The following is a 72,089-nucleotide window of genomic DNA, read 5'->3' as shown; positions in this document are numbered from 1 at the left end:
AATAGTAAAGTTTTCAAAAATATTTTTCAAAAAGTGAATAGTGATCACTAAAAGTGAATAGTAAAGTTTTCAAAATCACTAAAAGTGAATAGTAAAAAATATATATACATAATCACTAAAAGTGAATAGTAAAAAATATATACATAATCACTAAAAGTGAATAGTGATCAGCCTAAATTTTCAAAAAGTGAATAGTAAAGTTTTCAAAAATATTTTTATTTAAATAATATTTAACAAATATATATATTTTAAAAAGATAATATTTTGTGTCAAATAAATATGTATATTACAAAAATCCAAATTGTTACAAATAATATTTTAGACATCATCAAAATTAAATAATATGATTAACACTATCAGATAGCCATGTATCCCCCAGATGAGGAAAAGACTGCATTTATCACCCCAAAAGGGCTGTATTGCTACAAAGTGATGCCTTTTGGATTGGAAAATGCAGGAGCAACTTACTGGAGATTGGTGACTAAGATGTTCAGACATCTAATTGGCAAAACCGTGGAGGTATACATAGATGACATGGTCGTGAAGACCAAGGAAACTGAGGGTCATCTAGAAGACTTAAAGGCAGTTTTTGACTTCCTTAGAACATATCAGCTCCAACTCAATGCATCAAAGTGTGCATTTGGATTTGGGTCTGGTAAGTTCTCAGGATATTTGGTTACCAAAAGGGGCATAGAGGCTAGCCCGGATCAGATTAAGGCCATCCTAGAATTGAAGAGCCTAACATTGGCAAAGCAAGTGCAGATGTTGATTGGAAGGGCTGCAGCCCTGAATAGATTCATAAGCAGAAGCTCTGACAAGTGTAAACATTTCTTAAGCTTAGTGAAAAAAACTGTAGACTTCTTATGGATAGAAGAGTGCGAAGTCGCCTTGGCCGACTTGAAAAAGTACCTAATCCAGTACTTGGAGAGGATCTGTTCTTATACTTGGCAGTTTCAGAGCATGCAGTAAGTGCAGTAATAGTTAGAGAAGAAAAGGAAGAGCAAAAAGGCAGTTTACTACGTGAGTAAAACCCTGGTAGATGCAGAGACCAGATACCTTCCCTTGGAGAAGTTAACACTGGCTTTAGTAATGGCTTCCAAGAAACTGAATCATTACTTTTAAGCCCCCAAAATTGTGGTATTAACTGAACATCCTTTGAGGTTCCTGTTGCAACAGGGACATTTAACAGGCAGAATAGCCAGATGGCAGTAATGTTGGCCCAATATGACTTGAAATTCAGACCCAGAATAGCAATCAAATGCCAAGTCTTAGTCGACTTCGTGACCGAGTTCACACTAGACGCCGTTATACATCGGGCACCGTTGAGACGAGGTATACAACGTCCAACTGAGCAAGGAAAAACCCAGCAGGGGACAGCAGAACAAAGGAAGGAAGAGAAACTTAGGCCTTGCAGTATTTACATCGGCGACTTCTTCCGGCTGTTTGTTAATGGAAGTTCAAATCGACAAGGAGCGGGGACAGGAATAGTGCTAGTACCTCCAGATAGGCAGATATTGGAACAATCCATTCGTTTGGGGTTTAAGGCCTCAAACAATGAAGCAGAGTATGAAGCACTAATAGCAGGATTAAAGCTGACAACAACCATGGAAGCTGAAGAGACAATAGCCTTCTGTGGCTCCCAGCTTATAGTCAACCAGGCAACAGGCGAAGATGCAGCCCGAGATGAAAGGATGTCGGCCTATGTAAAGGAAGTGGGCAAACTGTTGGCATTGTTCCAAAATTACCGGCTACAGCAAGTCGGCCAAGATGACAACAGCCATGCCGATGCCCTGGCCAACCTGGCTAGTGCAATGAAACCAGGAGAGGCAAAAACAATAATGGTTGACTACTTGCCAAGACCAAGTAGAACCATTGAACATAGAGCATGAAACAATGTGTGTGGAGATGAGACCAAGCTGGATGGATACAATAATAGTATTCCTTAAAGAAGGAAAACTACGAGATGATCATAAAGAGGCGCACAAAATTAGACTGAAGTCGGCAAGGTTCTGTTTGACAACAGAAGGACATCTCTAAAGAAGGTCTTTTACTGGACCCCTTCTGAGGTGTGTGCATCCTGCACAAGTTAAAGACTTTCTGTATGAGATACATGAAGGAGTATGTGGAAGCCACGCTGGGGGCAGGTCACTTGCTCATAGGGCCATTACTCAAAGGTACTGGCGGCCCTACATGCAGAAAGATGCTGAAGCTTACGTCAAGAAGTGTGAGAAGTGCCAGAGGTTTGTACCTTTGATACACCAACCAGCAGCAGACTTGAACCCGGTGTCCAACCATTGGTCATTTGCCCAATGGGGCAAAGATCTTGTTGAGCAATTGCCTCAAGCAACTGGACAAAAGAAGTAGCTGCTGGTGGCAACAGATTACTTCACCAAGTGGGTAGAAGCTGAACCCCTTGCAAAAATTTGGGATGTCGATGTGAAGAACTTCATATGGAAGAACATTATCACCAGGTTTGGGATCCCAAGGGCAATAATAGCAGACAATGGTACACAGTTCGATAGTAAGCTAATCAAGAACTTCTGTGCAAATTACAAAATCAAGAATCACTATTCCACCTCAAGTTTTCCTCAAAGCAATGGACAAGCAGAAGCATCGAACAAAGTCATCTTGGATGGGATTAAGAAGAGACTACAAGCAGCAAAAGGAAAATGGGTGAATGAGTTGCCCAGTGTACTCTGGACATATCGGAGTACGTCAAGAAGATCAACTGGGGAATCCCCATTTGCCATGGCTAATGGCACAAAGGAAGTAATTCCACTGGAGGTCAGCATCTCAGGGATCAGAACACAGGGAGTAGAAAATGGGACCAATGAGGCATTCCTGGCTCAAGATCTGGATCTGTTAGAAAAAAGAAGGGAAAAAATAACAATTTAGCTGGGGGCATACTAACAGCAGCTTGCCAGGGCTTATAATAAGATGGTCAACCCACGAGAGTTCCAAGTTGGTGACCTCGTCCTGAGAAAGGTCGTCGACAATAAGAAGGATCCTAGAGAGGGCAAGCTTAGCCCGAATTGGGAGGGACCCTATAGAATCATCTTGGTCTTAGGCGATGGGGCATATCGGCTTGAAGACAGTGAAGGCAAGGAGTTGCCAAGACCCTGGAATACTTGCAATCTGAAGTTTTTCTATCACTAGATTTTCTTGTTTTTTAAAGTTTTCTTTTGCTTTGTTATTAGCCGAAGTATTAATAAAGTTTTAGCTTGATTTTTAAACTTGTGTATTGTGACTAACCAGATACTTGACGATGTTTCTAAGTGAAACATGACGAATAACTTAGACTTATTATATGATAGAGTTCCTACTTGCATATAATATAGTTGAACTAAGTTGGCGATATTTCTGATTGAAACATGGTGAATAACTTAGACTTATTATATGACAGAGTTCCTACTTGCAAATAATAGAGTTGAACTAAGTTGGTGATGTTTCTGATTGAAACATGACGAATAACTTAGACTTATTATATGGCAGAGTTCCTACTTGCATATAATAGAGTTGAACTAAGTTGGCGATGTTTCTGATTGAAACATGACGAATAACTTAGACTTATTATATGGCAGAGTTCCTACTTGCATATAATAGAGTTAAACTAAGTTGGCGATGTTTCTAATTGAAACATGACGAATAACTTAGACTTATTATATGGCAGAGTTCCTACTTGCATATAATAGAGTTAAACTAAGTTGAATCAACTTGAACTTGCCATATCGGCAGAGTTAGACACAGATTGGAACTAGGTGCATATCAGTCAGATTAACAAAGAAACCAAGGTTGGTAACCTTGGCCAGCCTTTGTTGGAATTTGACCTCGGCGAAAAGATCCAAGCCACATGCTTACTGAGAACCCAAGTGGAACTTAGGTTCATATTTGGGGGCAGAGGGCTGGAATGATTTCTTGGAAGTTGGAATTTACAAGCTGAAGTTGGCTTAACACTTGTTAAAATTTTAAGAAAAATTTAAAAATTGAAGTTAAGCTGAAGTTATGTTAAAAGAAGTTGGTTTAACACTTGTTGAGATTTTAGGAAAAGTTTACAAGTTGAAGTTAACCCAAGGTTATGATAAATATTTTCAAGTGTTAGGTCAAAGTCGAGGTAAACTGTTAGTGGGTATAGCCGAATTATTCCACAACGAGGAGATTACACAGTTAAGATACATTGAAGATATGTAAATCATTCTAAGTATAGAACCATACAAGATAGTAAAAGGAAGACAAACATATAATCACATTGAAAGAAGAAAGTTATACTTGCATTCAAATAAGGAAGTTCAAATACAAGAAGGCACTTTGGCTTGATATTGGAGATTACTTGTTCAGAATAGACAAAGGCACATCGGCCAAATAAAAGCTTACATAAACAAAGTACAAAGAAAAAAGATCATAAACGAAGCTACTCAACGTTGGCAGCGGCCTGTGTCTTGCCCCCAGAAGACAGTTGTGAAGTCTTCTTAGCAACCTTCTCAGCCTCGAGCTCGACGTCGATCTCCCGTAGAGTTTGATCGATACTCCTCTCGGCGATTGGCACCTCAGAAGTTGTCTTCTGGGAGGAGGCACCTTTGGCGACTTCATCTTCATCCTGAGTCAAGTCCAAGACTTGCTCATTCAGAGTTGGGGACTTAGCCCCAGCAGCTTCTACCGTTTTCTCGACCTCAGCCTTTTCCTCAGACTCAGCCTCTGATTGGCTTGGAGTTGGGGGGAATGGCAAGATGAGGCTGCTGGCATCTTTAAGCAGAGAGTCCTCAGGGACAGCCAACGACTTCAGAGCAGCCATCCAACTAAGGGTGTAGCCCTTGTTGCATGCATGTCTGACTTGTTTCTTGTAGTCTTTTTTGACGTTGGCTGCTTCCTCAGCGTACGCTTTCTCATCAGCCGCTTTGATCTTGGCCTCTTTTGTGACCAAGGCATCTTGAAGCTCTTTTTGGGCCTCGACCATATTTGCCTTGGCCTCTTTCTTTTCGGCCGCAAGGACTTTGGCAATGGCCTCTGCAGCGTCAGCCTTTTCCTCGGCCTCGTCCTGAGCCTTCTTGGCTGCGTCGGCCTGATCAGTCAAGGTCTTCATCTTTGCCTCGGCCTTGCTGATGGTCTTCTGCAAGCCAACAGCCTCCTTGGTTTTATTCGCCAACTCCTTCTTAATGTTGAAGGCTTGCATTGCGAAGGAGTGGCCATGCTGGATCGCCTAGCAGAAATGGACAAGACAAAAAGTTAGAAAATTTTTCTAAGTACAGAAAAATAGAGAATGTAAAGCACCAAGTTTTAGAGGCTTAATTGCACGGAGTGCTGCAACATTAGAGCGAAGTTCTCATACTCGCTCATCTCGACATTTCGATTGAGATCTTAGGAGAGGAGCAGCGCGGTAGAGAGGGCAACGCCAACTTCAATATCATCAGCGTTGTCGCTAGCTTTAACCGGCTTGTCCTCGATTGTAATGGGGGAGCCCAGGGGGCATTAGATTTCATAGAACCCGAGGTTGTTGCCAATTCAGACCTCGGTCTCTTTGACTTGGATGATTCGGAGGGTACGGCCTCGGCGGGCCTCTTTTCGGCGGCGAAAGCACTTTTTTCTGCCTCAGCTATTTTGGAGATCGGCATGGTGTCCTCAGTGTCGATCTGAGTCACCATTGCCTTGGGTTGGGCTTTCTTCAGCCTTTTTGGTTTCGGCTTTGGTTGAGGCTGGGATAGTGCTGCTTGTGCGTTGACAGTATCAGGGATATCAGCTAGAAGATCGTCTGCAACCGCTTTCTTGAGACCCATCTCGACAGCGATTGTAGTTCGGCGTCGGCATTTGCGTTGAGATAGAGGGATCAGATGTGGAGCCAAAGTTGATGGTTGCTCAGCTAGATCGGAAGTTGATCCCTGATTTGGCTGAGGTGATGAAGTTACTGGTGGAGTTGTGGCTGAGGAAGGAGACTTGTTCTTCTTCTTTAGGACGTCGGGAAGAACCGACTTGTAAGTCGGGATGTAGTTGAGCAACAAAGGAGCTCTCCGCCTCTGAAGTGGCAGAACCAACAACTTCTTCAAGTCCTTGCTAGGGAAGAAGGACTTACGGAAGTCTTTTAGTGGTTGTGGAAGAGCTGCAAGAAAAATAGACGTTAGACCATATAGAAAGAACAAAGTATTAAAGACTTGAAAAAAATAAGTGTAACACTTGGCTCTTACCATTATCTTCTATGAAAACTGTTCGGCTAAGAGGGTAGAGGTGAAGGTCTTCATCTGGAGCGAACTTTCAGTTGCTCGAGACAATGGAAGTAATCATCCCCGGCTCCCTTGTTGGAGTCTAGGAGGTCGGCAACAAGTTTGTATTCTGTGGACCTCGGTTTGAGGTAGAAGATGTAGCCTTTTTCTAACTTGAAGCCACACATGGTGTAGCAGTATTGGATGTTGGCTAAAGTTACCCTAGCTTTTTCTCGGCTAGCTAAGGCTATTATACCATTGATGACTCTATAAGAGTTAATGGCTAATTGCATTGGGTTGAGTTTATAATAGTGAAGGACTTTTCAGAAAAGGATGTCTAATGGAAGCCTGAGTCCACACTCTATGAAAGCTACAACTGGGAAGAGCATGGAGTCGACTGTGGGCATGATGGAGTCATCATCCCCCTCCAACCTCATATGGACGTCGGCCGGGATGGAAAACTCCTGCCTGAAATACTCTAACTTAGTCGGGGTGTCTACCCTATACCTCCACATACCCATGACGTCGGCTTGGGGGGAAGGTATTGGATTTCAGAAGGAAATGTTTTGTGAAGGTTTGAGGGACCTCGGCAAAACCTAGACGAGTGCTGGGTTGAGAATTTTTGAGGATCTAGGTAAAGTTTGTTTTAGTTTTTTCCTAAAGAATCGTGAGTTCTACAAACAAATCCCAAACCTAAGTCTAGGCAAATAAAGATTGAAGGCAAGAATCTGGAAAAGACACAGAAAACAGAAACAAAGAACAATGATTCAGAATCAAGAATAGTGATAAAATTTGTGCAGGTGTGCAAGACCAAGAACAGTGGAAAAAATCAACAAATATGTAAGCAGAGTGTAAATATTCAAGAATGGACTGGACAGAAACAGAATCACGAAGCAGACATGCTCAATATATGGTGGAAATCGAGATACAAATTAAACGATCAAAGACATGAGCAAGTTCGCAAAAGCAGCAGAGTTCTTTGAAGTACAATAAGAAATTGAAACGAATGGGACGAAAATAACTCACCGAAGAGAATGAAGCCGATGTGAGGTACGCCGGGGTCAGATGATGGAAGTAATCGGAGAAGGGCAGCAAAAGTTTCGTCGGAGGAGCAGAACACAGTGATTGTAGAGCTTGAAAGCTTGAAACAATGGCGGATTTGGGAGAGTAGAGAGAGAGAGTTAGTATGAAGATGAGGATGCAAAAGTGAAAAGACAGAAAGAGAGAAATAGTTTTGATCAAAATCGCGAAATGGCGGCAAAATTGTAATCAATGTACCTAGGGCAATGTGCTTGTCAGATGGCGCACACAGACGCGAGGCGACCTAAAGGCGCGTGTCAGGTACGGTCTAGTGAGGAAAAGACGCATGGTAGAAACGGTTGAAATATTGTGCGTGATAGCTCATACGCGTAACGAAACTCTTGGAATTCTTGATTTAATGAAGCAAATACCTTGACTAAATGGGCGATCTCGGCTCAATGAACTTAAACAGACTTGGTTATTGGTTCTAAAGCGTTGATGCGAACACACTGAAGTGTTTATCATATGGAAGCCGATGTGTGGCAACCTCGGTAATGAAGGATAAAACAAGCTTAGCCGGCGTGCTAAGTGGAACAAATGATATAGGTTCCATCACCTCAGGATGCCGAGGTAATAGAACCTAGGGGCAGTTATGGAGATATAATTTTTGAATGACAACTTGTGGCCGAGGTGGCACTGAAGTGTCAGCCGAGGTGCCATGTGTCCTGGCCATGATGCCGAGGTAATCTCACCTAGGCCGAGGTTATCTACGAGAATACCGGAATCCGGGATAAGCGGATAAGGGACAAGAGTCCTAGATTGGGGAAGACTTCAGTCTGGATAAAGATAAGACTCTTAGAGAGTTTTTCCCAATCTAACTAGGAGTCCAAGACTGACATTGAGACAGAATCCATTGGAGCTAGGCTTCTAATAGGATTAGGTTTGTGTTGGTTATAAAAGAGAGGCACCCCCATGAGTCTAAGGTACGCTTTTTATATTCGGAATAGTGAGCTAAGCACTTTTGCTATCTTTGAGAGATAACTGACTTAATCGTCGGAGTGCCCCCGGGTGGACGAACCACCGCCATAATCTCTTCTTTTTGTAACAGGTCGTTCGGGCTTAATCTATTCTGCCAGTGTTCTCCAGCTGAATATTAGTTTGACAGTGTGGTCAGAAATCGACTCACACAGTAACTATATTTTATTCATATTTCACAAATCTTTTCACTTTCATTTTTCAAATCTGTATCCAAATATAATTTTAATGTTGAAAAAGTATGTAAAAAATATATAAAAGTGTATCGAAATATGTAAAAGTGTTTTGAAATATATAAATAATATATTAAAATTAGAGGTGCAACTTGTGTGGACTCAACCCGAGCAACCTGTGTCCATCCCCAATTTTTTTAGGACTTGGATAAGATATTTTTAAATTTAGTACATGCTTGTGTAAAAATTTAGAAGTCCGAATTAAATTTAGACGGGCTTAGGCAAAGATATCAAATAATCCGAACAACCTAAAACCTGAATTATACATGTATAGATATATAAAAATATTAAATATATATATAAATTATTAACTATTACATGATATTAATGTAATTTAGATTTAAATCATACTGAATATATATTATATACACAAGTAACACAAAGGTTTACCTTTTTATTCTTACTCATCAATTGCAAAGATTACTATAGTGGCATCTCTCTTACATTATATAAATTATTTATTTTGATATTATTAATAATTTTCTGAAGAAAAAAATGTAAATAAAGTCTAATTTTAATGATTTCGCCGCCAAAAAAAAATGAAATTTATTTACAATTTGTGCAATTTAGATTTAACTCGGGTTGGACTTAGGCAGACAATCTCGGCTTACAATTCGGGTTTGGGCGGCCCTAGGCAGGTCTCAACACAACTTGGGTTGAGTTTGGACAACATTTGACTTTGAATTTTTAATCTCGTTCCAAATAAGGACAATTGAACACACCGTTACTCCATTTTAAGGGCAAAGTCATCAATTTGATAAAATATAAACTAATTTGACAAAATTAAATATCAAAAAATTATTTTTGAATTTTTAAAAATTATTTCTACTCACCAAAGATAAAATCATGAGTAAATTACATTGACACTTCCTGAGGTTTATGTTTATTACAGTTCTCCCCTCTCACCTTTTGGAAATTACATCCCCCTCCCTGAGGTTTAAAGTTTTATTACAGATTGCTCCCTCCAGCAATTTAATTTTTTGAAATACGAATTTTGCCCTCACTAGCTAAATTACATTGACACCCTTCACATTTTAGAAACTACAATCCTCTCCCCAAGGTTTAAAGTTGCATTACCAATTGCCCCATCGGTTAGTATTAGTTGAAAAAAAATTCATTAAAGAAAAAATTAATTGGAAAAAAAATTATTTGAAATTATTTTTAGGAATTATTTTTTATATTTTATTTCTTAACCAAATTAATTTTTAGTTTTTTAAAAAAAAAATCTAAAAATTAAACCATACATAACCTAAGAATTTTTTTGATAAGTCATTTCTTACGTTGATAACTTATTTAATTATTTGTTAATTTTACGACATTTTTACAATCTGAGGCCTGTTTAGTAACCATTTCATTTTCAATTTTTAATTTATATATACAAAAATTAAAAAACCTGTCATAAAAACTTGTTTGATAATTTTTTTAGTTTATAAATGGTTGTCTCAGTTTGTAAATTTGAGAAAAAAACATAAATTCAAAAAATGAGTTTACGTTGGTTTTTAAATAGAAATTTAAAAATTTGACTAACAATTTTTTTTTTCAAATAATTTTTTTTTTCCAATTAATTTTTTTTTTCAATGAAATTTTTTTCCAACTAATATACTAACCGAGGGGGAAATTGGTAATATTACTTCAAACCTTGGGGAGGGAATTGTAATTTCTAAAATGTGAGGGGTGACAATGTAATTTACCCAGTGAGGGCAAAATTGGTATTAAAAAAATTAAATTGCTGGAGGTAACAATCTGCAATGAAACTTTAAATCTCAGGGAGGGGAATGTAATTTCCAAAAAGTGAGGGGAGAACTATAATAAACATAAACTTTAGGGGGTGTCAACGTAATTTACCCTAAAATTATATAAAAATGATTCATCTTTTGCATTTTTTTATTATTTTATTACCAAATTAATTTTTAGTATATGTTTGATGATGATCATGTAGAGCATCTCTAACGATTTGCCATTAGAGCTACTATTGCCATAATTGGTAGCTATAGACAAAAAATGAACTCCAACGGTTGATTGTGCTAGGTGCCATAATTGTCAACTCATCAAGCAAAACCTTCTGCCCTTCATTCCAGTAAAACATCCCTTCCTTCCTCTCACCCTCCATTTTGCAGAACCAAACACAACAAACGACCTGCTGGTAATTCGAACACATCAGTTTCAATGCCAAAATGGAGAAAATGGTAGCTGACCATTGGAGTACCATTGCTATAATTCTATGATTTTCTATTAGTCATTGCCATAATTTGGCAATGAGAATGCTATTGTGGGTGTTTGGGAAATGAGGTTTTTTTGTAGGTTTTTTTAGTTGTAGGATATTATTAGTGATTTTTTTTTTTTTTTTTGTGTTTGGGAATTTAGTTGGGTTTTTTTATGGTTGGATGTGATATTTTTTAGAGAAAAGTAAAATGATTATAGAGTTTGATGTGATATTTTGTTTGGATTTATTTTTTTGGGTTTTGTAAAACATCCTGTAATGAAAAAAAACAAAAAAAAAACCCAAAAACCAAGTTCCCAAACAACCCAATTATAGCATTTGCCATTGGAGATACTCTAATGGGTTGTTGTCTTTGTTAATATTTTTTGAATAGTTATATGTAATAAATGATTGTATTTGTTGGTAACAAATATTTTTTGGTAGTTATCATATAATGAATAGTTATTTGACTTTTAATGTGTAATTGATATGTTTAATATATAAAACATTTTAAATTTTAAATTTTTTTAATTTAATGGATTAGTTTAAGGGCTCTTTTTTCATAAATTCTATTTCTAACTATTTTATTCCATAAAACCCAAACCATTTTTTATTATTCCATTAGGTCCATTAATTGTAAAAGGACGAAATAACTCTCCCTCCACTTCTCCCACGTCTAATCGATTCTGAAAACAAACCCATTCCAATTCCATTTATTCAATCCATAAAACACTGATTTCCCAAACAAAATCTCATCGTCGACCCCAAACTCACATCGCCTCACCGTAATCCTAGATTCACATCCCCTCACCACTGTCATTGTGCACCATCCACTGTCATTGGCCACTGTTATTCCACTTCATCTCACCGCTGCGACTGTTTACATCGGAAAGAGGGTGGTTCGTCATTCCAAAATTCCTGTTGGTCGACTGAGTGTAGTCCATCGACTGAGTGTGATCCATAGATTTCCGTACCCACCCACCATGAGGAACAAAAGTAAGCAATATCATTCCATATTTTATTTTTTAGTCATAATGTGATCACCAATGTATATATTTACATTGTCGTATTACTGTTGTTGTTTTTGGATTTAATTTTGTAAACATCAGTGATGTGAACATTCACATTAATGTTCATTAATTGATGAACTCACAGTAGTAGACACTGGTGTAAACATTGACATTAGTCTATAATAATGTGAATGTTCACATTACTGTCATTGTTGATATTGTTGATTGTTGATGTCCATAGAACCCCCAATCTTCACCCAAAAATGTGATGGAATATGATGTAAATATTCACATTGTGACATCAATGTCAGACTTGTTGGTGTTGTTGGTTCCACCCTCTGTTTTTCAGCCAATTATAACATAATGTGATCACCAATGTATATATTTACATTGCCGTATTACTGTTGTTGTTTTTGGATTTGATTTTGTAAACATCAATGATGTGAACATTTACAATACTATTCATTAATGGATAAACTCACGTTAGTAGACACTGGTGTGAACATTCACATCAGTGTATCATAATGTGAATGTTCACATTATTGTCATTTTTAACATTGTTGATTGTTGATATCCATAGAACCCCCAATCTTCACCCAAAAATGTGATGGAATATAACGTAAATATTCACATTGTGACATCAATGTCAGACTTGTTAGTGTTGTAGGGTGTTGTTGGTTCCACCCTCTGTTTTTTCAGCCAATTATAACATAATGTGATCACCAATGTATATATTTACATTGCCGTATTACTGTTGTTGTTTTTGGATTTGATTTTGTAAACATTGATGATGTGAACATTCACAATATTGTTCATTGATAGATAAACTCACATTCGTAGACACTGGTGTGAACATTCACATCAGTGTATAATAATGTGAATGTTCACATTACTGTTAATTTCTCAATTAGTCATACTATGTTGTTGTTCACATTACATTTTGAACATAATGTTAATATTCACATTGTAACATTCTAAACATAATTTTAACATTTACATTGTGAGTATAATGTTAATATTCACATTGTCACATTCACATTCAATATTCACACCATATATTTGGCTGTGAATATTCACATTCAAACATATAAGTGTAATGATGTGAAGATTAACATCGTATATACATCGTGTTAGTTTAATAGTTGTAATGTGTGACTGTTGTCACCTCTTCATGTGAATTTTGGTTTGTCATGTGCTATCACCTCTTCATGTGAACATTTGCACCAGCTATTCACATACTATTTCACCATCACAATCCCATTATTCACATGGCATACTATTTACACTTATTATCACTATTCATTTGTGAACAGTAATATTAAATTTCTTTATATTTGAACAAACAGGTCTTCCCCGTAAATTTGATGGCAAAAGAAAGAGAGAGGAATCTCGTGCCAAAGGCAAACCCGATCAAACAGCTAGTCCCGAACAAATGAACATGAAAAAAGTCAACTACCGGTCAAATATCACTAGATTGGTGAAACTATTGAAGGCTACAAAATTTACAAATGATCAATTGAAATGCTTGAGAAAAACACCATTTTTGCCCTTATTTGATTGTTTGATCAGTAATGAAGTTGACCTCAACCATTGCATGAAATACGATGATGTCATTGTACGTAGAGTGCAGACATTCAAGCCATCCAGTGGGAGGTTTTACATCGGGGACAAGAGCATTCAGATTTTTAAAAGTGATGTTTCACTTATTTTTGGGGTGGACTGCAGCACCAAGCCAATGAACCTCTCTTATGGTGTAAAACCAACGGCCGACATCATACACCAAATGTGCAAGGATGTCAGTCGGTTAAGTGCTGTAAAAATACGTGAAATTTTGAACGAAGCATTAAAGGGCACAAAGAAAAAAGACAATTAAGAGGTTGAAAGATTAGTTTGCATGTATGCATGCGTCAAATTGTTCTTTTCCACGTCCGGAGAAACAATTGGATGGGCATTTTATTTATACATGGACCCATTAGAATACATGATCGAGTATGACTGGGCTGAGAGCACCTGGGCAACCCTGATGGGGTCAGTGGGCCAAAAATGGGGAAAATCAGGACGAGTCACTGGATGTGTTATGTTGTTAATGGTAAATCTCATAAATCCTATTCTATATTTAATATGAACATTTACGAGGTCTGTCCACTCATGTTGTCAACAAAACAAATGTGACATACACATTGATACGCACTGGTGGCAAGGTTGGCATAAGTACACACTGATGTGAATGTTCATGACAGTGTGGAATGTTAGGAACATTCGCATCAATGTGTATTGATATAAACATTGACACCAGTGTTTTGCTCATGTTAGTACTAAAACAAATGTGGAATACACATTACTAGGCAATGGTGTGAAAGTTGACATCAATGGCGTGGAAATTGACATCAATGATGTGAACATTCACATTACTGTTCAGTAATGGATAAACACACATTAGTAGAGACTGGTGTGAACATTCACATCAGTGTTTATTGATGTGAATGTTCACATTACTGTCAATTTCTCAGTCAGTCATATTATGTTGTTGTTCACATCAATGTGTATTGATGTAAACATTGACACCAGTGTTTTGCTCATGTCAACACTAAAACAAATGTGGAACACACATTACTAGACAATGATGTGGAAGTTGACATCAGTGATGTGAACATTCACATTACCATTCAGTAATGGATAAACATTCACATTACCATTCAATAATGGATAAACACACATTAGTTGACACTGGTGTAAACATTTACATCAGTGTTTATTGATGTGAATATTCACATTACTGTTAATTTCTTAATCAGTCATATTATGTTGTTGTTCACATCAATATGTATTGATGTATACATTGACACTAGTGTTTTCCTCATGTTAGCACCAAAACAAATGTGGAACACACATTACTAGGCAATGGTGTGGAAGTTGACATCAATGATGTGAACATTCACATTATTGTTCAGTAATAGATAAACACACATTAGTAGACACTGGTGTAAACATTCACATCAGTGTTAATTGATGCGAGCATTCACATTACTGATGTTTGTTATTTGTTCCAGTACTGGTTGTGTGAGCATACAACAATCTTACAACCCCGCAAACCTAATGCCATTCCGCGGTGTGTGAAATGGGACCTCACAGCCTTACATACCAACATGAAGTCCATATCTTTGGCAAAGCTTGGTTTAAATGAGTTAGAAGTACAACAAAAAATGTTGTGCCTATTCACATAGTGAGACAATGAACAATGTAACTAATATAATGTTTCCAACTCCAGGTATATGGTGGCGAGCTGATGGCATCCCCAACTGAAGCAAAGATGTACCATCATACCAAATTGAATGTGGAGCCCAAACATGAGGTTTTGTCGAGTGCACCAGCAAAGCAAGATGAAAGCAATGACGATGAAAGCAAAGACAATCAAGGCAGCGACGACAGCGATGGAATTTCTGGCTATGCAATAGACCTAAATGATGTTGAAGATGACATCAACACTAGCTTTAACAACCCCAATGCTGAGAGAGGTATCATCATAACACAACCAAGTGAACTGGACATTGTGGATGTACTTATAAAAGAAAACCAAAAAGCTTGGGGTCTTGTACGACAATGGGAAGTAAAATACAAACAGTTGGAAGAATCGTGGGAGTTGATGGCAAGGGTGATTGCTGCCCTTGAAGCCAAATTATTCTACCAATCGGGTCCATCCAATATGGACATGGACATCAAGAATGGCATAGAGTGGAAAGATACAGAAATTCAGCGGTTGACAAAATTGGTTATCAACCGGGAATGTGAAAAAATAATTCTTGAAGACCTTTACAATGATCAGTCCGTCTACATTATCACGCAAGTCAAAGCACAAAATGCTCATGACAGCCTTAAGAAGCATCCCATTGCAGCATTGCAACACATTCTCAGTCCATCATCTAGAGTAAAGCGCATCAAGCAAAAGGTAAGGAAAAAGCATTGCTTGGATGAGTTTCAATATCCTAACTTGCCTGGTCAAAAGAAAGGGAAAGAGGGAGCTGAAGAGCAATCCCATGCAGTCCAAATTGTACAAGATTTAGACAAACATTCACAAAAAAAGCACCTAACAAAGTACAAGAAGTTAACCTTGAACAACAAACTGAAAGTTTGGGCCAACATGAGTAAACTCAACAAGCAGAAAGTCTACAATTTGCACAAAAACGGCGGTGATGAGTAAGTGATCATACATATTCAGATTGAATTTATTTTTATGATGATGTTAAGCTTCATATATATACTTAATTAGATTAGATTATTTTATAAATGTGCAATGTTGACATTCACGTTTTCTGTAATCACAATGCACAGGTTGCTTTTGTGGTGAGGGGACTCAAAGACTAGAGACGTGTATTTTGATGGCATCATACACATTATCAAGGAAGAATCAATACACAACAATGTATGGGAATCGTAAATGTGTACAAAACACACACACTGTAAAGACACTATAAATAATATACTGCCACCCCTCTGTTTGTGCAGGTGATAGATGCATATGGTGAAATTTTACTCAAACTACAAGGGCTAGTCAACCAAAGTTTGGAGGATTCGGCATTCATCTTTACAAGCACATGTTTGATAACCATTACGCTTTTGGTTTGTTTATGTTTGATGTTGATGAGAATGTTCACATGAACAGTATTTGATTTGCATGTTCAATAGATGTGAATGTTCATCTCAATATTATATACTTATATTGTTAACTTAAATGATAGACAGATTTGTATGTTAACAACAACATAATATGACAGGTCTGAATATTTACATTGACAGATATGAACATTAACATCATTTACAGTGAACATTACATGCTTATATTGTTAACTTAAATGATAGACAGATGTGAATGTTAACAACAACATAATATGACTGGTGTGAACATTCACATTGACAGATGTGAACATTCACATCATTCACAGTGAACATTATATGCTTATATTGTTAACTTAAATGATAGACAGATGTGAATGTTAACAACATAATATGACAGGTCTGAACATTCACATTGACAGATGTGAACATTAACATCATTCACATTGAACATTATATGCTTATATTGTTAACTTAAATAATAGACAGATGTGAACGTTAACAACAACATAATATGATAGGTTTGAACATTCACATTGACAGATGTGAACATTCACATCATTTACAGTAAACATTATATGCTTATATTGTTAACTTAAATAATAGACAGATGTGAATGTTAACAACAACATAATATGACAGGTGTGAACATTCCTATCTATAATACATTACAGGACTGTTTGACAAATTAACAAATATGAACATTTACATCATTCACGGTGAACATTGATATAAATACTTGGTACATCATTGTATGCCTTTTGTGTGCAGAAAGTCATGCAAGAGTACCCCTCCACAAGAGAAATAAACTGATTGATGTACATATCAATGACTATCAAGGCCAGAGATACTTCATCTTCCCAATACACCACAATTTCCACTAGACGATTGTTGTATACGACGTCAAAAACAGTCTATGAAGACATTATAACTCGCTACGACCAAGACCCAGCATGCATGACCCATATATTGACAAAGCACAAATAGTGGTAAGTGGCTGACACATATAATACTTGTCATGATGTGTAATATTTGAACTTGGACGTATGCACTATGTCGCTTTGTGCCTAATATGAAATTTCATTGCTGGCAGAGGGACTACATCGAGGCTGTGGTGCGCAACATCGGACCATCATCACCATTATGGACCAAATTATCAGGCCAAAATCCATCGCAACCAATCATATCAGTAGACATCTGTCCTCAGCAAGCATCAGATTCGTAAGCCTAAAATCAATTTGTACACATCTTCCACAACCATTACACACCTAAATTTCAAAATCTAACAATAAGTTTGCATTTTCAAGGTGGATTGTGGGCCTGCAATTTGTTACATCATGAGGGCGTATGTATACCGTGAGGAAATGTTGACAGCCTAAATCGCTTTGAATGGTGTCAAATAAGAGACTCATTAATACACATTTTTCTGAATCACAGAAAGACAGTGCAATGTGAAAACCTATAAGTGGGGGGTGCCCACCTATCATTGTTACCCAAAACTGTTATCTACTTTTAAGACAATTTAGTGTCAATAGATTTGACATATTGGAGCAGACTAGCTTAATTGTAAATCAATTCTATATCACTACTTGTATTGCTATTTTTCAATCAATATATGTATATGCATTTTGAGGCCTATTTTGTGTTGATCATGCACATTGAGATTGTATTTTTTTTTTTTTGACACACGACATGATGTGAATTACCACATCACAAAATGATCATACACATTCCTATGTTTTAAAGCCCTATTACATAGATGTGAATATTGATTAAAGTGTTATTGTAACACAATATGACAGGTGTGAATATGATATTTCTTAACACATAAGTCAATATTCACAGCTAATAGTTTGATGATGTGAATATTCACATCGTAACTTTTGATGATGTGAATGGCAGTAACGATGTCAATATTCACACTACGTCCATGCATGCATCATAATATACACAAAAACATCTAATTTTTGTTAGCAACAAACACTAACAATTACATTTCGTAATACATATATAAATATTCACATCTTCTGAGTTGATGATGTGAATGGTTACATTGATGTAAATGTTCATGTCATCTACTTTGATGCTGTCAACGGTAACAAGAATGTAAATATTCACACCGTAGTAATGTTTAAAAATTCAACCTATGTGCAATTATTCACATAATGTGATTATCTTACACAAGTGTGAATGTTCACATCATGTATTCATCCTTCACACAACAACAAAAATGTCAAATTGCTATCTAAAAAAATTAAAAATAAAACACAAATCAAATACTAATGCAACGTAATCTTATTGCAACACAATGTATGCCAACAAATCTTATTTCAAAAATCAATAGAAGAATCCCATGTAAAACACAATATTGAAATAAAAAAATGTATACCCTACATTGGCTCCTTGCATGATTTTCGATTGTGACTTCCCAACTTATCACATCTCCCACACCTTATTTGTTTCAGTTTCTCACCCCTTGATGAGATTCTATTCTTTTTCGGCCTTCCGGGTGGTCTTTTCACGGTTTGTGGGTATATAGTGAAGCCCGTGGGATTGAAAGGTCGTTTTTTCACCGATGGTATAGGGAATATGGCACCCGAATAGGTTGCACGATATGTCTGTACATGAAAGTAATATTCCATACAATCATTGATATTGTAGCGGCTCTTCTGAATAGCAATAACAGCATGGTCATATGGGAATCCGTTGATTTTCCATTTGAAGCAAGAACACGTACACCTTGCAATATCAACTGTAACAAATGGTATTGAATAAATTTCAAACACATCCTCATTGGCTTTGCTAACTTGCCAAGACCTGCTGTTGTTGAACGAATCAAAAAGTATTGTTTCGAATGTAAGACAAATAAGCTCATTCCACTTGTTTGCTTGGTCACGCCGTGCAGACATTTGCCGCATCAACTAAGTACGAATTGTGTCTACTATTTGAGTGATAGGAAGATTGCGTGCTTCTTTAATCCAATTATTAAATGACTCTGCCGCATTGGATGTCATCTCCCCATAACGTATGTCCCTGCACAACATCACAAACATTGTACAATACTGAATTTAATTTCTTCAAAATTGAATATAAAATTTCACATCACCACAAAACATAACTAAAAATTCACATCACTGCCATTCTAAACTTGACAAATGGAATACATTAGGAAACTACTATTACCTGAAGTATGAATTCGCCCAGTGCTCAGGTGCCAAGTCCTTGAAAAAATTCTGTGTTCGTTGCTTACCCTCCGCTTTTAATTTCTCAAGTTTTTCATGGAACCCTACCACAGTTGGCTTGTAAGCACAATCACCCAAACTACTAACAAGGTGGTCCCTAAATCCATTATCAATTCCCTTCATCATGTCTCTTAAGTTGTTCTTCAAGTGTTGTAAGCAATAACCGTGGTGAGTAGATGGGAACACCTTCGGCATCGCTTCTAACAACAAAGATTATGATCCGAACTAAAATTAATTTGACGGTTACCATTAAACACAACACCATTAAACAACTGTTCACAATATTCCAATATGAATAGAGAACACTATAAATTAAACAGGTCATGTGAATGTTTATATTTACATTGCCTTATTACTATTGTTGTTTTTGGATTTGATTTTATAAACATCAATGGTGTGAACATTTACATTACTGTCCATTAATGAAGAAACTCACATTAGTAGACAATAGTGTAAACATTCACATCAGTGTATAATAATGTGAATGTTAGCAGTACTGTTAATTTCTCAATTAGTCATATTATGTTGTTGTTCACATCAATGTGTATTGATGTAAATATTGACACTAGTGAAAATGTGGAACACACTGTGTAATCGTCTGTCATATGTCCACACTATGCCGCTCAATGTGAATATTTACATGAATAGACAGTTAAAAAAAATACTAACCATTGTTTCCATCTTTCGGAGTTGCCGCAAGTAGCTGGCCTTTGTACTTTCCTTTGAGGAATGTTCCATCCAGGATAATAAAGGCCGACAACAATTGAACCCAGAAATACACGCAACGAATGATACAAAGAAAAGACAAAACTGTTAACTACTCGAATCATAATCAATATTGACATAACTCCCTGGATTGTAACGCATCACAGTATTCGAATACCACTACAGCTGGTCAAACGATAATGAGTGATCTCCATGAATAACAGTCTTCGTTTTCTCCACGCCCAACCATACCACGTGGTAACTCACATCTAGCCCATAATCCCTTTTCAAAATAGTGACAACCTCACACGGCCGAGTCAATGGTTTGTCCCTCACAATTTCAGATATGGTACTCGACACCAAATTAGAACAAACTCTCGGATTCTTCGATGTTCGAACATTCGTACCACAACTATGCACATCCCTGAACCTCTTGATGTAGAAAAAATCATTTGCTCGTTGTGTTTTACAATGTATAGCCCACAAGCAGCCTCTCTCCTCGCGCATCGCACATACTGCAATAACCCTTGTTATCTCATTCTTGACATACGTAAACTGAAACCCACATTGGATGGTATACTTACATAAAACATCACGAAATTTTTGTGCACCTCCAATAAACCGTTGTCCTGCATGCGTAATACTATTTGCCCAAGGGACTGACAATAACACATTCTCCTTATAGTAGCAAAATCTCCGTAATGCATCAATTTCTTCCTCATCCCCCACACGCAGCGACCCAGAGTTACTCGATTGACTAATATCACTTTTCAACTCAACAACAACTTGTACATGTTGCACCCCCATTGATTTAGCAAGCAATAACATGTTCAGAAATTCTTCCTCATTGCCAAATCACACCTATTAATCCCAGGTAGCTGACAAAACAATAAAATAGAACAAGCAAACAACTTATCCCATTTTTCACACAAACACTCCACCAAACGTAAATAACACAATGCGCAGGCAACATCTATTACAATTGTACTGCAACCATATGTGCACACCAACATCATAAAGGTATTCATCTTCTATAAAAACACAACAATACAACAGTGAACAACCACATTATAACCATACAAACAACAACACATACAGTAATCCAAACGATATGAAAATTCACATTATGCAAACTTAAATACCTATGTGTACAGTTCAACTTGTGCAAAATAAAAATTCACATTGTGCAAAATGAAAGTCCCTAAACTCACATTAGTAAACACTGGTGTGAACATTCACATCAGTGTATAATAATGTAAATGTTCAAATTACTGTTAATTTCTCAATCAGTCATGTTATGTTGTTGTTTACATCAATGTGTATTGATGTAAACATTGACACCAGTGTTTTGCTCATGTTAGAACCAAAACAAATGTGGAACACACATTACTAGGCAATGGTGTAAAAGTTGACATCAATGATGTGAACATTCACATTACTGTTTAGTAATGGATAAACACACATTAGATCAGTTAATTTCATTACTGTTTAGTAATGAAATAATTACATTCCAAAACTATGGATGGTTGCAAATAATAACGTCATATTGAAAAACTTGTTATTGATTAACATCAATGTCAATATGCGCATTCTAAACATAATGTCAATAGTTACATTTTGAACATAATGTTAATATTCACGTTGTAACATTCTGAACATCATATTAATATTCACATTGTCACATTCACATTGAATTCCATTAAACATAATGTCAATATTTACATCAGATTATTACATATACTCTGAATTATCTCGCCCACACAGAGTCTCATTAAGCAAACATCAAAGTAAAATGAGAACATACACATTCTTCACCTAATCTGAATAACCTCCCCTCCACAGAACCACGTAAAATGCATATAATTAAACAAATAGAGAATCCGATCCATATCAATAAAAAAACAGAGCATCTTATCCATCATACAAAGCAAAACATAAACTGAACGTGTATTCATAACCAAAATGATACTAACCTTAATCATACAATCCTACACTCGTCCTATAACTCGAAAACAATTGATTTCAACTAGTTATACTCCAAAAAATGTCACAATCGAACACCGTCCAATCCGTCGTCTTCACTCCAAAATCACTGAACCATACTACAACAGCAACAATGAAACCCTAGCACATCAAGGCCTTGAAACGAGCATGCAAAATAGAAACGTATCTATCTGAATTAGAATGATGATGAAAACCGTGAAGATAGAAACTACGAAAACAGAACAAACGAAAAAATAGGTAACGTGATGACTGCATCAACCCAATATATATATATATATATATATATGTAAGGGCATAATAGTCCAGTTAAAAATATTAAATTAGTAAAATGGACCTCGTGGAATAAAAGAAAACTATATGGAACTAATCAGGTTATAATAATACTTTGTAGACTTAATGGGTTACAACAACTCTAAAATTGATTTATCAATAAAAATTTCTTAGTTTAATGAGGACATGAAAATTGTTATTATGTTTGACTTTTGAAAAAATAGAAACTAATTTAATGAAAATAAATATAAAAAAAAAATTGTTTGAAAAAATTATTTCTACCCTCCTAAAAGATAAAATTATATAAAAATGATGTGCTTTTAATTTTCTCACCAATTTAATTTTTAATTTCTTAGAAAAAATTTCTAAAACCAAAGCAAACATTACTTTATAATCAAGAAAGTTGCACCATTATTTATTAAAAATAAAAAAGAAGGTCATTGAATTTCAAACAACATAGAAGCTAATCAACACAAAATAAGTTATATGATAACTTTATCCTTAAAGTGGACTTTTTGTAAGGAAAATATCTTTGATTATTCTGATTTGAAACAAGACTCAAAATTTAAGATAAAATATGTTACAATTGAAAAATTAGCCATCAAACTGATAGAAATTCTAAATTATAAGGACCATTAGGCCATGTTTGTTTACCGGCTTGGGTGGCTGGACTGGATTGATATAGTTGTGGGTCTTACCTATAGCCTGTTTGGTGTTGTTTGAAAGGGAGGATTACTGGTATGAAGGGCTTAGTAATTTCTCTCAGTAGGGGGATTAGCTTGGCTGAATTTTGGATGAGATTATGAAACTAGTAAGCGGATTGAATCTATTTTATATAAAAAATTTATTTTATTTTTTTACCAAGTGCACTTGTTTGTTTTAGTTTTTTTTTTAAATATAGAAACTATTTATTTATTTATTTTATATAAAAATAATTCAACAATCTCATCACTAATCATCTCGTATACTATTATCAAAATAAATATACTTTTATTTAATTCCCTCACTAATAATTTTCACATTAATAATATTTTCACTAATCATCTTTTTCACTGATAATTGCAACTAACCCCATCCACTAAACAAACGTTACCTTACTGTACTTCGGCCATAATTGTAAGAATAATCTAATAAATTTCCTGAAGGATAGCCAATGGAGATGGGGTTGTTTGTATCGAGCCATACGCTGTGGATGCGAAATGTGTTTTTTTTTTTTTGGTTGGGTTTTCCTATCCTTAACGAACTTTCAGGTGCACCAAACATTTTTTATTTATTTTTTTGTTTTTTTAGATTCTCATTATATTTTTTTTAATTGGATTAATTTTTTTCATATTCACAGCTTAATATGAAATAATTTAAAAAATTTATAGAACCTACCATGAATCCTATTTCAATAATCTCGACCTTATATTTTGTAAAGCTGGATAACCATAACCTTTTCATTTTATGACATTTGTTTCTAAAAAAAAAAAATAGATGATCTATTGTCAAAAATATATGTCTTCCATTTTGTCAAAAACAAATGCGATAAAATAAAAATGTTACGATTATTAGATCAAATTACTTTTTTAAAAATGATATATATTGATAACCCTATAAAATAAACTATTCGAATTATCGAAATAAGACCCGTGGTGAGTTTTACAAACCTATCATTTTAAAAATATTAAAATAGTTCATAAATGAAAGTATGAATTGATATTTGCGAATGGATGAAGAGATTTTTATGCAATTAACCCTTTAAATGATTCATTTATAGGCTTTTGTATATATTATGTACTCAATTTAATTTTTTTTATTATATATAATTCATATTTTCATATAATAAACAAATCAAATCATCAAACAGAGACAAAATCTGTTTGGGAAGTATCTTTTTTATTATTATTAGTTGCAAATATTTGAGCATAAAAAAAGAAACAAATACAGAAAAAATTTAATCTTTGATTCCATAATGGAAGAATTGATTAAACTCTGGCAAAATATTTGGTACTCACCTCACATGCCATATATTTTGTATGTCTTCTATCCATCAAACAAAAAGTTTTAAAAAAGGACAATTTTCCAGTCAAAAACTTTCTTGAAAAAGGGGCTAATAATTGACAATAAGATGGGCCCTAATAATTGTGTGCTTGGGAATTTGGAATGAGTTTTTTTTTTTTTTTTTAATATAAAATATAAGTTATTTTAAAACAAAACTTTCAAAATCGACCCATTTTAAACTTATTTTTCAAATGTAAGTTGTTTAATGAAGTTGTGTTTTAGAAACACACAAAATATTCTGAAAGATAAGTTTAAAGCATCTTGCTTTTAATAAAATTGACAAATGGTGGCTGAGAATTTCTGAAGACAAACAATATACTGTCCCATGCAATGTGGCCAATGGCCAATACCCATGTGGTTTAATGGAATCTTCATGCTTTTTGTTTACATGGAAAAAAGTACAAAAGGAAAATTTTGTTTAGTGTATACAAATGTTTTGGAAAAAATGAATACAAAAAGAACATGTTTTGAGTTAAAGAAGGTAGTGGACTGACGATGGAGAGTCGTTAGATGTGACAGTGAGAAGTGTGGCTGGCTGGACGTATCAGAGTTGGTGGTTAGACCGTCATTTAAGGTCACGGAGTGGCTGCAAGGTGGCTTAAGGGTCGCCGCAGGTCACGAAGATTGGACCATCACGAGATGTCAGCCATACGGTGGTCGATAGGGGTCATCAAATATTATCCAACTCATTCAATCTGTTCCATAGCCCGTCCCAATCCGCTTAACTGCCCAGTTTGTTTCATTCCATAGAAGATGATTTAGAATTTTGAACAAAAGTTTGATACTTGAGCCTACCTATAAACTTGACCTGTATAATTCCGCATGAATAAATCTAATCCGATCATCTCATTAGCCTGACTCCAACTATCTTGCCCAAAAAAAATTAATATTATCTAAAAAAATAACACTGTTAAATTCAATTTTAATCCATTAAAATCAATAATGTTCCATTAAAAAAAAAAAACGTTTGATACCCTATATTATCTTTGTAAATTGTACTTTAAAAAAAATACACAAAACATAATTTGTTAAAATTGAATTTAACAGTGACCGGTTATATCGTTCTAATTCTCAACTTTTCACATATAACATTGTCATAATTTGTTAATTTGGTAAATTTATATTTTAACTTGATTGTTTCAATAGTATTAATTAATTTGATCATATGAATTACTAAAAAAGAAAAAAATAAATATGTAGCACTTAATAATATAATTCTAATAAAAAATATGCAATCTGGTTTAGTGTGATTTTGGCCCGTAAAATTTGGGCTTACGGGTGGAATGTGATTTTATTTTTTTAAATAAACCCAACTCGTACTAATTAATTGACTGGTCAAAATTAAAAAAACTCATTAATATATGAGACGTGAACACAATAGTTACACGCCAGATAAATCGTGTTCGTGGGTGGATGGCAATGGTTTTGAAACATCATATGGCAGGAGAGAGTTTGCGACATGAGATTAGGAAGAATGTCCACATGAAATGTGTTCTACAGTCAAAGAATAAAAAGCTAAACACAATTTGCCCTCAGAGAACAAAAGTGTCATCTATCCTGAAAAGATACTTGAAAACTATTTCAAATCTGGAATATATGATAAAAATTTAAACTTATTATTATGGCATTACAATCAGAATAAATCTTGTCGTAAGACTATAAATTCTAAGTATTTTTTTTAAAATAAATAACATTGCTCTCCAAGTGAAAGCTTTCCACTAGAGCAATGAACATACAGAAGATAAATAATGACTTGTTAATTGTTAAAAATTATTAATTAATGACTTGAGCTTTAGAGGCCTTTTCTTAAGCCACAGGAGTCATTAGGCCACGTTTGTTTGACTTTATATGATGGAATGGATTAATAGTACGGTAAAATTGAGTGAGAAAATTATTAGTGTAATAATATTAAGTTAGAGATGTAGGATAAAGAGTATTTATTTATATACTATCGGATTAGTAATACTATAGATAGTATTAATATATAAAATTTATATTTTTTATTATTATACTTAATTGTCTTATTCAAAAAAATATATACTTTGTTAAATTATTTAAAAATTTACAAATCCCCTCGCTCAATTTCTAATCTCAACCCTCACATGAGATTAGTAATAGTAGTCTTGCCATTGGAGTGGATTATTAGTCTAATGGAATTGTTAATCCTTTTGCTCATGTCCCCAACTAAACACTCTTTAAAGTTGTGTTTGATTGAGAGATTTGAAAAATGAAAAGAAAAAAATGTGTGAAATTAGGTGAATGCAGGTATATTTAATTTTTTCTCTTTTCTTTTCAAATTCCTCATCAAATCTCTTAATCAAACACAAGTGTCACAAATTATTAATTCAATCTCTCTTTTTCAAGAACCACATAAATATGACCGTAAAATAAAAAAACCAAACCACAAAAAAGTAACCTCTAAAACTAAACCTTAAATAACCGAGATCTCAGAATAGAATGCAGCTTCTTATATGGTAAAGTCACTCACTGCATCAAACACAGTTTTGATCAAAGTTTCCAATGATTGATATGTTTGCTAAACCCTAAAAGCATTAAAAAGAGCTCAGCCCCCATTAAAGCCCCCTCCCTTTCTGAATCTGATTAGTTGGGACCAGTTGGGGCTTGGGGAGACATATGCATCTATTTACAATATAGAGAGTATGGTCTCACTTCTCATCCATCTCTGTCATACTCCTACACTTGTCAGTCTTTACAACTTGCATTGGCAATACACACATATCACCTTCTATTTTTTCTTTCCATAAATTACACTAACCTCCCTCGGATTTAAAAAATATATGAATAATCTCATAATTTTAATATAATTACACATTTTTTTTGAGTCAGAGTTAAGAAATTAAAACTAATGCAAATAGTTTACAAATACAAAGATAAATAAAGAAAATATATATATTTTAGCTGTCGTTTGGCAAGTGGGTTGAGTTTGGGTTGGGATTAAAAAAAGCACCAAAAAAAAAAATAGGTTAAATAAATTAATAAGACAAAATGTCACATCTAATTCATAATTATTTTATTTTTTTTTCTCACAAAAAATCAAAAAATTCTTCCTAAACGAAACTAATTTATCTAGACTAAATTAGTCAAAAAAACTAAAAAGTCAAACTAAAAAAAAAACTTCCCAAACAAACCCTCAATATAAGGGACCTCACAACATCATTTTTCTATATATATAACTAATTAATTGTTGAAAATCAAGCCACGTTTTCATCAGATGCCATATGCATCAAGCCCTTTTCTTTATTTCATATGCTTTCGGTGATTAATTTATTTCATATGCTTTCGGTGGTTAATCAAGCTAGTTATTATAATAATAAACAGAGTGTATGCTGATATATATGTAATATATATTAATGTATAGTTAAATATGTAGTGGCCTCGTGGCCTGCTTGTTTGTGTTTTTGGCCTCGTGGCCTCGTGGCCTCCATCTGATCATATTGTATAAACCTCCTATATAATGGAGTAGCATTGTAAGGCTTAAGATATTAAAAATAAAGAGTCTATGTTTAGTCTTTCAATCACTCTCTCTCTCTCTCAATATTAATATTTTCATGGTATCAGAGCAGGTGTAATCCTGTCTCGTTATTTTCGCCTCTTCAGTCAATATTCGAATTTTTCTCTTCTACTCAAATATATCCTTCTATTGCATGACTAAATACGGTCCCGCTTTCGGAATGACTATCAACTCATCCTCCTCTTCTTCTGATATTATCATCTCATCATCTTCATCCTCTCATCAAATGGAAACCTCTCATCTTCCGATCACTGCCCATAAACTGAATGGGCAAAATTATTTGCAATGGTCTCAATCCATGTTAATGTTTATACGGGGAAAGGAGAAAGATGACTACATCACCGGAGCCTCGGCGCTACCAGAAACCACAGCATCAACCTACAAAAGGTGGATAGCTGAAAATAATATGGTCATGTCGTGGCTCGTCAACTCTATGACCACTGACATTGGCGAAAATTTTCTGTCATTTGATACTGCCAAAGAGATCTGGGACATGGCAAAAGAAACGTTTTCAGACAAGGAAAACACATCTGAAATCATCCAGCTTGAAAGCTCCCTCCACAATTTACGTCAAGACAATCTTACGGTAACTGAATATTTCAATACCCTTACTCGTCTATGGCGTCAACTTGATACGTTTGAGGTTCATAACTGGCAGTGTGTTACTGATGGTCTGTTATATAAAAAGATTGTCGAAGGGAAGCGTGTGTTTAAATTCTTGTTAGGATTGAACACAAATCTTGATGAAATCAGAGGAAGAATTATGGGAGTAAAACCGCTCCCTAACCTTAGAGAGGCATTCTCTGAAGTCCGTCGCGAAGAAAGTCGGAAAAAACTCATGATGGGATCTCATCAACAACTGAATATGGCAGAAAGCTCGGCTCTTAAGACTCAATTCGCTCCTATCGACAACCGTCAGAAAAATAAAGGAGGTAGGCCTTGGTGTGATCATTGCAGAAAGCCGGGTCACTCGAGAGAAACTTGCTGGAAGATTCATGGAAAGCCAGTAGATTGGAAACCACGTCAGCCTCTTGAGAAAGAAGGACGAGGTAATCATGTAGGTACAAATGAACCATCACCACAACCTGAAGCAAGCCCTTTCACCAAGGAGCAAATGGAGATGCTCCAGAAACTACTACAGTCACAATCTGGTTCGTCTTCCAACCACATCATAGGATCCGGAACCTTGGCTCACAAAGGTAATTCTTTGAACGCCTTTACTGTTAGTAAGAAACGTAAAAAACCTTGGATTGTGGACTCAGGAGCATCTGATCATATGACGGGAGATGCAACAATTTTTGATACATATAACTCATGTCAAAATAATTTAACGGTCCGAATAGCAGATGGTTCACTATCAAAGGTTGCCGGTACAGGTTCAGTTGTGCTGTCTAGGAATCTTATTCTCAACTCTGTTCTCCTTGTTCCTGACTTGGACTGTAATTTATTGTCAATTAGTAAACTCACTAAGGAAAAGAGGTGTGTTACTAATTTTTTCTCCACTCATTGTGAATTTCAGGATTTGGATTCGGGGAAGATGATTGGCAATGCTGAGGAATGCTCTGGACTCTACATCCTTAAGGAACGCCACTATCCACAAGAACAACCTCAAACGGCAATTTGTGGTAGTTCTTTTTCGGTTTCGTGTCAAAATAACGATAGAGCAATTATGTTGTGGCACTATCGCTTAGGTCATTCTAATGTTATGTATCTCAAGCATTTATTTCCTTCATTATTTAATAAAAATCCAAAACCTTTTGATTGTGAAATCTGTCAATTTTCTAAGCATGTACGGTCCCATTTTCCCATTCAATCCTATAAAGCGTCTCGTCCATTCTCACTAATTCATAGTGATATCTGGGGTCCATCCAGAATAAAAAATGTAACTGGTACTAGGTGGTTTGTCACATTCATAGATGATCACACTAGATTAACCTGGGTCTTCCTCATGAAAGACAAATCTGAAACGAGCCAAATCTTCAAAAATTTTCAAATTATGATTCAGACACAATTCCAGTCAAAAATCCAAATTCTAAAGTCTGATAACGCTCGGGACTATTTCAACTCAATTCTAGGAGATTTTTTAGCAGACAAAGGGATAGTTCACTTAAGTTCATGTGTTGACACCCCACAACAAAACGGCATCGCTGAACGGAAAAATCGGCATTTGTTAGATGTTGCTAGATCACTCATGTTTTCCACAAATGTTCCACAATTCTTCTGGGGGGAAGCTGTTCTTACAGCTGCCTATCTTATCAATAGGATGCCATCTAAGGTACTACAATTCCAAACTCCTTGTCAACTTCTCCTAAAATCCTTTCCCACTACTCGCCTCATCTCCACCATCCCACCCAAAATTTTCGGGTGTTCTGTCTTTGTTCATGTCCATCAACAGTATCGAGGTAAACTTGATCCCCGGTCGCTCAAGTGTGTCTTCATTGGGTATTCGTCACATCAGAAAGGGTATAAGTGTTACTCTCCGGTCACTAGGAAATTCTACACTTCCATGGATGTCACATTTTTTGAAACCCAGTCTTACTACCCTAAAATTGATATTCAGGGGGAGACTCCAACCCAGGAATATCAATTTTGGACCCCTGAGTCATTTAGTGAGCCATCCATCACCACCAAAAATCCCACACCTCCTGAGTCATTGAATCCATCTGTACCTGCCGAAAATTCCGAGTTCATTGTTGCCTTGCGGGATAATGAACACATCCAAGAGGAAATGGAGGAAGGAGCACTTTCTCAACAATCCCATGAGGCTGAACCGGGTTCTAATCCAAGCAACATTCCAGGTAACAATCTTCTTACCACAGATAGTACTGTTGATTCTGAGTTCGAAAACAGTATTCTTAATATGCCCATAGCTTGGAGAAAAGGAGTTAGATCATGTACTCAGCATCCCATTGGGAACTTTATTTCTTATGATAATCTATCACCTTCGTTCCGTGCCTTCACTTCTAGCATCACGGAGATACACATTCCTCGGAATATTCAGGAAGCCTTCAAGTCTCCTCAGTGGAAGGCAGCAGTCATTGAGGAAGTTCGGGCTCTGGAAACGAATGGTACTTGGGAAATTACTGATCTTCCAAGAGGTAAGAAACCCGTTGGATGTAAATGGATTTTCACAGTAAAGCACATGGCAGATGGTAATGTGGAACGTTATAAAGCTCGGTTGGTTGCCAAAGGATTCTCCCAATCCTATGGCATTGACTATCAAGAAACCTTTGCTCCGGTTGCCAAGCTCAACACTGTTCGTGTACTTTTATCCTTGGCAGCTAATCTCGATTGGTCACTTCACCAACTTGATGTAAAAAATGCCTTCCTCAATGGTGACTTAGCGGAAGAAGTTTACATGGACATTCCGGCTGGACTTGAGACGACATCAAATTTCAACAAAGTTTGCAGACTCCGAAAATCCTTGTATGGTCTCAAACAATCTCCCAGGGCCTGGTTTGAACGGTTCACTAAGGCAGTAAAAGGGTACGGTTTTGTTCAATGTCAATCCGATCATACATTATTTGTGAAGCACTCCCTAGGAGGGAAATTGGCAATTATCATTGTTTATGTGGATGACATAATTCTAACAGGTGATCATGAAGAGGAAATTGGCTTACTTAAAACATTCCTAACAAAGGAATTTGAGATTAAAGATCTTGGAAATCTTAAGTACTTTCTTGGAATGGAAATTGCTAGGTCAAAGAAAGGTATAGTCGTCTCACAACGTAAATACGTTCTAGACTTACTGAATGAAACAGGGATGCTAGGATGCAAGCCGGCAGAAACTCCTATGGACACAACTATCAAATTGGAAGAAAGTGACGGTAGTGCACCAAGTGATAAAGGGAGATATCAACGTCTTGTGGGAAAACTCATTTATCTTTCTCATACAAGGCCAGACATCGGCTTCTCTGTTAGTGTGGTCAGTCAATTCATGAACAATCCTACCGACAAACACATGACTGCTGTGACCAGAATATTGAGGTACCTAAAAAAGACACCGGGAAAGGGTCTCTTCTTCCAAAGAACAACAAATAGAAAAATTGAGATTTTTTCAGACGCAGATTGGGCAGGTTCAGTAACTGATCGAAGATCAACCTCTGGCTATTGTTCATTTGTTTGGGGGAACGCGGTTACATGGCGAAGCAAGAAACAGTCAGTGGTCGCCCGTAGTAGTGCTGAGGCAGAATTTCGTGCTATGGCCCTAGGTATCTGTGAGGGAATCTGGTTGAACAGACTGTTAGAAGAATTACGAGTTCCATCTGAGCATCCCATGGTTTTATACTGCGACAACCAAGCCGCCATCAGTATCGCTAAGAATCCGGTTCATCATGATCGCACTAAGCACGTGGAGATAGATCGACACTTTATCAAGGAAAAGATTGAAGAGGGAGTTTTTCAAGTCAGCTACACTCCAACAAACTGTCAAAAAGCTGACATTCTCACCAAAGCTCTTGCTCGAGTTAACTTCGAAGATCTGACGGACAAATTGGGCATGATTAACATCTACAACGTTGCTTGAGGGGGAGTGTTGAAAATCAAGCCACGTTTTCATCAGATGCCATATGCATCAAGCCCTTTTCTTTATTTCATATGCTTTCGGTGATTAATTTATTTCATATGCTTTCGGTGGTTAATCAAGCTAGTTATTATAATAATAAACAGAGTGTATGCTGATATATATGTAATATATATTAATGTATAGTTAAATATGTAGTGGCCTCGTGGCCTGCTTGTTTGTGTTTTTGGCCTCGTGGCCTCGTGGCCTCCATCTGATCATATTGTATAAACCTCCTATATAATGGAGTAGCATTGTAAGGCTTAAGATATTAAAAATAAAGAGTCTATGTTTAGTCTTTCAATCACTCTCTCTCTCTCTCAATATTAATATTTTCATTAATTATTAATTAAAGTAAGACTACGTATTATCATAATTAAAATATTTTAAAAAATTAATATAATTATATTAAAATTGTGAGATTTGTTATATTTTATCCAAATCTTGAGGTAGGTCAATGTAATTAATCCCCTTTCACTTCAACAATTAACTATTTTGTCAGTCATCTAATAACTTCGACTTATTAACTATTGTTACACAATCTTAAATAGAATTCAACTTTAACATGATATTAGGTAGAATTCAACCCTAGGTTTGATAAGTATTTGTTGTTACACAAATTTCAGTAAAACTCAACCTCAAAAGTTAATGATTAAGGTGAGAGTGGTCCTCACCCTTTAATCTGCACATTAATTTCGTTTCCAGCATCTTACTCATTCTTAGACCATCTCGAACGATTAAGTAAATTTGGCATCAAATTTAAAATTTGGTAAAAAATACACTTTTTAGAACTCCAACGGTTTCACCAAATTGGTATCAAAATGAGAATTGAACAAAAAAATCATCAAACTGAGAACAGAATACAGCTTTCACCAAATTATTGTGCGTGACCGTTAGAGGAGACCAACCGGTCAACCAGCTAGCTGACCGGCCGGTTAACCAACCGGTCGACCGGTTCCCTTTCAAATAGGTAGGTTCAAACCGGTCAAAAAAGATTCAAACAGGTAAAAAAAAAAAAATTGCCCTTACCGGTCGACCACTTCCCTCAATTCTGCTTTGATGCTCACCGTTGGAAGAAGAAGTATCAAATTGAGAAAACAACCTATTTTTTAACCTATTTTTTATTCGGATTTGATGAAAAAAGAAGTGAACGGTTGGAGATGCTCTTAGTACTCTAATTTTCATACTATATTACATGATCTTGTGTAAACCTCATTTTACTTTAATAATAATAATAATGTATCACTTTATATTTATGAATAATAATAAATAAATAAATAAAAACAACTCACATGTGATATAAATCAGACCTATTAAATAATTTTATATATTTTTTTTAAAACAAGCAATGTGTTTTGTAACTTGGGATATGTTTGACATCTAAAAGTTGGCCCTTTTTTTTTCAAATTTTTAGTTTGTAGTGATCTTTTTTCAAAATAATGTTAATTTTTTTTATAAAAAATAAAAAATCATTTTCGATCAGCTATGTGTAGATGAATCTAAATTTTTTTTAAAAAAAAAAAAAAAAACAAACAACAACAACAACAACAAGGGACAATCCATTAAAGTCTTGAACTAGTACATAGCGGATAATGTGGATTTAGGCCCATTCAATGGTGGCAACACCTTCTCTTCTTAATCCATGCAAAACTTGTTTCATTGAATTTGACTTTCTTAGGTTGGTGCACTGCTTCCCTCCATTCAATTTCAGTAGACATGAACATGGTGATAATAAAGAAGAGAGAGACCTTTCCGATGTATCCAAAAAAATAAAGAAGAGAGAGAGAGAGAGAGAGAGAGAGAGAGAGAGAGAGAGAGAGAGAGATATGTTCCTGTTGGTCCACCAGATTTTTTTCATCTTTCATGATTTTAGTTACTTTGTATTGGGATAGATATATATATATATATATATCAAAAATGTTTGAGACTTTCAAAGTTGGGGACTTTCATGACCCCAAAATGATGTGAACCAATCATGTGTTTTTATTTTTTTATTTTATAGTTTTCAAAAATGCTTGGGACTCCCAAAATTGAGAACTCCCATGATCTCCAAAATGATGTGAGCCAATGTGTTTTTATTGTTTTGTTTTTCTTTTATTCCTGGACCAATCACAGGTGGTGGGGGGTTATGGGGCTATGCTTTTTTGGGGTCAGTAGCATCACTATGCTTGGTTATCATTTTTCAAAAATATTTTTCAGTTAAATTTTACTTTTTTATTTTTCGTATTTTTTTATTTTTACTGAATTTTTTAAATATTTTGAGCAATTTTTTTAATTTTTAAACATACCTAACATATATATACCTAAAAAGTAAAAAAAAAATTAAATTTTTTTTAAAAAATTCACTAAATACCAAAAATGCAAAAAAAAAAAAATACGAGAATTCAGTATATTTTTTATATTTTTATGTATTTATTAATTTTTAAAAATATTTTTTCATAAATTTTTTACTTTTTAGATATATCTAAGTAAGGTCCATCTAAAAAAGTAAAAAAAAATATTTAAAATTTTAAAAATATTCACTAAAAACAAAAACAAAAAAACATGAAAATCAAAAAACTCAGTTTTTAAAAAACTTAATTCAAAAAACTTAAACCAAATACACTGATTGTTGTTGTTTTTTTTTTCTCTTTTCTTCCTGGACCAATCATAGGTGAGTGGGGGGTTGTGAGGGTTATGTTTTTTTGAGGGTTATGTAGCATTGTTGTATACACACGAGCAATTTATGAAAAATACTACTCTATATTTGAATGTATATACATATATGGTAAATTATATTTATTACCTGAGTAATGTTAGGAATCATAAAAAAAAAAATCATGAAATACTTCATGAAGATTCTTTATCTTTAGATTATACATACAATGAAACATTACATACTAATTAAATGATGAAAAATCTTCAAATGATGAAAAATCTTCATGAAGCGTTTTATGATATTTTTTTCCATGATCCATAACATTATTCATTTTACATTTATAATTTGATTTAAATTTTATTTTAATTCTTATTATTTTAATTTGAACAATTTAAACATTTCACTTTAAATTCAATCTCAATTTAATTCTTCCGTGAAGTGGATCGGACATTTGTTACAAAATTGTTGATGTCAACAAACGGAATAATCAAATAAAAATTAAAAGCATAAAAATTAAATTATTTAATAAAAACAATCGAGATGAAAGTAAAACTTAAATTAATTATCAAAATTAAATTTAAAAGTATACCTATATTGCAGATGGACATTGTCGTCATCCCCTGTACTGTTCAAAAAGCAGGGGATGAAAAGGGAGGGCAGGGGGGAGAAGTTATTGTTTGGTGCAGAACAGTGTCACGCAACATTTTTATGTATTATAATTGTTAGAGAAATTTATAATTTTATATTAAATAATTCAAAAACATAAAAATTTACAACAATAAAAAAATAAAAACAAGGCATAGAAAGTGGGTAGAGCCCACTGTCATATCATTAGGCCAAATTTGGCATGATTGAAAGAAGACAAAAAGTCAAAAAGTCACTATCTTATTTAAGTCACATCATCTCTCTAACACATCACTTCAAACCTAACCCAAACTATATTTTATAAAAAGTTAAAAAATACACTTATTTAGTCTTCCCAAACTAGGCCTTAGTGCTCCCTCTAATGGTCCATTTTTAGTGCTCTCAAACATTTTTCAGGATATATATGAATGTGAATGGACCCAGCATCAGATATTCCAGATCCTATCATTGTCCTAATCCTTTTGACCACTGTGTTTTGACCCTAAAACCTAGGGCCTAGCCTGCCCTACAACCCCAACCTAAAACTGTAGTGCTGCTTACTTACTATTCACAGAAACAGGAAATAGAGCTGATGGGTATCTTTAATTTTGCACTCTCCAAAATGAACAACATACCTTTTAATCAATAACTTTTGGATAAATGGCTCAACCATACTTTTTAAACTACAACCTTCTGCAGTGAAAGAAGATGACTTTACATCAACTGATTTTTCATTGTAAATATTGTAGAACATTAGGAGCAATCAAATTAGGATTGCTTCAGAAGATTATTGGGATATATCAAACAAACAAACAAACAAAAATGGCAATGGAAACTCTCTGAAAATTTCCAACATACATGAAAAGGGGAAGAAAAATTCAAAAGCATGAAATCTACTTTTGTATGTAGCATTTTCCCAAAAATGTGTATGAACAATACACAAAATATGATTGGTCAAAAAATATAAACCCCGTATCTAAAAAATGTAATGAGCTCAACTAAAATGATAGATTCTACCATTCTATACCAAACAAAACGTGTGTAGAGTATCTGAACAAAATAAAATTCAATTTTATCCCAACTTTTGTCCAGTTTTTTTCCCCTTCTACAAATCACATCACGGATGGCCATTATGAATCCCTCCACTACCATCCCACCCTGCAGCAACGCCCTCCCTCAAGTGCAAATTTTATTTAGTGTAAGTGAAAATCATGTTTAGTATAAGTGAAAAATTATGCCGATTTAAGTGTACTAGTGTAAATGTTCATTTTGCTTGATACAAGTGCACGTGACCTCAACCCTTCCCTGCATCGCTACTCAAGCCCTCCCTCACCTGCCCCAAAGGTCACCTTGACCTTTCCTGACCTCTCTTGCCACCACCACTGCCACAACCACCTTGCCCACCCTTTCAACCCCCCTAACTTTGTCACACCCTGTCCCAACCCCCACTGCCGTCCTCTCCATGAGAGAGAGAGGCTGTGGTCGTCTTTAGGGTTTCGGTCATGGCAGAGGCGAAGAGAGAAAGTTAGAATGAAAGTGGCAATTTTGGGAGAGCCCATGCGTTTGATTGATTTATTTATTTTTCAATTCTTCATTGCTATTATTCTGAAAACAAAAACAAAGAAAACAAAAATCATACCAAACAAGCCTAATGGATACAAGACTATAAAAAAATATCCGGGTAAATTTTTAATTTTTTAAGGACTAATTCAAATTCCAAAAGTGTGGTTGCATTGAGACCCCTCTACCCCATCAAAACACAGGACAGGTTGGGCTTGGCTTGGTATGTGGTTATAGGTAAATTGAGATATTCACACATTCCACCAAAAACAAAGCTGGGCTCAAGTGTGGCTCTAGTGTGTGGGGTGCAAATGGCCAACTCAAAATTTACTTTTTTTTTGGTTAATTACCCATAATATATATACATATATATAGTAATTCCATTTCTTTTCATTTAGTTTTCCTTTGACAAATCCATGATCCAAACATAGCATAAAGAAGCACAAATCCTTAGCTTAAAATATAATCCATGTCCACTTAAACGAAAATGATTGCCTTAAGGACAAGTTACATAGCTAGATCTCAATGAGAAATGTAGCTCTCATTTCAGGATAGGGGACTAGAAGATCAGAAACGAAAGCCCCTCGTTCTATATGGCAAAACCCACAACTACCATTGCCAGATCCTTACCTAAGCATACATGAAATCCTGGCAACATATTTGAAGAAACTGGATTTCAATTATGTAAATTTGTATGTCAAAGGAAATGGATGCCTATAACTCGAAAATTTGGGAAGAATTTTACAAGATGAGAGTCACATTATTAGTTTCAGGACATGTGGCAAATCTCATCTCAGAACTACGTTCAACTTGTTCTGCACCTGTTCTCTTACATTCCACTGCACCCACAAAAGAAAAAAAAAGCAAAAAAAAGAAGAAAAATAAGTTAGGGTTTGTCATTTGATAGAACAAACAAGAAGAAAGGGCCCTTTCAAGGAAAATACCTGTAACTCATTAATTTCATCGTCTGTAAGTGAACGCTCCATGGATCGATATGCTATCCTGTAACAATGACTAGTCATTCCTTTCTTGTTTGTAAAATTATCAATCAGTTGCACCTGGAAAGAAAAGATCAATCAGTTGCACTTCGGCATCACTTCTTAAACCTTCATATCACAACCTATGTGATGAATCTCTTCACAATAACAATGTTCAACATTCTTTGAAATGCAATTTCTACATTTCAAATATCACTACAAGAATCTGCACTTTTAGCAACCACTTTCCGCGGCCAATATAAAAGTTGGTAGCTAAAAATTACCTTTTGGCGACCAAATATTAATTAGTCGCAAATGATCATTATTTTTGGTAACCAAATATGAGTTGGTCGGAGAAAGTGGTATGCTTTTGGCGACCAACTACAAATTTGGTCGCGGAAGGTCACATTTTGGCTACCAAAAAATAAATTGGTCGCGGAAGATCAAAAATAAGTTGGTTGGGGAATTGGCAACCAAAATTTTAGTCACCAAAAACTTATTTTCTCCGACCAAAAATATTTTAGTTGTCATATATTGAGTTTTGGCTACTAAAACAATTTAGTCGCCAAATGGAAAATAATTTTTGTTTTTTTTCTTTGGCGACCAAATTTATTTTCAGCAACCAAAAAAAAATTAGTCACCAAATTAGTACTTTTAGCGACTAATATTTTAGTCGCAGTTGATTAAGATTTAGTGACTAAAAAAGTTTGTTGGCGAAGTTACCTTTTCTGTGATTAATCTGGTATTTTGGTAGCCAAAAGTTTGGGAGGGAAATTTGAAACGTGGAGGCGGAAATTGAAATTTTTTTGCGACAAAAAAATTTGGTCACCGATTGTAAAACGACGTCGTTTTGTACTAAGAAAACAGAAAAAAAAAAATATTTTAAAAAAAGGCTCTAATCTCCCCTCTGTCTTTAGCTCGCTCTCTGTGTCTCTATGTTGGTCCGCCCTCTCCCTCTCTCTGTGTTCTCTCTCTCAATCGGTGCCCACTCTCTCTAGCTCACCGAAGTCCCTCACCACCAAGGTTCTGAAAAGCGGTTGCAGTCGCCGTAACGGTGGCGGTGGCGCGGTTGCGGTTGCGGGGTGTAAAAGCCGTAGTGTAACGGTTGCGGTAACCGGAACTGTGAATTTTTTATTTTTCGCATAATTTGAAAAAAACTTACCGATACGCATATTTTTTTTCCATGATCATATTTATTGGGTTAAAAATAAATATTGATCAAGTTTTATAAATTTTTAAGTATGATCCAATATATTTCATATTTTTAAATCACTATAAACTGAGTTTTTTATATTTTATTTTAATGATTAATGACTTTATATTATACAAAAAATCAATCACTAACTATTATATATAAGATAAACAATGACAAAAGTAAGAAAATAAATAAGAGCCTAAATATATATATATATATATATACATATTTTTACCAAGCCAAATAGATAATGATCACACTTATTATTATTATTATTTTCAAACAATATATAAATAGACACACACAAACAAAATGGTTGAGTGATAGCAGCTGAATAGAATAGCATAGGCCTTACAGCTTCAACAAATCAATAACATGTTCTTCATCTTCCCTCTTCTCTTTCTCTATCTCTTGCTCCTCCGTTTTCTCTCTTTATCTTCTCTCTTCTCTCTATCCCTCTTCCCTCATTTTCAACTTTTTTTTTTGTGTTTTTTCGAAAGAAACAGTTTGGAACCATTACATAACGGTGCGTAGCAGGCCGTTACGGCTGTTACGGCACCGTTACGACCGCTACGACAGCCGCTACGACAGCCGCTACGGCCGACACACCTGTGAGTCTCAATCACACTGCAAAAGCGGCCGTAACGGGTGGCGGTAACCACCAAAACCGTTACGTAACAGCGTTACGTAACGGTTGCGGCCGCTTTTTAAAACCTTGCTCACCACCGTGAAAGCAAAACAAGCTGAGAGAGAGCTCACAGTGCCGAATAGAGAGAGCGCCAATTTAGTTAGAAACAGAAGCAGAAAAAAGAGGGATGACCAATCCACCGTCGTCGGAGACTCTCCGGCCGACTGACCGAAACCCTAGAAATCGAGAACGGCCTCTCTCTAGTCCCCCGCATGAAGCTCCTCCTCACTATCCGCTGCGCAGACCACTCCGTCAAGCCCCTCGACGAGTGGCAACTCAAGCGCTCCCTCACTGACTTCCTCAAATCCTCCTTCTCCCACACCGTTCCCGAAGACGACATCATCGTTCGCAGATTCAAGGACCTCAAGAAGCACAAGCGCAATGATCCTGTCGCTCAAGACGCTCTCTTCATCCGCGACCTAGGGTTTCTATCCAAGCTTTAAAGATCGGAAATTCTTCATGGTATAGATGGAGAAGACGATGTTAAGGAACTCGAGAAGAAGTTTCTAGACTAGAGAAGATCGGTTGTTGATAAGACTAAAGAGATTGAGTTGAATCTTGAAGGTGTTAAAGTTTAAATTGAATACTTCAGTTCCGGAATCCGATGATTTTGATGGAATGAGAAAAGAGTGGGAAGAGCTTAATGCGTTTGGTAATCGAGGTTTGTTCTTGATTCTATCCATAGTTTTGAATTTTTTATGCTTACTGGTCTTGCTGTCTACAATAATGGATTCAGTAATCTAACTCAATATTTTTTCTTCTAAATGCTTAATAATTTTGCGAGAACTACTGGTACTAATGGATGTATGAATGTGTTGTTTGGTTGTAGGATATTCAAGAGGTGGGAGGCAGCAGCAGCCTGATACAATTGTGTTGAAAGGTGTTCCATCTCGCTGGTTTGCTGAGCCAAGAGTTTCGTCTGAGCCTTCAATGCTGGTCACTCACACGATTTTTTCTGCATTTGGGAAGATAAGGTGTGTTAATGTCATGGTTTCTGCTATTTTTCTGTTTCCCTAATGCGCTGCAATTCCATAATATTGTTCTTGTTGAATTTGTAGGGTGGTTGTGTTTTTTTGAGGCTCCTGACATTGAGTTCTGTTTTTTATGCTCCAATGCACAATCATATTATCTTGAATATGGTTGTATTGAATTTTCTTAATTTACTTGTCATCTCATTAATTTGATGAAACCATTTCCTCTTGAAACTTCTCATGATTGAAGATTTTAGATAGCAGCAAATATTTGTGGTTATTTGATAAGCTGAAAATTCTTGTGCCGGTTAGTCACATTGAAGACTTTAAGTTTGCTCAAATCATATTTGAGCACAATTTTATTGGATTCGATTTAGTTTAAAAACTACCAACTACTTGGCATGTTCTAGTGCCTTTCAAAGAACATTGATGAAATAGTGCATAGTGGGTGGTTGGTTTGATGTTTTTGGTTTCCTCAGTGTTGGTAAATGGAAGTTACAATAGTGGGATTTCAGAATTTTTTTAATTGCGGAAATTTTGGGCTTTAACAGGGATATCATGCTCTTTTCCCACTTGCATGTGCCTAGATTTCGAATTTCCATAAAAATGCTGATTGTTAGAAAAGTTATCAAGATAATATGGGTTTTGGTGCTCAAGGATGAGCTTCAGAATCTATCATGGGTTAGGAATATAAGATGTTGGATTTGAAATCTTCAAAATGTGGAGAAAAGAGGAAGCTGGGCTATTAAGATCGAACAAAGTACATATTGTGAACTATCTAATATATGTGTGAATGGATACTAAGTTTGTTTGAACGAATACTTTTTTGATCATTATGTGTGAAAATAATAAGATTAATGATGTTATATTAGTCTTTTGGGAACTTTAGAGGTGCCTGAGTGCAAACAGCACATTTCATAATTAAGCTTTATTCAGATTTCATAAGATTTGGCACCCTTCATTCTAGGCATCATGGCTGTTATTTGGGTTTCAGATTTCTATTGTGAAAAGATGAAGCCAAGGTTCTGAAAAGCGGTTGCGGTCGCTGTAACGGTAGCGGTGGCGCGGTTGCGGTTGCGGTTGCAGGGTGTAAAAGCCGTAGTGTAACGGTTGCGGTAACCGGAACTGTGAATTTTTTTATTTTTCGCATAATTTGAAAAAAACTTACCGATACGCATATTTTTTTTCCATGATCATATTTATTGGGTTAAAAATAAATATTGATCAAGTTTTATAAATTTTTAAGTATGATCCAATATATTTCATATTTTTAAATCACTATAAACTGAGTTTTTTACATTTTATTTTAATGATTAATGACTTTATATTATACAAAAAATCAATCACTAACTATTATATATAAGATAAACAATGACAAAAGTAAAAAAATAAATAAGAGCCTAAATATATATATATATATATATATATACATATTTTTACCAAGCCAAATAGATAATGATCACACTTATTATTATTATTATTTTCAAACAATATATAAATAGACACATACAAACAAAATGGTTGAGTGATAGCAGCTGAATAGAATAGCATAGGCCTTACAGCTTCAACAAATCAATAACATGTTCTTCATCTTCCCTCTTCTCTTTCTCTATCTCTTGCTCCTCCGTTTTCTCTCTTTATCTTCTCTCTTCTCTCTATCCCTCTTCCCTCATTTTTAACTTTTTTTTTTGTGTTTTTTCGAAAGAAACAGTTTGGAACCATTACATAACGGTGCGTAGCAGGCCGTTACGGCTGTTACGGCACCGTTACGACCGCTACGACAGCCGCTACGGCCGACACACCTGTGAGTCTCAATCACACTGCAAAAGCGGCCGTAACGGGTGGCGGTAACCACCAAAACCGTTACGTAACAGCGTTACGTAACGGTTGCGGCCGCTTTTTAAAACCTTGGATGAAGCCCTAAATCTGGCATAAGTGGAGTTTGTGGTCTATATACTAAGAAAGAACAAATGAATTCCTACTAAGAAAAAACTACCAACTACTTGGCTCCCTGTTTTGGTGCCTTTCAAATTTATTTATTTATTTATTATTATTTTTAATGAAAATAAAATTCCTCTCTTAAGTTTTTCTAATGTACAAACACTCACTAGTCTGATATAATAAAAATTCCGCCTATTTTCTAAAACTTATGCTTTTGGGATAATTGGTGATGCAAAAATTTGATCTTTGTTCTTTTTTGTCATCAATCTTTCAAGGTCTATGAGAGATCTCTGTCAAGTTCTGGTGCTGGCCCAAATGCAGCTGCTGCTACTCAGTTTGTGAGAGCTGAAATGCTTCCAAGTGGCTATTTCATTCGGTCATGCAAGGATGAAGGGTCAATTATCCATAAAGTTGATATGTTAGTTTCGATCAGCTGCCAAGCAAGTTGATATGTTAAATCATTAAAGAATGTGAAAGGCTTCAAGTTTTGTGTCATGTTGGACTTCAAAGAGGATATAGCTTTTGAAAAGACATGCTTACTAAATTCAATTTGACTTGAATATGGCATGTGCTGCACTACGGTTACATATTTTCATCTTTATTTTAAATGGAATTCAATTGTTGTTTGATGATTTAGTGAAGTTACAAGGAACGAAATTTGTTAATTATTGTTCATAAGCTTTTTCTTTTTTAAATGTTATTGTTCCTTAATTGTGGTTGGGTTGAATGTATTTTGTTCGATATTGGATTGAATGTATATAAACAAAAATTGATTCTCAAAAAAAAAAAAGAAAAAAAAAAAAGAGAGAGAGATTTGGCGACTAAAAAATTGGTCAGCAAATTCTATACTTTTGCGACTAAAATCATTGATCGGTAATTCCTTACCATTTGGCGACTAAATTGTTAGTCGGCGATTCCTCAACTTTTGGCGACTAATCTGTTTGGTCGTGGAATGTGACAATTGGCGACTAAGATATTTGGTCGGAAAAATATCACTTTTGGCGACCAAAGTGTTTTAGCGACAAAATGGATTAGTTGCAATAATGATATATTTAGCGACCAAAAATATAGTTGGCAAATCTAACTTTTCCCGACCAACAAAAATTTTGGTCGCGAATTACTTTTGCCGATCCTCAATTAGCGACCAAAGTAGCGACTAAAAAAATTGGTCGTGGATAACTTTTGCCGACTAAAAATGGGCTTTTAGCGACCAATTTTTTGGTCGGCAAAGATGTTATTTTTTGTAGTGTCTGTTTTGAGGTGTCAAGTGTATTACAATTTTCTACAATTATTTTCCAGTCTTTGAAATGCAATTATTACGTGAATGATATTTTAATACAACTTTAAGATATCACTTCATGAAATACTAAAGTTAAACTCAAGTAAATTGTTCAAAAGAACAAAAAGAAAAACAAGAAAGAATTTTTTTTTTTTAAGTAGTAAGAACAATTTTCGGAAAAAGTTTGTGTTAGTTTCCATTTTCACTGTTTTAAAAAACATAAAGCAATACCAAAAACATTAAATTTATCAAAAACCAAGAAAACAATGATTCTAGTTATTATCAAATGAATAGTTTCATTGCTCCGGCAAAAAGTCTGATTTCAAAAAATTCAAGTATGTACCTCCTCCACAAGATCTCCAGCAACTCCTCGAACAATTTCACAAAGATTGTTTTCAGTGAAGTAATCATTGATCCAGAAACTCATGTCCTTATAGCAAGGAGGAAACTGTGAAAGACAATAGCTTTTGTTCTCAGTGGAAGAGAGGAGAAGAGGTGCAAAAACCAAGTAACATGTTATCTAAGATATTGAAGTTTAAATCTCAAAATGATAACAAATTTATTTAAAAGAATTTTCAAAGGTCATACTATAAGGCATCGGGGCCTCTAAACATGAGAGACACTGCGAAGGAAATTATATATAAAAACTTCAACAAAACTGGAACCTCACAAAGAGGTACCTCATTTTGGGAACATTCCTGCTACAGGCACGCCATTTTCTATTGCCTACTCACAATGGGAGTGGAGCCCACATTATATATTATGCTAAATAAGTAAATCTTACGATTCATGATTTGATTCGCAATTTGACAGCAATGATCATCCATACCTTTGAAAATGGCTTGAACTTCACCCCAAGCTGGCCTTTCGAGAACTGCATTGAGAAAACAAAACAAAATTAATGATAAAGATAATCAACAAGGTTACTACAAGATTTTAGATGGTTATAAACCCTTCAAAATTCCTTGGTACAGATTTTCTCACAAGAGTTGCAATCTTTAGAAATAATTTCTCTCTAACATGGGGGTGATAGCATGTATAGGTGGTTTTTAATGGATTCAGGAATTACTTGAGATGTAAACCGCTCATCAGATGACCAAAAAAGTCGGATGTCTGGGATGTCAAATAGGACCATGGCCAAACGCTCCAATCCAAGTCCAAAAGCCCAAGCAACATTATTTGTTTTGCCACTCCTCTTCAATATTTCCTGCTCTGTCACTCCGCAACCCAGAACCTCCAACCACTTTTCCTGTCAATAATCAGAAAGTTAATCATTGGTTATATAAGGTTTTATAAATACTGTGGTTTCCTAAGAACTGTAACTGTGAAAGGACCAAGATGATCTCTGCTTGTCTGAGGAAAGTGTAACGCCCTAGATTATCTTTCTATAATTCAGTTTCCCTCGTTATGTTCTAATCTATCTACTTTCCTTCTCTTCTCAATACTACATAATCAAAAACAACCATGATCCTTATTCTACTGGGGTGTCTTTAGCATAATTGTATCTGAAAGATTGAAGATTCTATTTGCCATCATCACCCATGTAGTTTTTTCTGTTTTGCCTTTAATTGACTTCATATATTTTTCTCTATTTTTTCCATTTCAAAAAGTTGTCTACATCGCCTCCTCATTTTCGCTGTCTTAAATAATATATTTATCTCTCTGTTCCAAAATAAAAGGTTGCTGATAATTTTGGCTTAAAAGCCAATCTCGAACGCAATGCATCTAAAGTGCTAGAAGATCCAGGATAAGGTCCATATGTATTTCGAATTTCACCGCCAAAAAACAACCACAACACCATCAGTGACAATATCAATTATAACTTCTATGGATGAAGAGTTTTTTTTGGTTATAAACAAAAAAATGGTGATGGTAAAGAGGAGTTCCACAAGACACCAGAAAGGTACTTGGTAATAGAGTAGAAAATATGAAATAGTGTAAACAACATGAGTAAAGCTTTATAGTCTCCACATGTATACACGTACATCATTTTGAAAAGGGTAAATTACATTTAATACTCCTGAGATTTCTGACAAATATAGGGACCTTTTCTGTGGTTTGAATAATTACAGTAACCTCCCCTGCTGACAATGTCAAGATTCCCCTTTCTGCCAAATTGTTCCAAACGGTGTTACTTCTTCTATAGTAATTACCTTATTGCCCTTCCTTTTAAAATATTAAAAAATATTTTTGGATTGGAGGACAGGTTTGAAAGAAACAAACAGTGTTTGGAACAGTATTTTTGGATTTATTTTTTTAAAATATTAAAAAATGTTTTAAAAAAATTTATTTTTTATTTTAAGAATATAATTGTTATTTAAATATTTTATTTTGTAAATATTTTAATTTTTTTAATTTTAATATTTTAAACTTAAAACACAACTTCACACTCAAATCGTAACCAAACACATAACTCAAAACTCAATTTAAAAATTATTTTCAAATCTCATAACCAAACACATAACTCGACACTCGACACTCTGCACTCAAATTGTAACCAAACACAGAACAAAAAAATTAAAATATTTAAAAATATATTTATAAAATATTTAAAATAAAAACTATATATTTAAAATAAAAAATAAAATTTTTAAATTTTTTTAATATTTAAAAAAGTATATTTAAAATATTAAAAAAAATAAAACACATAGATCATGTATGAAATATAATGCACATTAAAATAAATAAATAAATATTTAAAATATAAAATATTTACCCTAAAAAAATAATTTCAAAAAATTTCAAAATTTATAACTAAACAAATTTTTTCTTTTCAAAACTCATAACTTAAAATACGACTCCACACTCAAATCATGATTCTAAAAATAATTTTAAAAAATAAAATAAATTTTTTTTGAAATTTTTTATCTTTTAAAATAAAGTTTTTGAAAAAGTTTGGTTTTGAGTTTTGAAAAGAGTTTTAAATTGAGTTTTAAGTTTGTGTTTGATTATGAGTTTTGAAATAATTTTTGAATTGAGTTTTGAGTAAAAACATGTTTCGAAAAAAGATTTTTTTAAAAAACATGTTTGGTTCTCTTTTAGAATCACAATTTCAATTAGAAATTTTCAAAAAAATTTTCAAAACTCGGCATGGTTTGGGAAGAGGGTTTGGGGGCTTTTTTTGGCTAAAATAGCCACAAAATGCAAAATAGACTTTTTAGGCCAGTATAACAAAACATCACATCCAACCCATAATCATTACATTCTTTCTCTCACAAAAAAATCAAAAAAGTCAAAAGTCCTTCCTAAACCAGGCTTTTTAGCTCTAGGCTAAAACAGCCATAAAGCCAAAGAGCCAATCTACTTCCCAAACCATGCCTAGAGTCTTAACCAAATACACAACTTAAAACTCAATTCAAAAATTATTTTCAAAATTCATAACCAAACACAAACTTAAAAAAATACAAACTTATGTTATATATATTTTTTAAATATTAAAAAAATTTTAAAAAATTATTTTTAATTTTAAATATATAATTTTTATTTTAAATATATAGTTTTTAGGAAAAATTATTTATAAGTCCTATTAGGGAGACTTATGCTACATATGGTCCTACTAAAAAACTTATGTTCTCACAAGTCCTGTGAGAAGTTTGTTGACACATTTACCCTCAATATTAATTGTTAATATCATAAATAATAGTAAAACCATATATAGGAAATTGAATGTTACCATAGATCATATCTATATAAACGTAACGTAACGTAACGTAACACCTATATAAACGTAACGTAACACCTACATAAACGCAACGTAATGGCAACATTCAATTTCTTATATAGGAAATTGAATGTTACCATAGATCATATTTACATAAACGTAACGTAACGTGACACCAACATAAACCAGCAACATTTTCACATTCAATTTAAAAAAATAATAACTCATTAAGTTTGCAAAACGTAGCGTGACACGTTACGTTACATTTATGTAGGTGTCACATTACGTTTATGTAGGTGTCACGTTACATTACGTTTATATAGGTGTCACGTTACGTGACGTTTATGTAAGTGTCACGTCACGTTACGTTTATGTAGGATCTTGTAGAATACATTCTTATCTAAATAGGACTTGAGACTCTATAAGAAATTACACAGGACTTAACCTACCATAAGTGTCTGAAAAAAGACATAAATAAGTCTCCCTAGTTTTTTTTTTAAAATATTTTATTTTATTTTATAAATATATTTTTAAATATTTTAATTTTTTTGTTATGCGTTTGGTTACGATTTCAGTGTAGCGTTTTGAAAGTAGTGTGGAGTGTCAAGTTATGTGTTTGGTTATGAGATTTAAAAATAATTTTTGAATTGAGTTTTGAGTTATGAGTTATGTATTTAGTTACGATTTGAGTGTGAAGTTGTATTTTGAGTTTAAAATATTAAAATTAAAAAAATTAAAACATTTACAAAACAAAATAAAATATTTAAATAAAAATTATATATTTAAAATAAAAAAATAAACATTTTTTAATATTTTAAAAAAATAAATCCAAAAATACTGTTCCAAACACTGTTTGTTTCTTCCAAACCAGTCTTCCAATCCAAAAATATTTTTTAATATTTTAAAAGGAAGGACAATAAGGTAATTTACTATAGAAAAAGTAACACCGTTTGGAACAATTTGACAGAATGTGAGAATCTTGACATTGTCAGGTAAAGCAAGAGAAGTTACTGTAATTATTCAAACCACAGGGGAGGTCCCTGTATTTGTCAAAAACCTCAGGGGAGGTAAATGTAATTTACCCTTTTGAAAACTACAACCAGACTTGGAAATACTTTATAATTTTATTGATTTGGACACATGTATGCACAATGGAACTAAGTGACAAAAGTATACACTATATATTCTAACAGGTTAAGCATTTTGAATCTTTTACTTTTTAGTCACAAGACTCGCAACTAATACAGAATGCATATGTTTGAAGCAGAGTTCAAAGATTGAAGTCAATTGTACAGATAATTAATAGCCTACAATTACCAGAAGGAAGAGAGATCCATAACATTACTGTTTTTCTTTTGATAAGAAAAAGTAAGTTTGACACACACAAAAAAGAAAAAATAAGTTTTATATTAGCATTACTCATCAATACATTTTATTCATTGAATCTCAAAAATGACTGTTGTAACAACTTTATATATTATAAGAAGAAGCTAGACATATATTACGTTCAAGAAAGGTATGCAGATCATGCCAAAGAAATAGTACTCAAACCTCTACCTCTCTCTCACAAAATTTTTTAAATGTTTTTCTGTTACTGCTTCATTTGTATGATAACAGTTCAAAAATGTATCAAATGAACCAAGACAGAATCCATGGATTTTCATGAAGAAAAATTTTCCTAGAAAATAGTTCAAAATCAAGCTTCTCAAAAAAGTTATGGTTAACGCAATCAAAGAAAAAACAATTAAAGAGCAAACCATGTGCAATCAAGCCCCACCAAGAAAAAAGTAAAGAAAATTCATACCTGAAAATATATCTCGAGTTCAAATGATGGATCAGTAAATGGAAAATAAGTGTCAATCCAGCGCATTTCCACAGAACCTAAAATTCTCAAAAGATGTTAGGCTGAAAAGGAAAAGTAAATTATATCTCCTGCAGAAACGAACATATAAGCCCAGATATGTTTGTTCTTAAAAAATTTTCCTTGACTTACCACACTACTATATGTTACAGATATTGTAAATCATTCTATATATTGAATCATCCTAGTTTCACCCAGAATGAGTGACATCATATGATCTTCATTTGTAACCTGATTTGCTTTTTCCCCATAAATTTTTTTTATCCTTTCACCATCCCCAATATATTTAGAATATTTAAAAACTCTCAATCACTGGACATAATGAATAATAATTATATCTTCTATTGTCACAGCTCAAATTTTCAAGTCATGTTTCAATTTAAACTGTACCAAATAAGTGGCGTGCCAAACCCTCAAGGCACTTCTTTAAATCCTCAGCTGCATAAGATGTTCCATCCATGCCTGATGGCTCCCAATCATCTGGAGTAAAAACCCGAAACCCTTCCATCTGGAGCATCAAGACACCAAATTATTTGACAAAAAAAAAAAAGAAAGAAAAAAAAGTCAGCTGAGAACCATGGTTGCCATGATGAAAGATTAGAAACCTGATGGAATACGGGGTAATGAGTTGAATCAATAGAATCTCTACGATAAACATCTCCAGTGACAAGGAAATGGGTGTGTCCCTTCCTCAAAAGCTCAGCTTGATGTGCACTGGTGTGGCACCTTAAGACAGTTTGAGAGTCCACATAATATGTATCATTGTAACTCCTACTCACATGATCTTCAGGTACCAAGACATCATCAAAGTTCTGCAACAAGGATACCCATTGTCACAAGAATGCACAAGCACTAGACAAGATTATCCTTTATGGTTCTTGACCATGGAAACTAGGTCAATGCAAAATCCACACAAATTTCACCTCTATTAGTAACCCCATATAACTCCTATCTTCATGCTTCCAAAATAATTACTAGAAAAATAAGAATAATTAGAACTAGAAAATAACATTAAATTGCATATTGTAGGCTTTATTTACCACTAGAGGTTAAATGACCAAGTCTCTACTTAGTTTATGACTCAGATATCAGCTACAAAACTAATTACACCCTCTTCAATGAAAGATGCTCAACAGGAAATAAACTTTCATAGCTGTATTTAAAAAAATAGAAATAAAAAATCAAATATGACCTTTGCATATTCAAGACTAAAGAGCAATACATGATCTCTGGAGAACAGCTTTATGAGGGATAGATTAGAAACAAGTGTTTTGTAGAAGTTACTTAATAAATCCAATGATGTACCATTTTAACAGAAACAATTGGGAAGAGATTATCAAACTTGTCAAACTTTCCCGAGTAAGTGGTGTCAAAGTAGTTGTATATTGCGTTCTTCAGAATCCCAATTGGATGATGATCCCTCCTATGAAGCTGCATTCCAAGTTTGGAAAATATCGAATCTGGAACATTGTTTGTTGGGTCATCCCTCACCACATCTAAAAATTCAATTTATCAAAATACATCAGGAAAATCCAAACAACAAACCTTTTACCACAATAGAATTTATCCAAATATAAAAATTTGCATTCCAAGTTGAAAAAATCACATCAGGAAACATTATTTGTCTGGCCATCCCTTAAAAACCATTTTTTGGGGGGGCAAGTATCCCTTAAAAACACACTAACCTTACATATCAATTCAATTGAAGAAACTTTTAGAACTAAAGGAAAAAAAGGAGAGTGTGATCCAGTTGTGCCGGTACTGAGAACAAAATACAAAAACAGATCCAAACTGCAAAACCAATATTCTAAAAACCCTGCCCCAAATAGGAAGGACACTATATGTCAACTATAATGCATAATTTTGTCCAACCCAAATGCAAAACTAGTGAAGAAATCAAATTTCAAGAAAAACCCATAACAATAATAACCAAGAAACTGCCAAAATTAGACCAACCAAGAGAGTAATATTTCAAACCCAGCACAAGAATAAAGAAAAATCCAAAAAAAACCCAGCACAACCCAATATTCCCTAAAAAGCTTGGGCCAAGTAGGAAGAACACAATGTCAACTATAATGCATAATTTTGTCCAACCCAAATGCAAAACAGGTGAAAAAATCGAATTTCAAGAAAAATCCAGAACAATAATAACATAAAAACTGCTAAAATTAGACCAACCAAGAGAGTAAAACTTCAAACCCATCACAACCCAAAACTGTGACAGCATAGAATCGAAGAATTCAACAGAAAAGTATCATAAGAATGCTTTTTTTGAGGTGGGTATGTTACCATCTTTGGCCATTTTGACTCCACCGAGCTCGAGAAGCGAAGCCGCTGGTTGTCTCGACTTGTGGCGGCGAAGACTGTCCGGAGATACAGCCGTAGAAGTGGAAAAACGAGATAGGGAAATGGAAAAAGAGAAGCTTTTGAAGCCATTTCTATGGACGAAGAGAGATGGTTTTGAGAAGAGAGTGTATTGAGCGAATGAGAAAGCCATCAATGTTGTCGCATAGAGTGTCAATGGCGACTGGTAAGCCGTAAGTCCTCTCTCTCTCTCTCTCTCTCTCTCTCTCTCTCTGGACCTGTTTGGATAATCCGGAGCGAGATGGGTGGATATGGGTCACAACCATTTAGGGCACTTTTGATTGGTTTTTAAATTTTGGACCCAAAAAAATGGTTTTAAATTTTTTGAATTTTTTTTTTTTATGATTTTCAATTCTAAAATTTAAAAAGATGGAAACAAAATTTTTGAAAAGGTTGATTGTTTTGGTGTTGTTATATTCTCTAATGAAATTAATATTTTTATCTTTTTAAAATTTAATTAATAATAATATTATTTTTGATAGTTTCTTCTCTAATGAAATTAATATTTTTATCTTTTTAAAATTTAATTAATAATAATATTATTTTTGATAGTTTCTTAAAAGAAGCTCATTCATAAGAAATTTCCTTTGAAAGTCGAGAATAATAGGGTTCGGGAAATGTAACTACAAAGCAGAGCTCAAATAAATACAACCAAACATGTTTTAAGATTAAAATTTAAAATTAAAAAAAAAATTAGAATTATTAAAAATATCTTGTGTTTTTAAATTTTTTAAATTAGAATTAGAATTATTAAATTTTTTAAATAAATACAACCAAACATGTTTTAAATTAGAATTAAAAAGCACTTGTTTGCAGAGGCTTTTTTTTTTTTTTTTCATCTCTTTGTTCAATTTTATTGACTAATTTTTAGTGTATGTTGAGAGATACTTAGGGGACAACTTAGACCAGTCTAATTTAAGCAATCCATGTTTAGTTCAGAAATTTTTAAACTGAGTTTGAATCATGAATTTAGAAGAATTGGAAAAGAAAGAAAAAATGTAAGTAAATTGTAAATAAATATAACTATATTTCATTCATATTTTATCTCCATTTCATTTTTTTTTTTTTTTTTTTTTTTTTTTTTTTGAAATCCTTACTTAAATGATGATCCAAACCCACTTTTAGAATTTAAGCTTGGCCTGGGCCTAAATCTATTAGCACCCAAAGCCCATTAAAAAGGTAAGCATCATAGGCAAATTATAAAGGGAAAGAGACACCTTAGCACTGGACGATGACAAACAGAACAGCCAGAATCATCCATTGCTAGAGAGAAATTCATAAATCAATTCTAGGTTGAATCATGGGTCTTATCACAATGCCCAAAACTATTTGAATGCTTGCCCAAACACAAACTCGTGAATGACAGTAGCATCGTCTGAATGGACGGACTCCTCCCAAGTAAAATCCGCCAAGGTCTGGCACATTACAACAAAAAAACAAAAAGAAAGGAAAGAAAAGGATCACTAACGAGTCCAAGGGAACACGCATTTAGATGCCATGACCAACATCATCAACAACCCATTCTCCCAAACAAGGTCATCGTAATTGTGTACAATAGCAGGACAAGCTACTTGAAATGATTTGAGAATATCAACTCTTGCAACGGCAACACCACAAAACAACCTACTCGTAACAAATAAATTAAAACAATCATATTACTGGTTCTAAACAAACAAATTTAGGTTTAAGTGTTTGATTCTAAACCGGACCACTGAGAGCTCAAATACTAATGTCCCAACTAGTTTCCTATGTATGAAATGCGGAATGGTATATTGTTTTTACTGAGCCACAAGCATACACAAAGAAGAAGCGTGCAATATAAAGATTATTTGTAGAGATTTTCCATTGTATCCTTCAAGCGTTGAACATCAGCACCAATCACTTCAGCGGCCTTTTTCCCATCTTTATAGAAATGGAGTGCTGGCTGCAACAAAAATAGTCCCAGCATCACCACATTAATTGATCATCACTGGTGTAGATAAAATAATGAAATAACAAGCATCAAACTAAAGAATTAATTTAACTCATCACACACTTGCAGAAAGATGAAGATGGGGATGGGTCATGAGGGAGGCGGCAAGGTGGAGGAGGCTGGGGTGTGGCGGCTGGAGGTGGAGAGGGATGGCTGGGGTGAGTGGTGAAGGAGGCGGCAAGGGGGAGGAGGCAGGGGTGTGGCGGCCAGAGGTGGGGAGAGGCTTGGGCCTGCCAGGGAGAGCTGGGTGGCTGCTGGAGGTGGTGGCGGCGGCGGCAGAGGCCGGAAGGGTTTCAGGTGGTGGCTGAGACTGGGTGTCCAAGGAGAGAGAGTCTCTTTTGAGTGTCCAAAATAAGATTTTAGGGGTGCATTTAGAAGTTCCCCCCAATTCTGATGGGAAGTCGGTGTCATTTTAGATACCTAGGGGAAGTCCCCAGAATTGCCAGAAACCTCAAGGGAGATCAATAGATCAATGTGATTGTACCCTTTAGAAGATTACAATTATCCTGTATACTTGGCGTGCCCAATTAGCGTGAACAAAGAGAACTTGAAAATTGGAAGATGAGTTACAGCCATCCATGATGAAGTTCAAAAAGGAAAAAGAGGACAAGAAGTTGCTTTACCACAGCGTGAATATTTAATTCGCTTAATTTGCTTCCAAGCTCCTCCTGCAAACAGATTAAAATAGAGAAAATCTCAATGATATTGGAGAAAGTCACATCATTTCATCGAGTAACTAATAAGAAGTTCTGCCATACTACAAAAGATGCAAGAATGATATGCCATTGTAGAAAGGAACATAAATAGTCAATCCTCTCGGTAATGCTAGTAACCGAGTCAATTTTAGAAATAAAACTATAAAATCAATGGAGAAATTTTCACATTACCTAAAGAGGATAAGATTAATTCTTTCAAAAATCAAAAATAGAAGTCATCTCAACAACTTCAAAGTCATCTTTGTAACGCTTGGGTTTCAATTTCCAATGTAGGTATCCGTGTCCCATATGGGAAGTCACATCATCATACTTTAGGGGTTGACCCCACAACCTGAAGGCACAATACGTGCAATGTTATAGAATTATAAACCAAACCAAACCAAACCAAACCAAACCAAGCCAAGCCTTAAGTCCCATTAAATGGGGTCAATTACATGAATCCTTCTTCTCTATTCGGCTCTATCATGAGCTACTTGGTTAATCAAATTAAGAAGGTTTATATCTCTATATACTACACTATCCCACGCCAATCTAGGTCTGCTCCTTTCCCTAATATTTTCATCTACTGTAACTATATCGCATCTTCTCACTACTGCCTCTGTTGGTTTCCGTTGTATATATAACCAAACCATCTCAACTTCTTCTCTCTCAACTTATTTTCTATCGATACTTAGCAGGAAAAGAACACAAGAATATTTGATGATAAGCTTGATGATAAGTTTGATGATCTTAAAGGCATTGGGATATAATTTGCTACTTATCTTCTTTTTTGGTTGCTAATGTCTCCTCCTTTCAAGAAGATTCTTTTATTTTTTATTTGTAGGGATAATTTTGGTTCCTCTTTTCTTTCCTTTTTGGAAGACCTCTTGTTCTCCTCTATCTATTGTATAACTATATTTTTATTAATGATTACTGAAATTTCATTGATGATGATCAAAAAGAGGGCCTTCCAAACAAATTTATGGGAACACCACATCAACTTAGGTTGCATTAAAGAAACTCAAATTTGAGTCCCCATAACATACCTAGAAAAAAAGAAATTGTGAGGTTTTTAACATTGTGTATATTAATTCTCAAAACTGCACCAAATTTTAATGAATCCCTGACAGGAAGTAAAGAAAAAGTATGAATAAACATAAATAACCATTAGTCAGTTTTGTTCCTGCCAAGACACATCACCACAGAGGTGAATCATGTACAAAACCAACCTTTCACTTTACATGGATCATGCAGAAGTTCCTCAATAATTTAAGATATGTAAGAGGGAAAAATAAAAGGGGTGACCATTGGTTCTGTAGAAATTTAATGTATAAAGAGAAATGATTGTATTATTGATCGATGAATGTTATCTATTACAAATGGTGAGGGGTTCCTTATATAGGAGATGTAGTGGAGTAGGTGGTAGTGGTAGGTGTGTAGTAGGTGGTGGTAGGTGTAGTAGGTGGAGTAGGTGATGGTAGATTTTAACAGCCCCCCGCAAACTCAAGGGGGATAGGAACTAACCAACTTGAGTTTGGAGAGAGTAACAAAACAAGAAAATAATCTGAAAAATAAAAAATGGATAGGAGACACTGTATGGTCGTGTCAGACCGTTGTAGAAGACTGTATGGTTATGGCAGACCGATGTAGAAGACACTGGCTCGTGTCGGACCGATGTAGAAGACAGTTTATGGGGTCATGTCGGACCGTTGTAGCAGACAATGTTGTGACAGTTGTTGTGACAGTTTATGGAGTCTTGCTGGACCCTTGTAGAAACTAACCGGAATCAATGTCGGGACAGTTTACAGAGTCTTGTCGGACCCTTGGAAAAGCTAACCGGAATCAAATGTCGGGACAGTTTACAGAGTCTTGTCGGACCCCTAAAAAGTCGCACCCTCAAAAGGTGTGCCCAATTTTTCAAAAGGCGTGCCATCAAAAGGCGTGCCCAATCCATAAAAAGGCGTGCCATCAAAAGACGTGTCATCAAAAGACGCGCCCAAGCTGTCGACGAGTACCGAGAGGCGCATGATGCGCGTGTCTGCCTCTTCATCATGGTCTTTATAAACCGAAGCGGAGGCTGAGACAAAAAACCTGCGAAAATCCTTTGAAAAACCTCTTCCGTTTCTGAGAAAGAGATTCTGGAACACTCTGTTGCCCAGAAAATGGCCTCGTCTTCCCGTTCAGCTACCCAGAATATGGCCTCTTCGTCCCGTGGTCTGCTCACTCTCTTTCCCGACCTCAACGAGTCAACAAGAGAGATAACTGGTGCGGTGGCCAGTGAACCTCAACCAAGCGCCGCTGGTTTTGCTCCGTTGAACTTTCCGATGCGGTCGGTGGAGCAAAAAATGGCGGTGCAAACTGATATTGAGGCCAATCAGTATACTTTGAAGTCATGTGTGGAGACCATGACGGCGGTCACAAACCTGTCGCACCGGCTGCAGAGTAGGACAAATGAGGTGCAGCAGTTAAACGCTCAGCTGACTCTGCTCCAACGCATGTATAAGGATGCGCGAGCAGAGATAAGTGTGCTAAAGGCGAAAAATAAGGAGCTGAAGCGGAAGGCCACCGTTATGTTCCGATTTGGAGGGCCGCCATATGCTGTAGTGGAGGAGCAGAGTGGAGTTGTGAACGTGCTCGGCGGCGTGGGAAACACGGAGGCAGCACCGTCAAGGACTGTCCAGGACGGAGGCAAAAAGAAAAGACCGGCGACAGAGTAGAGAAGAAAAATCTTGCCTGTGGATGTGGTTGTTTTTTGTTTTTGTTTTTTTTTTTTTTTTTTTTTTTTTTTTTTTTTTGTGGTGTAAAATTGTGATCGGGGTTGATCTCCTGATATGAATAAAATGACAAGGTTGTGGAATATTGTTGGTGTTATTTTGTGTTGTTGTTTTGTGTAATAATAAAAATAAAATAAAAAATAAAACAATGGATAAAGAAAATAGATAAAAATATTTGTGCATGGGTGATATGAAAAACATCGGTGTATTTTTTTTTTTTTTTTTTGGTGAAATATAAAAAAATAATAATAATAAAATAATAGAAAACGGGTGATGATCACTAACAATGGTAGGGATAGGGGAAATATATTATAATAAAAATATATATATATATATATAAGATAAAGAATGTTTGGGCGGTGGTATGTGATGATGGTGTTGGATGGAGAATATTTTAGAATGGAAAAGCTGGTTTATCCACTTCAACCTTTTCAAAAAAGCTGTCTAAGGCAGTAGAGGACAGCACTGTAATCCTGAGATCTGAAAACTTTGGTAACAAATGTTCCTGTTGCAGCCAAGAACTCAGCACTGTAATCCTGAGATCTGAAAACTTTGGTAACAAATGTTCCTGTTGCAGCCAAGAACTCAGTAGCGAGCTTCACAGAATCAATAACCAAAGCATTCTTGCTAGTCGCCTCTTGAGCCCAAGCACCATCAACATTCGGCGAGCCATCATGCAACACCAAATCGAAGGCTCGACAGCCATTCTCAGCCATGAGCCGCTTGATGGTGGCTTGGCACTGTGGCTTAGTGATGTCCTCTTCGACGCCGATGGCGCCGCGAACGGGGCGAATGGGGACGAGGTCGACACCGATGACGAGGCTTGGAATAGGATCGGTCATGACAGTCTCCTTTGATTTCATGGCTGACGCTTCTTAGTGATCCGAGGAAATCCTGAGTTTGACCTGAAAGCTGGTAGATGCCTGTCCCGGCCATTGCAATGTTGCTTCTGTATTTGTTTTGAATGGTCCAGTATGAGCAGCCTTGTGCATGCATCTTCCATGCAACAGAAAGGGGTGGTGAGGTGTAGTGGAGGGTGGTGGTATGGAAGGAGAGAACCAGCCCGAGAGAGGAGAGAAGAGGTTGGCCTGTCTATCTGGCTATGCTGGGTGTCCCGCCTGCATGGTGTTCGACGAAATGTCCCAGAGGGATTTTGGGTTTGCTTCGGCGTGGTGGTGAAAAAGAGTGAAGGTATGTGTAGAGATTTTTAGCGGACTAGGTTGAGGTCCGGCGGGCGGCTAAGGTGAGGTTGCCGCCCGCCAGGGAAGCGAAAATAGTAAGTTCTAAACCTGCTCTGATACCATGTAAAAATTTAATGTATAAAGAGAAATGATTGTATTATTGATTGATGAATGTTATCTATTACAAATGGTGAGGGGTTCCTTATATAGGAGATATAGTGGAGTAGGTGGTAGTGGTAGGTGTGTAGTAGATGGTAGTAGGTGGTGGTAGGTGTAGTAGGTGGAGTAGGTGATGGTAGATTTTAACAGGTTCAATGGTTAAGACTTAGCCTAATAACCATGAGGTTATGGGTTCAAGTCTTGGGACCATCACTTTGTGCATTATGTCAAAGGTTAGGTGTGCACTCAATATTTTTCCTCCCAAACACACATTAATGTGTACTAATTGGGCGTTGTTTTTTTTATGTAAGAGGAAAAAATGCTCTCTCCTAACATGCATCTAATAATTCCCATAATAAAATTGAACTGGTTGTCTACAAGGAGATCACACCTTATTCATTGCATCTCCCAGCTAAATACCTAATCACCTATTATGCTTAATTCTCAAAATTAATCTCAAATATAATAATAGTTAAGATGGCCATGTTGCCAAAGTTTCTAACCAATCTAATCAAAATGAAACAGCTATCACATTTCAAAAGTCCAGTAAAAAGCTCTTGAGTGTTCATTGATTTGATTTATTTTCCTGAGTCTTGGTGAAACATATGACGAACAGGATATATAATTTAGTAAATTTAGTATGTGAACAACTAAGCAGTATTAGAGTTCAGTTAATGAATACAATCAATATTTTTAGAGGTGTGAGTATAGGTAAGGTTTTAACCCTAACAAAGTAAACATAAGACTTCAAGAAACAGGTTTTTAACTCTAACAAAGTAAAGCATAGGTTTTAACCCTATCAAAGATTTTATCATATATGATATGTCCATTGCGTATAGTAGAAAAACCAGACAGAAAACTCATCATCAAATAAACATGAACAAAGATATGGAAAAAACATAACTGTAAAATTGTTCCCCATGGCTTCTACAATGAAAGAAACATTACCAATCACTCTCACTTTATAAATACATAACTACAAGATAAATGTGGTTTACGTAAGGCATACGGCTCACTTGTTTAGGTTGAAAATATGCAAAAGGACATCTTGGCTCATAAGGCTACAGCACACTGATTAATTGATAGAGCATAAAGGCAATATATAACCACCTCGCCCAGAAGCAATCATCAGAAATGCTTTTCAAAAGCTGCTAAGAAACACAACTATGAATCAGAAATCCTTCTTACGTGATCAATATCAATCTTATATATGGTGACATGAGGGTACTTCTCACTCAATTGTCCAATGATGGGAGATAATAACCTGCCTGCAGAAGACGAATATAATATAAAAAAACGAACAAAAAATTTTCATGGATTGCTGAAAAGAAAAGGGTGGCCACTATAAACTCAGAATTCAAAATGGAAAATCACCCAATTAACAAATGAATGAGTAAGAATCTTACATGGGCCACACCATACTGCGGTGAAGTAGAATATTGCAGGCAAGGCTTCATCTGGCACAATATATTTCCATAAATATGGAAGCAATTAACTACTATTAAATACTAAGAATTGAAATAAATAATACAAAAAACACAAAAACTACCTTGAACCTTGCGAAAAGAACTACTGAATTTCTCTTCAGAGTCGATCACCACAATATTTGATGGACCTGAAATTAAGCATTGGCATCATGAACAACAAACAGTGAGAACCTCGATGAGTGCATCAAATTACAAATGAGACAACATTATATGTAAATATCAGCAGAAAAACACTAGAAGAAAGCACCATTTCCATCAAAATATACTAATGAATCACAAGTCCAATATGAATAAAACCCGCAACAAATAAATGCCAGGATATAAGTTATGAGTATCAATCCTTGATGATATAAAAATGAGTTTTTTAAAATCAGTTGGACCATATCAGTGAGTCAGATATATCAAAACATGCAATTTGCCAAATTTCTAGAGTAAGAACAGTTGTTTATTTGTGTAGGAAACTTCAATGAATTACCAACATTATACCCAAAAAAAAAATTTATTAAGATTCAAAAAGAGACCATGTACACGAAACTCCTACTAAAGCGGGCCCTAGCGAGTGCAAGATGTTCTAAAACTTAATTTCTTTATTAAGAAGTACATAGCAAAATTCACTATCTAACCCAACATATCACTTCTGTCCCCATTAAACAAAAATAAGACGCTGAATAAACCTAAAATCATAAACTAGGTAGTGAAAAAATATATAAATTTATTTAATTTAACCGAGCTTATAGCCGACCATACTTGATTTGGACACACGCTTAGTTTGGTTTGTTTTGATTAAAAGAAATCCTAAAATCACAAACTATCACAAGAACCACTTCAAATTGTAACTTCAATGCACAAATTAACACAAAATACCAATTCATTGTTATTATCATGAACTACGTTACTGTAATATATATATATATATATAGAAATATAATTACATTTTTCATTTTATAGTTTGATCCAAATTTTAAATTAGTTCCTATAGTTTCAATTTGAACAATTAGTCCCTACCTTTTCAATTCGGTCCTTCCATCTAAATTAGACGATGAAATTAATAATTTTGGGACGTTTTTTAAAGTTTTAATTTGGTTCTTAAAATTAACAATTTTGGTCCAATTGTCAATTTTATAACAATGTACACATAGACAAAATAAAATAAAAAAAAATTTAGAGAATAAAGTAAAATTTAGATCAAACTACATGGTCAATATATATATATATATATAGAGAGAGAGAGAGAGAGGAGGGGGGTGAAACCTGAGGGTGGTGAAGAAAGGCATCGGTGGATGCTGATATGCTGCGGCAGTTGAAATTTGGCGGCGGCGGCGGTGGTGGTGGCCGTAAAGAACGGTTTTTTTGAGGAAAACAGTGAATTGGAGTATGAAACTGATGGGTTCGGAGAGGAAATTAGGGTTTCAGTGAAGGAAGATGAAAGAATCCTATTACAACGAATTAGATTTCGCAATGTAGCTGTGTTTCTCGTCATTCTCTCTCTCTGCACTTTCTCTCTCTAAAAGCTCCCTGAAAATGGGAGGGTTTTGCAGAGGTGATGAAAATTGATACTGGGCTTTGATGGCGAAGACGATCGAAAATGACGTGGGCCGAAGATGGGCCGGGCCCTAATCGTTGTGGTCTGTTTGGTAGGTGTGAAAGTTGAAAAGAAAAAGGTCATCAAATTAAAAAGAAAAAAGAAAAATAATAAATATAAGGAAAGAAAAAATTCTATGAGTGATATAAACGGATTTGGGCACATGAGTCTAAAACGACGACGCATAACCGTTTTGGTAATGGGTTGTTGGCTGCCCTTCAATGTTATGATGATTACATTTATGTGTTATATGATATATTACATTTATATTTATAACAAACATAAATAGTGTATTCCATTAAATACTAAATAATTTAAATAATAATTCATGAGTAATATATACGAATTTTTTTACAAAATGAACGGGTTAAATTATCAAAACGCGACAGGTTATGAATTTCACAGATCATTCAAATTCTTTCTAGTTGAAATTTAAACGTGAAATAATTCCAACTTTATATATATTTATATATCATATTTTATTTTTATTTTATGTGCTATTATTATAATGGTTCAAATAGAATCGATCATTCATGTCTACAACATAGAGTAATAATTCAAACAATAACAATAATAATATTATGAGGACTACTATATATCACACATTATTCTTCACTGTTTTGTATTTCCAAATACATGACACATTATTTGTCTTCACTATTTTATTAATGATTGTTTTTAATAAATAACGAATCATGAGTATCATATAAGTGCTCATACAATACTATAGGTAATATATAACATTTCTCTTTATCTTTACATATTATATTTTATTCACCATACTATGTGTTAGCATTCCATTAATTTATTGAAATACCACTCATAAATGTGATGAGCATAAATATGATACATAAATGTGATCACCCTAATATTAAGAGAAAGTTATTTGTAAATAAATTTGCTATCATATTTTTTTTTTTTTACCACTAAACACAAAATAATGATTCCTAATTATATCTATTAACATGGATCCAAAATTTCTTAATATTTAGTTATAAGTAAAATAGTATATAACATCATTTAAAAATATAAAAACTTTTAGCGAACAAATCGCAATCGTTTAAAGCGTGTCATGTGCCATTGTTTTGACTCATAGCAGTACCTGCTGTGCTTGGGTGCACAGCAGGCCCCCAAATCGGATATAAACACCATGTTAATATTGTAATTTGGAAAGAAAATAAATTTATTAAAAATTCAACTTTGAATTGTATAAAAGAAAATTTTAATATCCTCATCAAAAGCATCCAAATAAACACCATTTTATCAACAAAAGAAAAAGAAAAAGAAAAAAAAAAAGGATCCAGGAAATATAAACACCATTTTGCCAACTTATTTTTTCGCATCTTTTTTTGTGGTAATAACCAAACAAGAAAAAATAATTTCCCCCACATTTTCTTTTCTCTTTCCCCTCTCCAAATCTATAAATCATTTTTTTTTTTTTTTTTTTTTTGTGATGGTATAAGATGCCATTGCAAAAAAAGATTGTAAAAGGGATTAGCTTAAGCCTATTAATTAATTAGGCCCAATTAAAGCCCAATTGAAAAGTCCAAAAATAGGTGAGCTTGGAGAAATTATTGCCAAATGAAACCAAGTGAATTCTATTGAATGGACCCATAAGAAAGCCAACAAATTAGGCCAAGGAAGACCCCTCAAGCATATATTTCTAAAGAGAGTCCAACAAGCTCATCTAAGGAGACTCAGATCATACGAGCGTCTAAGGAGGTTAATCATTGTTTTCAAAAAAGAGAAAAGCCTCGGAGGAGATCCATTCTTCGAGATATTGCCTTAGTCTTGAAAAAGTTCGAAACTACGAACCTAGAGACCTATTTGAGCTCAGACTTGAAAGGGTTTGGATTTACGAACCTAGAGATCCGAAGCACTTGGCTTCGAACGGATTCGGATGCAATCTAGAAGCCGCTCCATTAATAAGTCTTAGAACACTTGTGGGCTCGGAACTTTCGGGATCTACGCACCAGAACCATGGCCTAACGGAGTCCAAACCAAGGACCCGATCTCGAGGACAGTGAGTGGAGATAAATTCACTCTTCAGTTAAACTAGCTTATACCCAAGTCGAGGTAACATGATTTAGGGGGTCTCAGAGACTCAACAATATTTGCAGCAAGGCGTTCTCTTGAACTACCCTTGACCCTTCTGCGGCAGGGCATCCTCTAGGACTACCTCCGACTCTTTGGGATGATTGGGGATCATTGGTTAGGAGTGGCTAAAAAGAACGGTTCACCGAGGGATTAATCTCCTCTTCGGGATTTTTCTCATCCTTAGAGAGGTCACCTCTTCAGACAAGATAGTTAGAGGGAATATTCTCCATTTGCCTTGCACGTGGGCTCCATCCTACATCATAAGGTGCCTATAAATAGTATACATTCATAGTTTTACAAGGAATGGATTTTGGAGAGACAACTCTTAGGAAAGAACTAATTTCCCTTCTCCATTATCTACATTAAGAGTGAAAGTGGGAGATCCATGAGAGAGTCTTGCCATTATTTTCTCTCTAACTACTTTGCCTTATTCTTCACCCAATTTCTTATCTCCATCATCTCTTTGCTATTGTGTTTATAGTTGTGATTATTAAGAAATCTAAGTCTCTCATTATTTCTAGAGAATTCGAATTTTCTTCAAAGATCTTTGAAGATTTTCAAATTTTCTGACAACATTCTTGAACCCTCTCATATATAGATTATTAGTAAAAATTTATTTATTTTTATTACAAATAGGTTGTTGTGAAAAGGGCAAAAAAATAATTGTGACAAGAAAAATGTTATATATAAATAGATTTTTTACTTATTTCAAACACAAAATCATAAGTTCGACGTGTAGCTATTAATATGATTCCTCCAATTACCTTTAGGTCTACTGAAAAAAAATAGTTATAAAAACAATATATATGTATAACATTACTTTTGTGACAATGATTTCTTTGATCAATTTATTTAAATAACGGTTGTGGGGATATATTTTTTGAATACCAACACGTGGCATGGTGACGCCGACGTGTCAGCCGAGGTGCCACGTGTCCTGGTCGTAACGCCGAGATGATCTCGACGAGGCCAAGGTTAACTCCGAAGATATCAGAATCCGAGATAAGCGAATAATGGACAAGAGTCCTAAGACGAAGAGAGGACTTAACCAAGATAAGGATAAAGCTCTTAGGGAGTTTATCTTTATCTCTTAAAGAGTCCAAAGTAAGCACTAAATTGGAGTTCATAGAAGTCATACTTCTAGTAGGACTTGGATTGAATATGTTATAAAAGAGAGGCACCCCCGTGGGTCTAAGGTATGCAATTTATGTTTTGAGTATTAAGTTTTGCACTTGATTATCTTTGAGAGATATACTGACTTGATCGTCGGAGTGCCCCCGGGTGGAAGAACCACCGCCGGAGCCTTTTCTTTCTGTTTCAGGTTGCTGAAGCCATCTATTCTGCCTGTGCTCTCCAGTTGATCACTAAGCAGGCAGTGTGGTCAGATTTTCACCCACACAATTTGGCGCCGTCTGTGGGAACGAAGGAAGAATAGATGGCCAGTAACGGACAGCAGGAAAATATTGGGGATGACGCTCCCGCTGGGAGTGGCAGACCAATTGACCTTGACATTGAAGGAGACAACCACAATACAGAAGCCCGTGACCAGGGTCACAGAGAGAAAGACGTCATCTAGGAGGGCGACACGTCAAAAAGGACAGACCAAGGAAAGTACTACAATGAAGATAACCTCCAGGTATGGAGGGACAGATGCCTACGAAGGGATGAGGAAGTAAAAGAATTGGCGAACAAGTTGGCAGACCTTCAGTCAGTCGTCAACTTCATGATGCAGAATAATGTTATGTAGCCACCATACCCACTGCAAGATACGCCAATGCCAGCAACCAACGCCCAGAAGGGCGGAAGAAAAACAATCCCCGACGTCCCTCAGCATACCAGGAGCGGAAGGCATTCTCACCGGCCTTCCAGGAAAGTCGGACGAGAAGAGCCGAGGCAAGAGGAGTCCCGAAGGACACACCACATGAAGAATCCAGAGCCCAAAGAACATCGGCATGTTCAAAGGCAAGCACTCTGCTTTGACACAACCCATGGAGAAAGATCCAAACGAGCCCACCACGAGGCCGAAAGCAGCATACCAAAAAGACTAAAATCCATAGACAACCGAGCTCCAGGGAGGAGTAAAGAAGACCTGAGGGACTACCTAAAAAGGAGGCAGCAGAATGTTGAAGCCGAGGTAAACTCCCCAGTAAAACCGAAGACAGCCTTCTCGGTGGAACTGGACAAATTCGAACCACCAAAGAGATTCAGTATGCCGAGGTTTCAAATTTATGATGGTAAGTCAGATCCAAACTTTCATGTTGGACTATACCTGAATTCAATGGCGTTATATAGCGGGAACGAGCCGTTGCTCTGCAAAGTATTCCCCTCATCCTTTGGGGAAATTGCATCTGATTAGTTCCATAAATTACCAAAGGGAAGCATAAAGACATGGGAAGGCCTGGCCGAGATGTTTGTGGCCAGGTTCGTGACCAACAAGCTGCAACCCCTGAGGGTTGATGCTTTGATGGCTCTAAGAATCACCAAGGAAGAAGGCCTTAGGGCCTATGCGAAGAGGTACTACGAGGTGTTCAACCGAATACCCGAATGCAACCAAGAGGTAGCGGTCGTGTCTTTCAAGAACGGCCTGAAAGATGACTGCCCGCTACGGAAGTCTTTGGCAAAAACATTGCCAAAAAGCATGGAAGAACTCATGGCAAGAATTGAGAAGTATGCCAGAGCCGAAGAAGATACATCGGGAAACAAAGAGATAAAGCAAGAAAAGGGAAACGGCTCGCCGAAGTGAAGCCGAGGCAACAATGGGCCGACCAAACAAGAAACAGAGTTGAGAAGTAAACAGGCGGTAACGACGGTATTCCGGATCCCAATCCATAAAGTCCTAGATCAAATTCGAAATCAACCTTATTTCAGGGCTCCGGCAAGAACACCAGGGGAATTCATGGGAAGGAACGTTGGTAGACGTTGTGCCTACCACAATGAAGAATGGCACCCAACTCAAGGTTGCAGAGCCTTGAAAGCACACTTGGAGGACTTGGTAAGACAAGGCCTTCTGAGGGACCTGGTCGATGAGGCCAGGACAAGGGAAGAACAGGCAAGGTTGCCTCAAGCACCAGCAGCACCGCCTCCCCCAGCACAACTACCACAAGCAGGAGGATCGAGGGTAGTTAATGTGATCCACTCAAGGGTCAACGAAAACCAAGTCAGAAGGGAGACCCAGAGGGTAAGACATTTACAGCATGTCTACCAAGTCGGGGAGAAGAGACATCGGCCAGAAGAATACCAAGGGCCGATAATAGCCTTTACTGAAGCCGATCTGGAATTGGTCTAACATCCGCATAATGATGCCTTGGTAGTATCCCTCCAGGTAGGGGAGTGCCAAGTGAAACGCATCCTAATAGATCAAGGCAGCTCTTGTGACATCATGTATGTCAGATGTTACAAGGAGCTGGGCCTTCACCCTGATGACTTAGAACAATCCAACGGCCCGATGGTCGGCTTCAATGGAACGCCGACATGGCCACTGGGCGCAACAAGCTTGGAAGTACAAGCCGGCACTAAGAAAATCAAGACGGAATTTCTGGTAATTGACACGCCCTCACCATACAACATCATCTTGGGAAGGCCGTGGTTGCATGCAATGGGGGCAGTTCCCTCAACATTGCATCAACTACTACGGTTCCCAACAGAGCATGGGATTGAAGAAGTCAGAGGAGATCAACTGCAAGCAAAAAATTGCTCCATGACAGCAATGAAGTCCACCTGTAGTATGCGGGAGCCAAGGAAAGCAGAAGTTGAAGATGAGGACATGGAGGTCCTAGAAGACGTCGGGAAAGAACCAGCCGAAAAGAGCGAAGAGGCGCTAAAAAAAGTTTTCATCCAAGAGGGCGACGAAGAGCGCTTCTTTCTTCTCGGCACAAGATTAGCTAGAGAAGAAGAGAGAGAACTGGAAGATTTTTTGAGGGCAAACATAGAGGTGTTCGCCTGGACACCTTACGAAATGCCTGGCATTGACCCCGAGGTCACTTGCCACAGACTGAATGTCGACAGGTCGGCAAAACCTGTGATTCAACGAGCTAGAAGACCGACGTTGATGCACGTCGAAGCAGTAGAAGAAGAGATAGACAGACTCCTAGAGGCCAAGGCCATCCGAGAAGTTCAGTACCCAACATGGCTGTCCAACACAGTAGTAGTAAAAAAGAAGAATGGCAAATGGAGGGTTCGTGTAGACTTTACCAGCCTCAACAAAGCCTGCCCCAAAGACAGCTTTCCTCTGCCCAAGATCGACCAATTGGTAGATGCTACTTCAGGACATGAAAGGATGAGTTTTTTAGATGCATACAGAGGGTACCACCAGATCGCCATGTACCCTCCAGACAAGGAGAAGACCGCGTTCATCACCCCTAAAGGCCTGTACTGTTACAAGGTAATGCCTTTTGGGTTGAAAAACGCAAGAGCAACCTATCAGAGGTTAGTGAAAAAGATGTTTAAACACCTGATTGGCAAAACAGTAGAAGTCTACATCGACGATATGGTCCTGAAGACCAAGGAATCAAGGGGTCATCTTGCCGACCTAAAAGAGGTCTTCAACATACTCAAAAGATATCGGCTCCGACTTAACGCCTCGAAGTGCGCCTTTGGAGTTGGATCAGGTAAATTTTTGGGGTATTTGGTAACAAGAAAGGGCATTGAGGCCAGCCCAGACCAAATCAAGGCCATCACGGAACTATAGAGCCCGACATCGGCAAAGCAAGTTCAAATGCTTACTGGAAGGGCCGCAGCCCTAAACAGATTCATCAGCAGAAGCTCAGATAAGTGCAGACCCTTCTTCAAATTGGTGAAAAAAGCAGCAGACTTCCTATGGACAGAAGAATGTGAAGCCGCCTTAACCGACCTAAAAAAGTACATGACCACAACTCCGGTTCTTTCCAACCCAGTACCAGGGGAGGAACTGTTTTTGTACTTAGCAGTCTCAGAACACGCAATCAGTGCAGTGCTAATCCGAGAGGAAGAAGGGGAGCAAAAGGCAGTTTATCATGTAAGTAAAACTTTGGCCGACGCAGAAACAAGATACCTACCACTGGAAAAATTAATGCTGGCCTTAGTAATGGCTTCAAAGAAGTTGAACCATTACTTTCAGGCACACAAGATTGTGGTCCTAACAGAGCACCCACTGAAATCCTTGTTGCAACAAGGAGACTTAATAGGAAGGATAGCAAGATGGGCTGTAACCCTGGGCCAGTTTGACCTGGAGTTCAGGCCGAGAACAGCAATAAAGGGTCAAGTTTTGGCCGACTTCGTCGCAGAACTCACACCTGAAACCATTGCACATCGGGCTCCGTCGAGCGAAGATGAGCATTGTCCCAACAAGCAAAAAGAATCCCAGCCAAAGACAAAAAAGCAAGAGAAGGAAAAGCTCAGACCCTGCAGCATCTACATCGGCGATATATTCAGACTATTCGTCGATGGAAGTTCAAACCACCAGGGAGCAGGGGCAGGAGTACTGCTGATATCTCTAGATGGAGAAATAGTAGAACAGTCCATCCGTTTGGGGTTCAAAGCCTCAAACAATGAGGCAGAATATGAAGCATTAATTGCAGGGCTAAAGCTGGCAGCAGCAGCAGAAGCAGATGAGGTAATTGTTTTTTGTGATTCACAACTCATTGTTAACCAGTCAACATGAGAATTTGCAGCCAGGGACGAAAGAATATCGGCATATGCAAAGGAAGTCATCAGATTGGCAGCCTTATTTCAGAACTGCAGATTGCTCCAAGTTAGCCGAGATGACAACACCCACGCCGACGCATTGGCTAACCTGGCCAGCTCAATTCAAACTGGAAAAACAAGGACAATTATGATCGACTACATGTCGGCCCCGAGCATAGATAAACAGAGCACCGAACAAGAAGCAATGTGCGTGGACTTGGGACCAAGCTGGATGGATGCAATCATTGCATTCCTAAAAGAGGGGAAGCTGCCAGAAGACCATAAGGAAGCACATAAAATCAGGCTGAAGTCGGCCAGATTCAGTTTAACAGCAGAAGGCCATCTCTACAGGAGGTCCTTCACTGGTCCGCTCTTAAGGTGCGTACACCCTTTGCAGGTTGAAGATTTTCTTTACGAAATTCATGAAGGAATTTGTGGAAGCCATGCTGGGGGTAGATCATTAGCCCACAGGGCCATTACCCAGGGGTATTGGTGGCCCTACATGCAAAAGGATGCCGAAGCCTATGTGAAGAAGTGTGAACAATGCCAAAGGTTTGCACCTTTGATACATCAGCCAGTTGCTGACCTGAACCCAGTATCCAACCCTTGGTCGTTTGCCCAATGGGGCATGGATCTGGTTGGACAACTTCCCCAGGCAACTGGGCAGAGAAAATACTTGCTGGTAGCAACAGACTACTTTACAAAATGGATAGAGGCAGAACCTCTTGCCAAAATCCGAGATGTGGACGTCAAGAATTTTATATGGAGAAACATTATCACCAGATTTGGGATTCCAAGAGCAATAATTACCGACAACGGAACACAGTTTGACAGCAAACTCATCAAGAACTTTTGTGCAAAATTCAAAATCAAGAATTATTTCTCAACACCAAGTTTTCCTCAAAGCAATGGGCAAGCAGAGGCATCCAACAAAGTAATTCTGGATGGAATAAAGAAGAGGCTGCAGGCAACAAAAGGAAAGTGGGTAGACGAGTTGCCCAACGTACTTTGGGCATATCGAACTACGCCGAGAAGATCAACAGGAGAATTCCCCTTTGCCATGGCTTATGGCACAGAAGCAGTCATCCCATTGGAGATCGGCATCCCAGGGATCAGAACCCAGGGAGTAGAGAATGGCACCAATGACGTACTCTTAGCCCGAGATCTGGATTTGTTGGAAGAACGAAGAGAGAAAGCTGCAATTCAGCTTGCAGTATACCAGCAACAGCTTGCCAGAGCTTACAACAAGAAGGTCAATCCAAGAGATTTTCAAGTCGGCGACCTAGTCCTGAGAAAAGTCGTCGGGAACAAGAAGGATCCCAGGGAAGGCAAGCTTGGCCCAAACTGGGAAGGACCCTACAGAATTACTTCAGTATTAGGCAATGGAGCTTATCGGCTTGAGGACAATGAGGGCAAAGCATTGCCCAGACCTTGGAATACTTGTAATTTGAAATTTTTCTATCATTAGATGTACATCATATTTTGGCCGATATCATCAATAAAGTCTTTTCAGAATTCTTTCAACACATATGATTGAGAAAGTTATGCATTGATGTTTATTGAAGACATAATTAATGTGAACCCAAGTCAAACTCAGGTTCACATTAGGAGCAAAGAAAAGGCAGAGATTATTCCTTAATTCACTTGTTGAAATTTGTAGCAATTTACAAGTTGGAATTAAGCTGATTCCTTATCTTCACTTGTTGAAATTTGTAGCAATTTACAAATTGAAGTTAAGCCGAGATTATTCCATAATTCACTTGTTGAAATTTGTAGCAATTTACAAGTTGGAATTAAGCTGATTCCTTATCTTCACTTGTTAAAATTTGTAGCAATTTACAAGTTGAAGCTAAGCCGAGATTATTCCTTAATTCACTTGTTGAAATTTGTAGCAATTTACAAGTTTGAATTAAGCTGATTCCTTATCTTCACTTGTTGAAATTTGTAACAATTTACAAGTTGAAGCTAAGCCGAGATTATTCCTTAATTCACTTGTTGAAATTTGTAGCAATTTACAAGTTGGAATTAAGCTGATTCATTATCTTCACTTGTTGAAATTTGTAGCAAT

The 72,089-nt window shown here is 35.9% G+C and overlaps 3 protein-coding genes and 1 pseudogene across 3 annotated transcripts; 1 reads left to right on the top strand and 3 right to left on the bottom strand.

The window, feature by feature from the left end:
• Positions 1-18,687: 18,687 nt before the first annotated feature.
• Positions 18,688-19,206, bottom strand: LOC145799234 (uncharacterized). The gene has a single exon (XM_082888772.1). It carries the CDS (start codon positions 19,204-19,206, stop codon positions 18,688-18,690), a length of 519 nt encoding a protein of 172 aa, XP_082744898.1.
• An 18,720-nt stretch (positions 19,207-37,926) lies between these two features.
• On the bottom strand, positions 37,927-52,696 carry LOC114312834 (phenylalanyl-tRNA synthetase class IIc family protein). Its single transcript, XM_028259117.2, has 10 exons — positions 52,339-52,696; positions 51,355-51,545; positions 50,655-50,861; positions 50,440-50,557; positions 49,993-50,069; positions 45,597-45,776; positions 45,357-45,401; positions 44,871-44,975; positions 38,421-38,534; positions 37,927-38,315 (listed from the first exon to the last, which is right to left on the bottom strand). The coding sequence occupies exons 1-10, from the start codon at positions 52,544-52,546 to the stop codon at positions 38,265-38,267; spliced, it is 1,296 nt and encodes a 431-aa protein (XP_028114918.2). The 5' UTR covers positions 52,547-52,696; the 3' UTR covers positions 37,927-38,264.
• On the top strand, positions 40,483-43,697 carry LOC145798976 (uncharacterized; annotated as a pseudogene).
• A 981-nt stretch (positions 52,697-53,677) lies between the features above and the next one.
• TO1 (thioredoxin O1) lies at positions 53,678-62,248 on the bottom strand. The gene is made up of 6 exons (XM_028259118.2): positions 61,933-62,248; positions 60,744-60,809; positions 60,601-60,651; positions 60,383-60,462; positions 55,009-55,053; positions 53,678-54,337 (listed from the first exon to the last, which is right to left on the bottom strand). The coding sequence occupies exons 1-6, from the start codon at positions 62,159-62,161 to the stop codon at positions 54,239-54,241; spliced, it is 570 nt and encodes a 189-aa protein (XP_028114919.2). The 5' UTR covers positions 62,162-62,248; the 3' UTR covers positions 53,678-54,238.
• Positions 62,249-72,089: the final 9,841 nt, after the last annotated feature.

Source organism: Camellia sinensis, chromosome 9 (genome assembly GCF_055761805.1).
Source record: "Camellia sinensis isolate YWXY chromosome 9, ASM5576180v1, whole genome shotgun sequence".
Taxonomy (NCBI): Eukaryota; Viridiplantae; Streptophyta; class Magnoliopsida; order Ericales; family Theaceae; genus Camellia; species Camellia sinensis.
This window is presented reverse-complemented; position numbering and strand designations above follow the sequence as displayed.

Excerpts from the sequence above, each read along its gene's own strand:
- LOC145799234 (XM_082888772.1), bottom strand. The coding sequence starts at position 19,206 with ATGTCTGCACGGCGTGACCAAGCAAACAAGTGGAATGAGCTTATTTGT.
- LOC114312834 (XM_028259117.2), bottom strand. The coding sequence starts at position 52,546 with ATGGCTTTCTCATTCGCTCAATACACTCTCTTCTCAAAACCATCTCTC. Across the intron at positions 51,546-52,338 it reads AGTCAAAATGGCCAAAGATG|ATGTGGTGAGGGATGACCCA; the intron begins GTAACATACCCA and ends TTGAATTTTTAG. Across the intron at positions 45,402-45,596 it reads ATGAGCGGTTTACATCTCAA|TTCTCGAAAGGCCAGCTTGG; the intron begins GTAATTCCTGAA and ends TTCTCAATGCAG.
- TO1 (XM_028259118.2), bottom strand. The coding sequence starts at position 62,161 with ATGACGAGAAACACAGCTACATTGCGAAATCTAATTCGTTGTAATAGG. Across the intron at positions 60,463-60,600 it reads CGCAGTATGGTGTGGCCCAT|GCAGGTTATTATCTCCCATC; the intron begins GTAAGATTCTTA and ends CGTCTTCTGCAG. Across the intron at positions 54,338-55,008 it reads AATTAAATATTCACGCTGTG|CCAGCACTCCATTTCTATAA; the intron begins GTAAAGCAACTT and ends TTTTTGTTGCAG.